The sequence below is a fragment of the Oenanthe melanoleuca genome, chromosome 4 (genome assembly GCF_029582105.1).
Source record: "Oenanthe melanoleuca isolate GR-GAL-2019-014 chromosome 4, OMel1.0, whole genome shotgun sequence".
Taxonomy (NCBI): Eukaryota; Metazoa; Chordata; class Aves; order Passeriformes; family Muscicapidae; genus Oenanthe; species Oenanthe melanoleuca.
In genome coordinates this window covers 53,042,941-53,103,888 of record NC_079337.1, presented here as the reverse complement: position 1 = coordinate 53,103,888, position 60,948 = coordinate 53,042,941, and the positions used below count along the sequence as shown (strand labels likewise).

General features: G+C 36.5%; 1 protein-coding gene across 1 annotated transcript; it reads right to left on the bottom strand.

Annotated features, from left to right (window-relative positions):
* Positions 1-765: 765 nt before the first annotated feature.
* Positions 766-50,981, bottom strand: ADGRA3 (adhesion G protein-coupled receptor A3). Its single transcript, XM_056490342.1, has 19 exons — positions 50,485-50,981; positions 36,639-36,710; positions 32,485-32,556; positions 31,115-31,186; positions 30,163-30,234; positions 28,462-28,622; positions 27,465-27,678; positions 26,395-26,559; positions 19,508-19,709; positions 16,270-16,419; positions 13,691-13,852; positions 13,213-13,416; positions 11,862-12,075; positions 11,521-11,729; positions 6,655-6,779; positions 5,994-6,117; positions 4,753-4,898; positions 2,533-2,628; positions 766-2,345 (listed from the first exon to the last, which is right to left on the bottom strand). Exons 1-19 carry the CDS (start codon positions 50,745-50,747, stop codon positions 1,103-1,105), a joined length of 3,966 nt encoding a protein of 1,321 aa, XP_056346317.1. The 5' UTR covers positions 50,748-50,981; the 3' UTR covers positions 766-1,102.
* Between the last annotated feature and the right edge of the window lie 9,967 nt (positions 50,982-60,948).

Genomic DNA, 60,948 nt, shown 5'->3' with positions numbered 1-60,948 from the left:
ATGGTAGCTGTAAGATTGGATAGAAGCTAAAAGCTACCTCTCCTGAAACCAGGAAAATAGAATAGCAATGAAAACTGAGTCATACACTTGTCAAAATGTTCCTGGAGAATTCTTAAATCATAACTACCCACAAGATGTAAAAATAGAGCCCAAACTCTAACAACACTGTCCTATTGCAGAGGTTTGTACAATGCATTCAAGATTAGTTCATGCTATCAAACAGACCATTAGAGGCTGCAGTAAATCTGGAAAGCAGTAGTTAAACATATTTGAACGAGTTTATAAATTATTTAACACAATATTTGAGTATGGACAATGTTAGATCTGTATTTTAACTCAGATACACTTAACTAAAACATCCAAAAGTGGCAAGTCTGAAGTGGGTAACCAACTAACCAAGCATACACAATCCAATTCCATTTGTTGATTGAAGGCTGAGTTGTGGTATCAGTACTAGATTACACAAAAGCTTTTTTGCTATTTATTACATATAGTTTTAGCAAAATGGGTGTAAGTGCTGGAAATGGGTACAACCTCAAGCACCACTCTGCCATTAAAACTTTAAATAGGTCACAGCAGCAGGATGATACAAAATATGATCTTGTTCACACCAAGGTGCCAACAATTTCAATGTAGAAAACTGTAACTTCAGTATTTTCTTTAGTAATGGAAGCTCATAAGTTTGAGATAATGAAACAGTAAAATCAAGATGACATTCAGTGCAGTAATATTTTAAAAACCCAATAAATAAGTGCAACTTTGGCCTGCTGGGGAAAATACTATTTATTATACATTTAAATACAAATTTGAAATGTGTTGTGGACACATCTGCAGGGTTACAGGTAAAAAAAAAATGTACAAAGTTGTGTTTTGCATCTCTCAAGACTGACACTTCAAAAAAATTTCACAAAATACCAAGCAAGAGTTCATCTTTGTAAGAACAGCAAAGGTTCATGCATAAAATTTTTTGCTTGGCATATTATCTTTGTTCCCTCCCTGCATAAAGTACCTACAGCTTGTAAACAGTCTTTAAAAGTGTTAATAGCTTTAAGGAATGTGTAATCACAGTTTATATGGATTCATCCCACAAGGAATTATAATGCTACACAGTAGTTTCGTGTTTCCATAACCCAGTTCTAATATTACCAGTACTGTCTGCAGTGAGCAAAGGTCCATCCTGTCCACTGCTTTTAAGTGGTCCATTCTGGATGGCTAAATTTAACCCATAAGATTTTTGCTGGTTTTCAAGTTCAGCTGCTACTGGTTTCCTTAGAATATCTTTTTTGTTGTTGGTAGCTATTGTTTTATCTGTATTCCTGCTAGTTTTTGGCAGTGTGCTGCAAGCATCACTGCTGTCTTGCTGGGACTGGTTATACTGACGTTCTCTGTATGCCAAGTAGGCTCTTCGGCTCCTGGAGTGCCCCTCGCTGCTGCCCTGGCGAGTTTTGGGGAAGCCATTCTGCACACTTCCTTCCACACTGGTGGGAACATCATAAGCATACTCCCTCAGCACTGCAAGCCTGCTGGCACGATGGCCCTTGCTCCTGTTCTTATGGTGCCGACTCGGGTGTCCGTTTGTCCGAAACTGTACCTCCAGTGGAGCTACGTGCATTTTGATATCATTGTCTACTGAATGTTCAGTCAGACTGTTATCAAGTTGAGGACCTGTGTTCAATGGCAGAGAAGTAGGGTGGCACTGAGCTGCTGCAGCTTGTAAGTTTGTTAGTTTACAACCTTGAGATGAATTTTTTAGGCTTGAGGCACTTTTATTTGTGCATGAGGATTCTGCGCTGCTGTTGGTGCATTTTGGGGCCTCTCCGTTGGTTCCACTGGAACTGGAGGGTGGCACGTTTACTTGCACTGAGTATGTACTCCTTCCTGGGCAGCAAGTTGTTATCCAAGCGTGCCTGACATCTTCCCTGTTAATGCAATGGTGCACCATAAGGAAGGCACTAAGGCTTAAACATGCTGCCCCAAAAAAACAGCTGAAGATCAGGTCCATAGGATAATACAGGGAGATGGACAGAGCTCCAAAGATCCACAGCGTAACATACAAGACCAAAGTAAGGCCCACTCCCAGAAGCTGTGCTGGAAAGCTGTGCTCATTCTCCAGAGCAGATGTAGACACCAGGGACACTGACAATGAATCCTGATGGGCCAGTTCCCCGTGTTCGTTGGTGGCCAGACGCTGCTGCTCCTCGACGGGTTCCTTCAGCTCGTATTTGCGTTCAGGGTGACGCTTTAGTTGTATGAATATGCTGAGAAAATACATGCAGTTTATAAAAATTATAAAACTAGCAGGTCCATAAAATGCTCCTAAACTAGGTTCCCAAGCCATCCAGCAACTGCAAAAGAAACAAAGCAAAGAATTAATTAACATCTCGCACAAGTCACTTATGCTTTTTCAGTTCATTGAAATGATCTTGTCTGTGCTACATTTTCTGCAAGAGCCAGAAATAATTGCAGCAAGTATTCACAGAAAAGCAAGCCCAAGAAATCTCATGACAGAGCTCTCACATATAGGGTACTTACTAAGGTGCATTAGGTCTGCTGCCATAATTTCGGATGTTTGCTGCAGCTGTTATTCCACAAACTATGATAGGGATCCCTCCGCCAATAAGATAGAACCTAAAAAGTAAAACTAATTAATCAGGAGCTGCTTAAGTGCATTTCTTTCAGTCATCATGAAGGAAATTAGAGCTTTCCAGGATTTGGGAAGCATATAAGTTCTTTATGAAACTAAATAAGGTGAATTAAGTTTGGGCTTCAGCAGTATCAATTGTTTTCTAAGTCCTCCTCACTACAGTTTTTCTCTTCCCACTGTAAGCTGCTTCTCTCTCAAAGTTTCTCATTCCCACCTCCCACTCGCAGACACTGAACAAAAGTATACAGTGTTAGAAGGAAGAAGCAAAAGCTCTCAGTCAGAATTTGTAAACTGCTGGAAAAGAATAAGGAATTTTCGAATGAAAATATTAAGTGGTAAGTCCCATGTTCCAGAAATCAACTTGCCTAATTATTATATACACTGTTATTTGAAATTTTTTTAGTTGCAGGGGGGGTTCAGCAGATGGCAGGTTTTGGTTTTTTTTTCCATTTTTAATGGATTCTGTAGTTTCATAGTATACAATTCCTGTTTCCCTGTGGTGGTATTAATGGAAACTGTACACTTTCAAGAAGAAAAAGGGCCTGTGTTGTTGGAGTATGTCACTTTTCATTCTGATTTCAATGAATTCACTTTGAATTCATTAGTTGCAGATCAATAATTACTGATAATCATTTGAATTAACACCACTCAATCCTGCAGCTTATACTAATCCAGTCCCAATTCAGATCAGAACACAAAAGTGAAAACGCTTACTGTGACATGCGGGTAAGCATTTGTTTTTATCAACAGGAGACACCTATTATGGTGGTCCTGGACTTTTTCCACTGCATTTCTGATAACTCACTAGAAATTACTCTTGTCTCACTTGAGACACAAAAAAACCAAACAGTCTAAAACAAATTATTACTTTCTTGGAAATCAAGATGCACTGAATTTACTACTTAGTTGCTGAATCCTACAAAGATCATATTCTGACGTTGGTTTATTCTGTATCTTGATGCAGCAATCAGGAGCTGGCCAGACAAAACCAATCTTTGTACAGGTACTACATTATGGGTAGTTTTATTTTGAACCTAAGTCTAAAAGACAGCTGAAGAAAAAAAATCCTGTGGCCTTTCCATACAAAACATCACATATCTATCTGAGTGATGAAATCCCCGATCCACAGGAATTTAGACACTGAGAAAGTCTAAAAAATATAAACCATGTTTGCTCCATTCTTGTCTTGGATACTTGTCTCCAGAGCTACTACCAGTCAGAGATGAGGAGTTCAGACCTGAAATGGTATGTTCATTGTCTGTAGCAGAGCTGAGCCTGTGAGGCTGGTAATTTTACTGCAATGTTTTTTGAAGCAGAAACTTCGTAATATATAATAAGGGATTAAAAAATGCTTCCATGTAGTACTGAAAATGTTACTTGAAGACAATCAGAAAAGCACTTTTGTTTTTCTGCAGTCTCTCTACTTTCAAAATTAAGCTCTTTAAATATTTGCCTGTAACTAATCAAAGTTAATCAACTTCTGCCACCTTGTGGAGAATTTCAGTGTAGCAGTTTTTAATTAATATCCAAAAGCTGAGGAGGCAACATTAACAAGGTACATCAGTATTTTCTAGTAAGAACATTTCACATATGTGAGTTTAACAGACAATTAGTTTGTTTCATTTCTGGGATTTCAGAAATGAAAATTCTAGGAGGAACACCTCACAAAGAACACTATTTTCGTTTGATAATGAGTGACACGCCTGTTTTTCAAATAATTTGTAAACAATCTTTGGAAAATATTTTTAACTTTTTTTTCCTTAAATTGCAATGTTTGTTAATTATTAACAGTTCTCCACATTTTCTTCTGACAATTTAATGGGTTGTGCTGCTATCTAAAGTTCTAATCAAACCTCCAGTGATGATGCTGAAACACTACCAATTTTTTAATTTACAAATCAGCAACGCAGCACTGCATCTGTACTATAATACAATAAAACCAACAGTCAAGCTCATCTTCCTTAACATAACACTGAGGAACAGCAAAATCTGGAAGGAACTTTACAGATTTGGAGAGAACACAAGGGGAGTGACTTGTTACATTTTCCAGTCAGAATATAAATGTAGCAAGTGGGAAATCAGGAACCACAGAAAATAAAACAACTCACCTCAGCATTGGCCTGGGTGGAGGAGGGGGCTCATCAGGATCTTGACACCTTTTTGCTTTTTTGGTTACCTGCTTGTAAATATTACGAGATGTCACTCCCAGCCACAGTACTGTTGCGAGAGTGGAATAATGGAGAATTATCCCAACCTTAAAACAAGAATAGAAAACAATAAAAGAATTAACCCCCAAATATTTCCTTATCCTGTACTGCCTCATTCACAAGCCAACACTGCCAAGGACAGCACATGCATGTAGAAGGGGCAACACTTTAGTTCCTATTAAGCTGACTACAAGTGGGTTTTTTGCCAGTTCAGTCACCAGTAAAAACCCACAATTTTCAAACAGCTTATCTGTATCACAAGGTTTCCTCTGGAGGATTTCTGTCTCCAGGAAGGTAAGAGAAGTGTGTGTATGTGTGCACACATGTAGGAGAAAAACCAGGGATGTATTTTATTGCAACAATTTGAACTGTCAGCCTAATAACTTCAGTAAATTCAAACAAAAAACATTATAGAATATTATGGTAAGGGACTTGACATTTTTAATCACTGGATTAAAAAAAAATTAAAATGTCACTGACATTTTTGAAAGCAGCAACTCTTGTTATACTGAAACACTGCAACTAAATTGAGATGGCCAAATCTTAGAAGGGCAAATTGTGAAAAAGGAGTCTCAATAAAGCATGGGGGCTTGAAACACTTTTCTCCTGTCTCCTTTGATTACACTAAGCAAATGTGAAAATCTGATTTCACAAGACCTGCAAAGGCCACATACAGGCCTATAAAATAATTTCATAATAAGTCAGTCTCAAAACCAGAAATAACCAATAAAATTTATTTTCTGTGATAGAAATTGGGAAAAAAACTGTTGCACATTTTACAAGGGCATGTAGTGATAGAAGTAATGAATTTAAAGTGAAAGACTGTTGATTCATTTTAGATGTAAGAAAGTTAGTTTTTTACAATGAGAGTGGCAAACCACAGGCATAGGTTGCCCAGAGAGGTATTAGATGCCCTATCTCTGGAAATATTGCAGGCCAGGTTGGATGGGGCTCTGGGCAATCTGATCTAGTTGAAGATGTCTGTCTTTATTGCAAGGATGTTGGACTAGATGATTTAAAAGCAAAACATTCATTTTTTGTCTAAAGTTTGTATTTGGATGAATGACTATACAGGATTACAGTTATGTAGAAGGCAAGAGGGGCATATTTATATACAGGACTACAAAAACAGCTTTACTTACTGCTTGGCAAATACTGGCATTCCTGGTCTGAGTTATGCCTCCAATAAACACCACACATGTCAGGAAAATATGGAAGCTCAAGTTAACCAACATATGCCAGCTTTTAACACTGATCCTGATCACACTGTTAAAAGAAACAAATTAGACAATATAAAACACAGCTACATTACTATTTTCAGAAACTAGCAAGATATTCTTGTGATAAATGACATATAATTCCTGTTAATGATTGTTTGACTACCACATACTTTGTAATCAAATATGATCTCTGGACTTTATCACAAGAAATTAAAACCCACCTATTACCAGCTTTATGCATCTATTTGGGGCCTGATTTAAAAATTTTAGGATTCAAGCTTTGACATCAACAGAAATGTAACAGGCTGAACAGTTTGTTAAATTCTACCATTATTCTTGAATGGCCTCTTCTTTCATAATGAAGCAAAATGAAGAATTAAAGGAGAGACATGGTTATGAGAGCTAAATTATCATACTAAAGAAAGATGAAATAGCTACTTGCTTAACTGTTAGTTTGCACCAACAAATTTTATAGGGAAAAAACACTGAAAGCATATTACTACAACATGCTCCAGTAAAATAGAAAAGGTAGTCCTAAGCATGACCAAATTTATTTTCTTAGTCTGGTAATTTTGATTCCTACCTGTGATGGTATATGTAACTGACCATGATCATCAGCAGGCACATCAGCAAAACCATGGCAGTGGCATAAATTACTGGATGCAGAAGATCAGCAGGCTGTGTATATAATTCAGCTCCAGTCAAGTCCTGAAAACAAAAACAAAACTCACATTAGTCCACCATATCTAATTTTTGAGGGTGAGGGAATGACAAAGGGAACACAAGAAGTAACAGATACCTTCTAGATGTAATGTCTTCCTTCCCACCTGTCCTGAAATAACTCTCCAATTATTTATTTGTTATTTCTGGGTTTCTCCTGCAATTATCTGCTATTATGGCTGACCTTTATAAATGGAGTCCCAGTTCTTATAAAACAGTTCAACTTCATATATTCTTGAAGATACAGAGAGGTTAGCAGCTTATAAAAACACCTATTTTCTTCATCTTAAAATATCTGTATGTACAGATGTGGAGTAACTGTGTGTTTCAGTTGTAATTATCTTCTTTAACAGCCCAAAGAACATCACAGGAAGTGCCCTCAGCAAGTCTGTAGATAATGTTATAGACTGGGGGGATCAATTAACAGATTGGAGGATAATCAGAGGGATGTTGGTGAGACAGAGAAATGGGTTGATAAAACATGAAACCTAGGAAAGGAAAATGTTAAAGGATCTCCATCTGGAATGGAATAACCCCATGCAATAAAAATAGAGGCTGAGCATTGCACTGGTTAGAAAACAACCTGAGTTAGTGGTAGACAAAAGCTGACCAGAAGTCACCAGTGTCACCTGTAGCCCAAGGACACGCTTTGCTGTGTGAGCACTGACACAGCAAACAGTGATCTGATCCTTCCCTTCTGCTCAGCACTGAGACCATCCTGCAGAACTCACAGTTTGAGGCTCCCCAGCACAAGAAAGACACTGACATCCTGGATGGAGCAAGGCTAACAGATCATCTGGGTAATTACCAGGCTGAAGTATACAGTCTATACAGTATAGAAGTCTGGGGCTTAAAAAAATGTCATTTATCTTTAAGAAAAAAAGGAAGAGAGGAGAAATCTCATTATTGCATTAGACTACCTACTGAGATGGTAATAAAGAAGACCAAGTCAAACTCTTTCAAACTCCTCTTGGAGTTGAACCACCCATTAATAAAAGGAAACTGACAGTATCAGCAACACAGAAAATCCTGATTAGACACAGGAGAAAAATTCTGAAGTGGTCACATACTGTCCAGAGAGACTGCGTCCCTGGAGATACTCAAAGCTTGACTGAATATGACCTGGAGCAGTAAGATTTGACTTTAAAAGCAGTCAAACTTTGAGCAGGTTAACTGGACCAAATGGCACCAGATGTTCCTACCAGACTGTTATTCTATGATTACTGTTTGACCAGAATAGATGGCTGATACCTCCAAGAGAATTCAACAGCTCTATAGCATCAATTAAATTTTCTGAATCCACCTCAGAATGACATTTTTGTTTACTGAAAAGAATAAATAATTCTGTTTGGAAGCAGTTACAATCTACTAGAGTTCCAGGAGTGGGGAGGAGACAGACAAGACATGGCAACTCAAAAGAAACTGTAGTCCCCAGCACAAAATACAGTAAATTTATTTAACTATGATTAGTGAAAAAAAAAAATAAGAAAAGTAATTTTTTTTTAATGGACAGGTTACAGACAAGTCTCTTTCCTATAATTCTGTGTGAGTCACTCAAACTTCTGGAGTTGGTAAAGTTCAAAAGTGTCCAGAGGAAAAGGAGAAAAAAATTTAGCATTAAGAAAGAACAGTAAAAGATTAGGAGGAAGTTTCAGTCTGTTTTGAGAAAAAGCAGTGATATTTTTAAGCTTAAGATAGGAAATCTGATTTCAAGGACAGGAAAAGGGTTTTTGAATTGAGGCTTACAATTAAATTGGAGTCAACAGTCTCTTCACCATACCTTCAATTGTTCTTTCATCAAAATATAAATTCGTTATTCCTAACTAACTCAACAACCTCATTTCAAACTAATTTAATCATGTTGTCAGTTTGATTCTTATCTATTTGGTTTTCTTTGGCACCTGGAAAAGGATCATAAGAATTTATGCCTCAGGCAGCCAGTGTCATCTGATTTCAACACTACCCATGCCTTGGTTGTTATGCAGCTGGGGATCCCTGGGAACTCACTGTTACAAGCATGAGCAATGTTCTGTCACACCTGGCCCATGAGAACCAGGCAATAGAAACTACAGGACAATTCTGGTTACTGCTCCCAGACTGGTGTCAGGTAACAGCATCTCATGTATGTATCAGTGTGAATTTCAGGAATGAGAGCTACAAAATCACAAGATTTACAACAACCTTCTGAGGCATCTGAGGAAACTCAGTATGTGTCTTGCCTAGATAGCTAAGGCCTTGACCCTACAACCAATGGAATTCTTTATCCATTGCACTGACATTTCTCATCAGACCAAGTAAAAAGAGAATCATGTTATTTCTGAGCTAAACTGATCCTAAATAATTATTAAGTAAAAAAGAATTACAGTACAATAACAGTAGAGATGGCACTAAGAATACCAGGGAATTTACAGTTAATTAGTAGAACTCTTGTTTCTTCTCAACCACTATTGCTGGGCTTTACTTCCTCTTTTTAGCCTGTAATAGCTTTCAGCTGAGCCTTCAGCTTATCTCTTCTATTATTAAACAGTGGTGAAGATAATTCCAAATAAATACAAAGTTTTACAACTGCATCTGCCTTAATCACCAGATCAGCAAACCAGGCACTTAGTGATGTGTTTCCTTATCAGGGGACTGTATGTTCTGAAATGTATGAAGAAGGTCAGTACACTACAAATTCCTTTCTTCTACACATATACATACAAAAGTAAAGTAGATTAAAATAGAGTGAAATAGCTCTGGTTAAGTCATTCACCATCCAGCCAGGATGATGAACCACCACGTTCAGGTCCCTCCTGCCACTGCTGTTTCATGTATTTGATGCTAATGACACCTGCTGGATTAAAGAGCAGACTTCTAAAACTGAATCCAAAAGAACTTCCTCTGAGCCCAAGACCAGAACCCAGACTTTCACAACATGATGGGAGTCTAGAAATGAAATAGGCTATTATGGCTTTTTTGGTCAATAGGATAGGCATCATGAAAACCATTTTTAGCAGCACTGAGACATCCAGAATCTCTCCAATGTATTATCTGTGTGCAAAGAACATCTGTCAGATGAGTGTTATTCTGTGCCCCTCCACTCACCTCCTCCTCTCCAGTCTCTACAGCCTAACATTTTGGAAAGTGGCTAAATATTTAAGGAATACTAGTTTTGAGTATACAACAAGAGCTACTGACAGAAAAAGAAGAAAACTGCCCCCTTCTCTAACTTGATTGCTGATTGTTAGCAGTTCCCTCAGTAATTCACAAGAGGATATCCATACAATCTTACCATGCATTGATTCAGAAATAGTCTTTATAGAAGCAGATTGAACGAGCTTTTCATTTTTCTTCCTCCAGGTGACAGAAATGTGACCAATTTAAAGTATAATCTCTCTTTACATGAATATTATACAAAGAAATGAAGTTTAATTCTTTTGAAAAAAATCACTACTAAATTTTAGGACAGGATTATGTATTTTAAAAATATCAAAGAAAGGAACACTACTTGTAAAAGTTTACTTGATTGTGAAAGTTGAAAGTAATTTAAAACAGCACCCTCAAAAGTAAAGTGAAAAGATGCTCTCTTTGAGCTCTTTTAAAAAGCTTGGCATGTAAATCAATTTTATGTAAGTTTAGCTTGGTAATTACCATTTAATTCCCTTCAGAGGAAGATTTTTGAAAATCTGAGTTGCTAAAGAAAAATATCAACTTCTAACCCACTAATCATCATAAAGGAGTCCTCTTTCTTCCATGTATATTACACAAAAATATATATTTAATTCCACACAGAACACAGTAACTGCCACAAAACCCATACCAAATTCATATTTAACAGTGTTTCCTAAACCTCGGAATACTTCTCATTACTACAGCTTACTACAAGTTCACCCTATTCATGTATCACATTTTATAATTTAGCATCTCTAGAGATTACTGCAGCAGGGTAGCAGTCACCATCTATAAAAAGGGACGCTTCCCAGGCCAGATACTGAAATTAAGAGTTCTGAGAACAGACAAAAAAGAAATTCAGTTTCACAACTGAGGAGCACTAAAAGAAAGTGTCTCCTCTATCACCATATTTCAGAACTGATTAACCATTTTATTGGTAGCAATATGCTTAGATTTTAGGCAGTATTTTTCAGCCATATTTCAAAAATATTTTTCATAGTTACTAAGTGTTTTGATCTTTTATTCATTTCCACAGATGTCTTCTGGTAACAGACCTAAATAATAGTGAATTAACAGCTATTTTGGAATTAAGTAGCTGTCTTTGGTTATGGATAACAGAAAAAAATATTTGGGAGAACACTCCTGGTCAAATGACAAAGCCAAAAAATCTAATCTAACACAGAGAAGATAGTTTAATATAACAAGCAGTAACAGTTGAAGATAACCTATCATTATTAGACTAAAGTTCATAAAAACTAATTTGATTAAGTAACTTATTAAAATGTCTTCCTGTAATATAGTACTTTGCATATGGAAATACTTTTTTCCTAGTATATCATTGTTCATTAATTATTTATTACCCAATTAATTATACTTTGATAGATTTCCACTAAAACCTCATCTTACCTCAACATTTACATCAACAAAAGCAAAAACTAAAGGTATATTTATTATGTTTAGTTTTACTTGAAATGGAGTGTGAGGATGCTTGTTTTCCCTAACACAAGAAAAAAAACCAAAAAGAACTGTATTTTGAAACATTTTTAAGCTCCAGAAAGAAACTGAATTTGTGTCATACCATTAAAACAGCATAGTTGCTGAGGGAGTAGCACTGAATGGTTGTAATATTTTCATCAGACAGAAGGATGCGACACCCATCAGATTTCCATCCCCCCTGTCCGTTCAGGAGATCGAAGTCCCACTGAGCTGCCACAGCATCTGCTCCGTGCGCAATCCGCCGCAGCGTCACGTTGACCGGCACGCGGTGACTGGCTACGCTTGATCCGTCTGTTGCAAAGGAAACGTGTGGGCACATCAATTTCTCATCAGCTAAAGCCTTCTACTGGATACACACTGATCAAAGCTAGGGAGTCAAAACTGTTTACTAAAGATCACAAAAAAGTAATAATAAAAACAAACCTATCTTGGTGAGAATAACTGGAGTTACAACGGTACGACGTTTCCCATCGTCAGCCAGATTTGTTGAATTTCCTGTTGCTGGGAAAAGCTTTCCATTGCGAAATGCAATAAGCTGAAGCTTGTAGACAGATTCATCTGCTGGTCTGATTTCTCTTTTGTGTTTTTGGGTGAAAAGGGAAGCTGGCAACTGGATAGAGGCCTCTACAATTGTGTTCTAGAAACAAACAGATTTTTAGAGTTCCAAAGAGAAAATTATGTTCTTTACAGAGATTAAATTAGCAAATCCTCTATATGTAGAGTCAGAGATTAATTAATTCAGCAGACTATATATCATGACCAACCTATTTGACAGTGCTTCCAAATAATAAAATAGCATAAACAGGTTATTAAAGTCTTAAAATATTTTTAAAAGAAAAAAAAGTTAAGATTCTTAACTTTTTTTAAATATTCTTAAGTAGTTATCTTACTTTTTACAGAGAGTAAAGTTGGTATCAGTAAAGTACTAAGAGAGTTTTCCCAGATTTGACTATTAGCAACTAGAAGCAGCAACCAACACAAGCAGAAAGGCTGCAATTGTCCACTAGTACCATTCAAAACAAAACGTTGTATACAAACAGAGTGTTTGTACCTGTATATAATATATATACATATATTATATGTATATATGCATATGTATGTATACAATATAATAATACTTAATGAGAAGCGTGCATATAATTTCATAGAATTACGTAAGTATAAATTGTAATATATGTCTTGCAATTAAGCAATTTAAGTGCTAAAAATAAACAGGTAATTGGGGAATATAACTGAAAAAACACTTTTATGGAAGTGTTTTCATTTTATACACACCCAGATATAGATGTAATATATACATGTGTGTGCATGTGAGTGTACATGCACACGCACACACAAAATTAACCTCTCGGGTCCATCTTCTATTTCATGCTTAATTACAGTGTTACTCTGAGCAGAATATTTCACATTTTTAAGGAGACTGCTAATGTCTGATTCAATATGTAATGAAGGTGAAAAATGCAGAAAAATAAAGATAGATTATTACAAACTAGGAAACATCTCGATTTCCATACTTATGAAAAAGTCTGAAAGGATCTTTCAACTTCCAAAGTTACAATGAAGAAAACCACATCTACTTATTAAAAGTTGTGTCCTTTAAAACAACTGTTTTATAATCAAGCTTTATTACCCTTTACCCCTTTAATTCTTCTTAGTCATTCTGGATTACACAAAAATGCTAATTTAACCGTAGAAATTAATAACAATAAACTTGCTTGCCAAATTACTCATATATACTATAACAAAGTCAGTAGGCAAACGAAGAGCAGCTCACCTTTAAAGCCAGGCTTGACAGTGTATTTGAAACATTGCACTTAAAGCTTAATTGTTTATCTAGATTTCCATCTGGGTCTCTTCTCCCATAATCACTGAGTCCTGTACGGTCTGATGTAGCCACTTTCTGAAATACTGTGCAAGTCATCCCAGTGAAACCAGCAGCCTTTATTACATAGGCCTCAAGAGCAATATTTGGAGAATACTGTGACAACAAAAATCAAACATGAAATGATTTTACACACCACAGACAGGATAATAAATAATCTTAAAGGGATTCTCTGCCTTCACAGAAAAACATCCAGAAAACCATCTCAGTTTATGTGGCAGGTATAAATCTTTTCAGAGTATTGCTCTACTCCCTTCAGAAATAGTAGGCATCTCAGATAATGCCAGCTTCTATTAAGAAAAATAAAAAGCTATTCAAATTCAAGGGCGAGCAAAACCTCTTCTAAATAAATAAACAAATTCATGCTTACAGTAGAATAAACTTGAGCTCCATTTGCAAGCCGATACATGGCAATTTTCTGTAGACACTGTACAATTCTGGTGCAAGCCTTGGCTTCCCTTTGTGCCATCCACAGAACACGTTCATCAGCCAACATAATATTACTTGCTATGTCCACCATGACGTCGCCAAGCTAACATGGAAGAGAAGTAAGACTCTTTTACAGGTATGAAAGAATTCAGCAGGAAGGGTCATTAGCAGAAAACACAAAGTGAGTTGCCAGCACAAAAAGCACAAGGAAAATGGTTGCTCCGATTTCAATCACCTCATCATGTTGAGATCCTGAAATACTTTGACTCGGACATTTATCCCCACTGAAGAAAAATGTCATGCCAACATGTTTATATTGTTTATACTGTACTTAGGAAAAAAACCCATGATAAATATTTTATTAAAAGGTAAGGGTGCAATACTTCACTTTCTACTGTACTAATTGCTTAAGAGGACTATTTAGAATTAACTTGGAAACTAAAACTATAAATCAACAATAATACAGTGTGCATGTATTACCGAAGATAATTGGAAAAGACTAAAACAGGCAAAAATTAGCATACAACCCTTCTGTTTTGCTGTCTTTTAGCAAGTCAAAGTTTTTTCTTGTTTGCCTTCAAATTTGCATGACTGTTTCAGGTCACAGGTTTATGTGAGAGACAGCAAATAATCATAGATACTAATGCTGCTTTCAAATCATAGATTACATTGTTTTACATTCACAATCCCCACCCTTCCTTCTGTATGAAAAACAAATACAAACTATAAAGGGGAATTATTTATTTAGGCCACTTTACCAAAAATAATGAACACCTACATTGACAACATTGACCTATACCAGATTTCCACAACATTTAAGGAGCAATGACAATACTCACCAAAAGCGAGTATAATTTTTAGTTGAATTGACTGAAATGCAATTCACAGTTCCTAAATTTAGGGACAGGAATTTTCTGCTTGAAGAGAGAAAGCTTCCTCACCCTACCTTATCTCCTTTACTATGCAGGCTTCCTAATTATTTTTTCAGAATATTACTAGTAAGGAGAGAACACAACAATTTGCTCTTCTTTTTTTGAATCTTTACATTTAAAGGCAAAAATTGGAATACAAAAGTATTTATTATTTTAAGAACTGGCTCTCTTAGGAACAGAGGTCACAGTCAGTAAAAACTCGTAACTAACACAGTCTTAAGCAGCATTTGCAGGCTGTAGTCCTTTCATTAAATCTTCAACAAAGTTAAATTAATTGAAAGTGCTTATCATGACATATTATTACTTGATAAATGGTACCAGGTTTCATACATCAACAGACAGTGATTTTAGAATAAACCAGCAGTCTTAACATCCTCAAGTTGCAGAATTCAAGATGATTCATGCTTATTTTAAAATACATTACACATTATTCTTTCTCCTACATATCGAAGTATGAACAAGCTTTTCCAGCTGTATTCCAAATTAAGACAGTCTGCTAAGAACTTTCTGAACATTTGTCTTGCTGCTTCTGATATGAAAGAGCTATTATATGAACCTGTTTATTATTTACCATACTAATCTTTCAGAATAGCCACTTTAGCACAAATTAGGAAACAAATAAGAAGATAGTGTAAGTGAATGAATATGAACAACAGCGTCAAGAACAAGTTTGTAGAGTAATAACCTGATAAGAAATCAAACCTCATTAATAGCTACTAAAATTTTTACATGGAAATGTACTCATGTTCCTTAAATATACCAGCAAATCACAGGCTGGATTCAAAACAAATTGATTGAGAAAAAGATCCATTGTCTAGGATGAAATCCTCTAAAGAATTCTGCAAAGGATATAGAACCAGCATCTATGGTTTGCTGGGGGTAGATGGGGAAAATTTGGCTTCTTTTCTTTTTTCTTTTTTTTTACGAATTTAACTTTAAGGCAATGTGCTCTCCAACTTCCCAACATGCACTGTACAGTGAGATCAATATAACCTCTGTTCAGCAGTGAAACAGAGAGTTTCTACCCACTGGGGGGACTATTCAACTACTTGCATTTTTCTCCCCAACAATGAGCATTCTCTAAGATTTTGTTTTAATGTCTTATGTTATATCCTGCAAGACAGAAGAGTACTGAAAACCTTAGAGATATGGCTCAATATTGAATAAAGACAGTCTATCATGGTGGAAGGGGAGAAGATAAGTCTTGTTTTATTCAATATTGAGAGGATCTCTGAGGCTTTCATTATTTGTGTTTTTAGGTAAGAACATACCAATGAAAACCTGTGTGACCCACTCCATATTAAATAAAAACAGACTTACTGTACCTATCTCCCTGCTCCAGTGCTGACCAGAGGTGTTACTCACATTACAGGTCCAGTGAATGCTGGATCATCTCAGCGCGAATGCAAAGTCTGTGACCATGGGTCAGCAACTTCAGGGACCTACTAAACAAACAAAAACATGGAATAGAATCTGGCAATCTACTAACTCAGTGCCTGCATCTAATGTTGGGAAGATTTCATTGCTCAGAATACTTAACGACAAACACTTTGATTATCTTTAAAGCGATGGCAAATTATCCAGTTACCTCTTTATATTTTTCAGCAAATCTTCCAAATTTCTCTATCATTTCAGCCACAAAAATGACATCCATTTTATCAGAAAAATTTGCTGCTTCAACTGTGTAAGCCAAGAGCTGTCTTGCTGTTGCCACTGCATTAGTGAGGTTGAGCGGCATCTACATAGAGAACAAACATGAGCATTTGAAAAAGGACAAGACAGAGACAACACTTCACCAATTAATAAACAAGCATTGATCCAAAGAGGAAAGCAATTCTCACAGGGATCACAGTGTTTTGAACAGCTAAGTACCACCACCTTATCTGTAAGCAAAAACATTTCCTACAAGCCAGAGAACCACTGCTCATACTGGCAGTCAGAAACTGTGTTTTGTGCTGTTGTCCTAGAAGGGAGAGAGGTATTACACTAAAAAAAAAAAAAAAAAAAAGAAAAAACCCCAAAACCAGTACTGTCAACTGCTTATTTTCATTTTTACCAAAGCCAAGGCATGAGAATACAAAGCTCTTTACAGCATTTTACAGCAAGAGAAGCCAAACCAATTCAAACACACCACTGCCACAGCATTCACTCTCAATTCTGTAATTATAGGAAGCACTTGGAATAGCATACACACACAAAAATCCCAGACAGATCTCACTATGACAAAGGTCATGACTTCACTCCTGAAACAAAAACCATGCTGGAAAATTCTTCACTAAATAATACACAACAACAACACGCCTGAGCCAGAAGGGATCAAAAATGGGAAATTTTACACAGTACAGTGGAAAGCTGTGCTAATGTTATCTGCTCATGTTCAGATGCTGTTTATCCATGATAATCCAAACTAGAGAGGTTCTCTCTCTGGTTTTTGGTGTGGAGATATCTAGTCTGCCCTACTGAATTTGAAAAATGCTACATAAGCACAACTATATATTTATCCTTGCCAGTCTTAGCACTCGTACATAAATTTCGTTGCGACTAACAGAATTTTTTGTCAATATGCTAAAAATCATGCATTTAAAGTGCAAATGAAGTTCAAAGTCCTAATACATATGGAACAAAGTCAACTTTCAAATTCAGACACTCTACATAATTTCTTTGAACTTTTTCTTTAATCAAGAATGTCTTTTCACCTAAAACTGTACCTGTTCAATACACAAACAGGGACACTGGAATATGAATGCTCTTGTAGAACGTTAAGAAGCTTTCATTTTATTTTACATGTGAATTTTACTTGATTTTAAATGTTTGGCAAAGTTCTGATGTTCAAAACAGCTCAACTACCTTTGTTCAAAGGCTATAAACATGCTTGTAATACGATTACATTTAACATTGGTCTCAGAGACAAGAAAGTTCTGTGCAGAATACTGCTAAAAATTCCAGACCTACTACACATAAAAAGAAGGCAACTTTCGTAAGTAAAAACAACTTCCAAACCCAAAACATTCCCCTTTTCCTTTAAAAAAATTTCAGCACAGAATACCTGTGTACACTTATTTTTGAGTAGATAAGAAGAAACTATATCTACTTCACACATGAAAATGATTCATTTTGCTTTTTTGAAGATACCAGTCTGATTCTTATATTTTAAACTTCCTAACACAAAGTTGGCAACATTCTTAACCTGAAAAACACTGGCTAACCAAAAGCAGTTATAACAAGCTTAAGTTATCGAGGCTCTGAGCAGCTGAGCTACAGTACATAAGCAGGAATGGCTTTGAGTTGTCACAGGTCTTGCAGAAAAATGTGACTTCCCAGGTGAGAAAAAAGCAAACCAGCAGCATCGAAGCTCTATTTAAGCTAACACTCAACCCTTCTGTGTCCCAGAAAAGGACATAGTGATCCCCAGCATCATCTCTCTCCTGTTAACCAGTCATTAAGAAAGAACACTCTTCATTTGAGCCCTCAAACCTGTTTCATGGGACCAAACCATGGCATGTACCTCTAGTGGTAGGAATATAAAGCAGTAAAGCAGAATAGTTATGTCAACCTCTAAGTTAACAGCCTTTCTTTCCTTTTCACTCTCACCCCTACCATCTTTGCTGGACAGCACTCAGAAGTCCTCAGGGAATCAGAGCTGGAGAACAAAAAGCTATGTCAGCATCAGGAAGTTCCTGAATGCAGAGGGAGCAAGTCAGCCCATCTTCCACAATAGTCAGTACAAATCTTTTGCCTCAAACTGGAGTTAGCCCAATCAACTGGACATCAAGACTTCACTGTGTGTATAAATCTAAGACATCCCAAGGGGAAAATACCAGTTTAGATCTGATTGGCCCAGCTAGGGGCTGACATGCTTCAGATCAGTAGTGTGAAATTTTCCCTAAAAGAATGTGAGATCAACTGGAACACTCCAAACCCACACAAGATGTAGAAATCCTGCCCTGGGAACAGACAAGCACCACAGCCCCATGTTAAACATAAGTGGTGCTATCAACATCATCAACTCCAGTGACCAAGCATTATTTATAAAAACCAAACAAAAAACCAACCACCAAACAAACTCCAAAACACCACACCAAAAAAATCCCGTATTTCCATGGTTTCACCTGTTTCATCCATACAAGTGGTCTGACTGCACGAGCTAGAAAAGAAGCTTAAACCAGAAGTTCAAAGCTTTATGAAGCAATTTTCAACACAGCATCTATACAGACAAGGCCGTGTACATCACTACAGAACAGCATTAGTGGAAGAGTGCATTAACTGCTTAAACCTCAAAAGGTACCTGGAGCTGAAAAATTTTGTTTCATAGCTACAATTTTCATTCTAGAATACTCTCTTGGATCCTGGTAAGTGCTACCAGACAAAGAAGCCCAGTGAATACTCACTACTTTCTCTAGTTAACTCATCATTCACACTGAATCTATCAAAAGTTTACAGCAATAAAGGCAGAGTAGTAAGTAGGTGACTATTCTTTACTACTGTAACAAAAAGAGCTGTTCTCCATTACAGATTAAGCCTGCCTTATTTCTTTATATGATTTGGGCAGAACAGGGCATCCAGTTGACAAAAATAATCATGACCATTGTCTTCTGCTTTAGATAAGTAAAAAGAATCAATTTTCAATCCAGAGGCACTCAAAAGAGATATTAAATCAAGCTTTTAACCTAAACCTACAAGTTCCAGTATTGTAGTCAGTGGCATGTGTCCATCATAATCTATCTAGACCACCAGTATTTCCACCTTAAAGAAGATAAAGGGTCTTCTGAGTTTTATTTTCATTAATCAGATTTCATAATTTGGTTTTAGAGAAATGCACTAATTACCTGGTTGAACATATAAAGAACTCGAGTCACATCATTTGCATACTGGCACCTGGAGTAGTCCTCGTCTGCCCAGTACCCGCCCCTGTCGCATCTGCGCCAGGCTCTTCTCTCATCTTGTGAGTTGCCAGGATATATCCCACTGCCAGCAGAATAACGTGTGCACAGCAGGTATGCTGTGATGCCTGCCAATGTTCTGGGCCACCTGGGGAGTCAAAAGGAAAAAAAAATCCCTCACATTTAGACAAATTTACATGACAAGTAAATAAAAGGATTAAGCACTACAACATGAAATAAAGAGACACTCAAAACTAAGCATCTCTAAACTATTTAGAGGCACACCTTGGCTCATCTTCAGTATTTTCAAGCTGTTCATATTTGTGTCTATTAACAAAATGAGTTCTAATGCCAGCATGCTTTTTTTGAATTCTTTCATGAGGTTTCAGGTGGAGAGAAGAAGGTGCTTATAAAACAACTAAAAATAGTTTACCATTTTTTGGTAAAAAACCTTGCCTACTTCATGAAAAATTCACTGATAACACTATAAAAACAAGTCATGCTTTCTACTTGTCCTCTACACAAGGATCAATCCAACTTCCAAACAACTGCATTCATATTTGTACCAAACTGCAGGTATGAACAGAAGACTGTATCTGCATTATTCAAAAAACAGTAGTAGGAGTAGTACAACCACTCTGACCAGTTTGGCAAACAAAATACCAAATCAAAATTAATGGGGAAAAAATTGTTCATAATGTCAAGAAAGGAGAAAAGAACTCCTTTCACTCAAGGTATATGAAACTATGCCCTTTTTAAGAAAACCCCTAAGGTGCTCTCCACTTTCTCCTCCAATTTTACTGCATATTTCATCTGTACAAACATAGCTAACAACAAAAAAAAAAAAAAAAATCCAGAAAATAAATGGCAATATATCTTTAATGCACTGATTATTCATTAGAGCAGAACTGATCCAAGAAAAAAATAAAACAGAAGAAAATCATTCCTGAATTCAAATGAAATACTGAGCAGAGAGAAGGGACAAGAAATAGCAGCCAGTCTGCCTGCCCCGGCTTCTGGCTCTCTACCCAGTTATATGCATAAGCTTGTATGCATAAGTGCTATTTTATCATTTAGAGCACTAATTCTTACATTTTAGAAGTAAAAAGCATACCTATCTAAATTGCAGAATATTCAGTATCTCAAATTTAACAATCCAACATATAAAGTTTAACTAAAACTGAGAGCAAGTGAGCTTCACTTGATCATCTCAGGCTTTCTATAGTCTCATTATGTCAAGCTCCTTTAAGAGTCTTAAGAGCTAACATAGTTTTTCTAAATTTTAGGTATTTCAAAGGGCCTTGTACAAAGCAGTTGAGTCCAAAAACTGTAATTGTCAAACAACAAATTTTGGCAGATTACACTGTGATTTAAAGTTTTCATTTATATCTGGAATGCATTTTAGTAAATGGTCGTTTATTCACCACTATCACTGAAATTAAGAAATGCTAAGAACATATCGATATTTGAAAAAAACAAAATTTCTCTGTTTGCAAGTGGATGAAGAAAACACCTTGAAGAATGCTCCATTTCCAGGAAATTAAAAATTTAAGTACTATCACCAACACAAAAATTGAAGTCAACACTATTTTCCCTCAGTTTAGTAACACCTCTTACTGAAGATGCTAGAAATTATCACAGCTCTTCCTAAGAAGAGAGAATTAACTTCAGGGATGGACTATAGCAAAAGGCTACATTTCTCAATTCTGAAAGAAGATACAAACTTTTCAGGGTATACTAGAAGTCTTCTCTACCTTAAACTCCCATTTATTCTTAATTAGTTCCAACAGAACTATTGTAACATGCTCAGTAATGGAAAAAAGACACTTAGTTCAGGCCATTTTACAATTACTGAAGTTTGGGCAAGAAGTAACAAAAATGTAGCTGCTGGTGGCATCCCAGTATTGCACAAGACATTGCAACAACCATAAAAGAATTCTAAGTTGGTGAGAGAACTAAGACTAGATGATAAGTACAACAAACTAAACTAGGAAACAAGGACTTGAATTTTACTACCTTTTGTAATAGCTTTTATGTTACAGATCAGGTCTCCATATTGTAGTGACATTATTTCATTAAGAAATGGAGACTTGTTATTATGACCATCACTAGAGTATTTGAATACTAGAAGAGACAGAAGATTATTTGGGTATCCAGCAGAGCTTCATCCAGCCCAGCAAATACTCATTCACATACACTCAAAACCTCAACAGCCACTTCAAGTAATTAAGAGAAGTGTCACCATCGACCAATACCAGAAAGAAAATCTTGTACCAGATTTGGTGACAATGGAGGTATTTAAAGAAGAAAGAAATTGTAAAATAATTAGCACTGACTTTGAATGCCTGTAACCACATCACGGTGTTTAAGAGAATGTAAATTAAGTAAAAGAATAGGTATAGATTCTGCAGTGATAACATAAGGATTTTAACATCTTTTTAACTGTAAAGAAGAAGGCAAAAGAAAGGACAAAAATCTTCTTCAGAAAAAAATTGCAACAGTATTGTTGTGAATTGCCACAATTTCAGTAGTAACCTTAGTGCAATGTTACATGCACCTCAGAAAGTTAACAAAACATCAGACTGGATCATGTCTGGCCAACTATGATAATGGAGAGAGCAAGTTATGCATCTGCTGGGAAGGGAGGGAAGGACAGCAGGATACAATACACGTACACATGCAAGTCTCTGAAATGTCAGTAGGGACAAATTGAAATAAACTCTAATTCAACACAGACTGGAAAAACAAGTAGAAAGATGAAATACTTCTGTGCTCCTATAATAAGGCTTCAGAGAACGAAGCCAAAAAGAAAACAGGCAGATGAGGACAACTAATAAATCAGCTGGCACAGCTGTTACAAGGCATGCAGGCCCACAAATACCTTGCATAATATACTCAAACCTCCACTTTTAGAATGCAGAGTCAAGTTTCCAGAAACACTGCCACTGGAGTATCAAAACATAATTTCCAAAACCATTTTTCAATGCTGAAATTTTTATATTAAGTTTCCACATCAAAGATGCCACTTTGAAAGGGGTATTTGTCTCTGTCTTTACAGTTTTCTAAAAGTTGTATTTTTCCAAAGCATTTACAGTAAAAGTGTGGTCAGCTCAGTTTTCACTGAATGTATCACCTTACAGACTGAGTGTCACATGGCCTTGGAATAATTTAAATTCTGTGGTTCTGACAGAGGTTTTATGACACAACCTCCAAGAAAAATATTTTTACTGAAATATGGCACATGCTGTTCCTTTTCTCACTGTTCACATCTAGTGCTAAAGAAGTAGAAAAAGAGAAAACAGTTTCTCTCTTGTTTCTCAGACTAGGACTCTAAAGTAAAGTTTTTTAGGAGATCTTTAATTACTATGCTTTAAAAAAAGTATTATTTCTAAGCTATATATATGTATATCTTCTAGAACTTCAGTGTCATCAAACAGAAAAAAAGTGAGAGTTGCAGTGTTTAACACTACTTCAAAGGTTATTAGATTAGCACAAGATTGTTTGCCTTTTCTCCCTCTTCTTATCACCACTTCCCTATTTTTATTACCTCTTTCTTTCATTATTGTCCTTTTACTCTCCCTAAGTTTACTTTGCATTTATCTCCCATTTTATCATCTTTTGCCATGATCTTCTCAAAAGAACACAAGCAATGCCAGGTAGTCGTATAGTCTATGCTACCTTTAGAACAAATACAGGTATGTAAAGAAACATTCTACTATAAAGACTAATGCATTATTTGTATAATGATTTAGAAAGCTTTCTACTAAACAAGACATAAAAGGTGGGCAATTTAAAACTCAGGAGCTTTGTGCTGTAATCTCACATCACAAAAACAATACAAATGCACAGTGAAGAGAAATGCTTCCAAGCAACAGCATCTATTATCCTCTTTCCTCTCCCATGCACAAAACCCCTTGTGTAGATACAAGCTTCTTTGCAGCCCAGTGAATGAGATAAGGGAACTGATTTTAGCCTTAACTACATTTCTCTTATTCCCTAGTTTTGCTAAATGAATGTTAAGCTGTACCATTCTCAGTCATTAACTATTTCCTCCCAATACCTGTAAGACATCAGCTAAAGAGGCATTCTCCAGTTTCCATGCTGCCAGAGAGGACATCCTTCCAGCAGAGCTCAAAAGGTGATTAATGGCATGGAATTCTTACATGCAAACAAAGGTCATGTAAGTTTGATTGTATTCTTAATTTCCTGGTAGTCTAAGCTTGAACATCTTTCACAGTTTACCCAACTGGTAGTAGAAGTGCAAATTTGGGCTGTATTAACACTCTTCTTTCATTACTCTGTATAATTAGGTGCTCAAAATTTATCACATATACATGAGTGTAGACAGCTTTGGGGGAAAAGATGGTTCATTTACGTTTAAGCACTTTAATTTCATTTCAGGGGAAAAGAAAAAGGCAGACCACGAGATTATAAAAGAATCCTTTCCTTCATACATATTAATTCTGTTTTGAAAGCACTCATTTTTTAAACAACAGTAACTTTCAGTTACAATGAGTTTTTATATCATAATTTCATTCATTTACAGATAGTCCAGTTTCTTTTTATTACATCTTAGTAGATCTCTAAATTCAGCATAATTACAGTTTTAAAATATATTACACCAAATGAGTAACACTTTTCAAAAAGATAATTCTTATATCTAAAAAATAATTCTATCAACTACCAGCATAAAATTAAACTAAAACTAAGCTAAACACATCAGTGAAATGATTTACTGAATGGAAGTATTTTAACATGCAAACTGTATTTTCAATTTAATCATTGATTGCAAAATACTCAGGGATATTATCTGAGTAAGATTTAGAATATTTAAATGAAAGAGAATAGATTCCATGAAGTTTTTGCCTAACCTTTACAAACTATGCTGAACTAATACTGAACCAAAGACACTGAAGACAAACACCCTCCTTCATTACGCTTTGCATTACTATCCTTCGTTACTCTTTGCCATCCCATCTCTGCAGGGATAAAAATCTAGATGCCAGTTTTGAAACACCATCCAAGCTAAAATGACTAATCAGTTCCAACTAAAAAAAACTATAAAATCAAATTCACCTAGGATCATTTACAGCCATCTGCTCAGAACCATTTTCTCACTAGTCAAAGCCCTATTTCCATATGCTCTCAAAGGTGAAAAATTACTCTTTATTATTACTCTACCCTAGCTACAAGTGGAAGTCTGCTATAGTAAACCCAGACACAGTGAACTTTTTGATAAGCTGAACATTTCCTGAAATCTTATTTCTTTCTACTGAATTCCAGAGGGGGTAAATCCTATTACACTGAACAGTCACTGAACAGCACAGGTTAATTTAATGGAAAACACTTTGAAATAAGCCTTTACCATCTGTTTTCACCTCTAATGGCAAATCAAAGAAGAACAATTCACACTTGTATCATAAAAAAATGCATAAGTGATTTAAATAGATGTGTTCTTTGATGAATACAACCTGCATCTGTTTGACTTTCTTCGGCTTTTATCTAAAGCAGGAAGTTCTCCTTTTCTAATGTAATGCTTATCCCTGCAGTTGAAACAACCATAGTGTAAAAAGAGAACATGCACAAAGTTACATATATAAATAAATCCTTACAATGCTGGAGTGAACTTCTTCAGTAATTCTAAATTGCCTCTGTGCAGCAAGTGATCTTAACACTAAATCCCTTCCTAACAGTTCCTCATATTCGCCCTTCTCAAATTGTCCAAGTGATGAACATAAAGGAGATCAGCCTGGAAATAATGCTCTCAGCCTGGACTTTAAGTGAGTTTTTGCTACAGCTGGAGGTCTTCTACAGTTGAAAGCTTTTTTTTCCCCTCCCCCCAAAAATTATGTCCCTGCAACGTGGTTGAACTTACTTTTCATTTCTTAATATAAAAGATACATGATCTTAGATTAGCTGTATACAAAGAACATGACTTAAACTCTAATGCACACAGGGAAAGGAAAGGTTTCTAACTGTAAACAAAAGACCAAGCAGAAGATCAACACAGCCAAGCAGCATAAGGAAAGTGAAATGAGTGGATAAAAGCAGTTTATACAACATTAGGAAATCCTATGCACCATAGTGAACACAATGCTATTGCAGACACTAATTCTCAGTAGGAACTACTGCAGGGAGGTAAAACACAGAGTAGTCATAAAGGGAATTACCTTACATACAGAGAATCTATACAGAAGCTATCTGTTACAGCTGGCACCTCCAGGAATGTGTTGTTAGAGTGACCAGCAGCAGAAAGATCAGAAAAGGGAAAACAGGTGAAGAGGTAAGAACAAAAGATAAAATACTCTGCAGTACTCAACACAATGGAATATCACAGCTACCAGTCCCAACACAGTAACAAAAACCATTAAAAGAAAGCAGCACCATCCTTATTGTTTAATACTCAAGGGGGGAAAAAGATCCAAACTATGTTTTATATTTCTTATATAGTGATTTTGTCATTTAGGAGCAGAAGGCATTTAAAATGAGAATGATAACCTGACAGAAATCCCCCTCTCAATATGTGGTCTAACTTTATCTTAAAGGTAATCTACTGAAGTTTAACTATTCCAATAATTTCATTTATATATTTCAAATATCATAAGTTAGTTTCAATATCTTTCAAGCATGTGTTACCAGGCTCAAAGCTTAACATCTCATATTATAATTTCATGCACTTCTGTCAATATATAGTAATTTAGAAGAGTTAAAAAAGTATTACACACCATTTATAAACAAACATCCACAAAGGCACTTTTAAAGCATAAGATCTTAGTTAGAAGTGAAATTAAATGGATTCTTCTTTACTCTGAAAAAACCCTGAGGTTACCAACCTGAAATCCCCTTTATTGTTCACAACCCTCTCTGGAGGACAGTACTGTGCAGAACTTTCTAACACCACAATGTCTACTGTCCTTGTGTTATTGCCACGTCTGGTTTGTACATGACAACCCCAGTTTCCTGTGGAGCCAGCCTGAATGTTTGAGATTGTCAGTGCACTGGAAAGACAAAATAAACAAATACAACCAAATGGTCTTGCAAAAACATTTATATAAACTATTACCAAAAGATGAATTAAGTACAGCAAGACAATGGAAGAAACATTAAATTACATACAGCCATGAGTGATCTTATAAAACCAGAGCTATTTACATCTCACTGTACTGTAATTAACAGTGAAGTATTTACTATTCTTTGGACTCTCAATTTTGCAAAGGCAGGAAACAAAAAATAAACAGCCATAGGAAGAAGTCCCTAGACTTCAGAAAGAAGAGGCAGTAAGTCCAGATGCCCCAAGTGTTATTGCTATTTGAGACAAAATTTTTAGTTGTTTAAAAAGGCCAAATTAAAATAAATTCCCAACTGCATTATTTGTTATAAACACTGAAGTTCTAATTTTCTAATACAATTACAGAATATATAACCACTCTGTAGATGCTGAATAAGTCAACAATCTGCTTCAGGCAGAATAAATTACACTTACAGATGTCTGCTGGAGAACAACTGGTGTGCTCAAAAAGAGTAGTAACGAATCCAATTCAGTTAAATGCCTTGTTTTCAAAATTTTCGTCATTTTAACATGACATGAAAATGAATATATCCTACCACAAACATATTTTAAAGGAATGCATTGGGTGAAATTTGCAGTAAATTAAAACCCAAGTGCAACTTCTAGCTAATCCTATTTTAAGCATGTAGGTGTCACCTACCAAATCTCTGGACTTCCTTTCTCCAACTTTATTGTTAATAGGAGATGTGTGAAGATTACTTCTCTACTAGGGATGTTTCTGTGTACATATTCATGCAGTGAGGATACAAGAAAGGTTTTCTTGGTTATGAAATAGTCACTAAATCAGAGCAGAAAGTAAGAAGCAGGAAAAACATTTTCTCACTATGGATTCACCTTGCAATCAGTGAGCAGTTATGAATCATGTTTTTTTCAACAAAAATACCCTGGGATTCATCAGTTTCCACTATCTTCCCATCCTGATACCACAAGACTTGCATGTCTTGATCAATATATGAAGCCATACACTGGAAGGGCAGACTGTCTCCTTCAAAGACAACCTGACGATGAGATGGAGTCATATAGAAGGATGGTAATTCAAGTGGTGGTTCTAGAATTTAAAACATAAAACCACAATTAATAGCAAGACTCTGTTACATACCTAATTTTCAAAAGAGGAGAAAAATTTAATGCATCAGATATTGAAAAATATGGCTTATCATTGTATTCTTTTTCAAAATGTGCATTCCTTTAATGCAACATATTTCAAGACTCTTTTGCTAGCCCACATCTAAGAGAGTGGGAAATACACATTTGAAGGAAAAATGTAATCATGCATTTTAGTTCCTTTCACTAGGACTCAAAATCACAGTAACATATGAGTTTTTATTTTTACAGTTGTAATAATTCCAATATTAAAAAAAAAGTTCAGCAAGTTGGTCATGGTTTTATCACAAAAAGAAGGCTAATCAAGAATAGAATTACTACACAGGAAAGTAACTCATATAATGAGGATCCTTTAGCTTCTGAAATTTGGGGTTAGAGTAAGTCACATATCGACCTAGGAAAGAAATTATCAGTTTCTGATTCCTCTTGTGATGTTTAGGTAAAGATCTCTGAAAAATACAGGTTAGCAGGGAAAAGGTGTTTATTAAGAGATTTACTCACCCTTTGTTTCTACAAACTAACAACCACCATCATCAATTTGTTTATTATTTAATTCCAAAAGCAAGCAATAATGAATCACAACTAATGATCAACCTTTGAAAAGGAGACACTATTACCACTGCCACCTAAGTGCTGAATTTTAGGGAAAAGAAATAAAGCAAAAAAGTCTGTTCACTAATATTAACAGAACATGGAATGCATTAGAAAACAAATCTGGAGTGCTTACCACAGGTGAGAAGCTCCTGTTTAACACCAGTCACTGTTTGTGACTGAAGTGACTTGGGATAGGCACATTTAGTCTCACGTACAGTTATATTTCTCTCCTTTAACCACTGATGCATCCACAGTATGTTGCAATCACAAAGAAGATAATCAGTCTGAAATTCTCTGCATCAAAACAAAGGCATTTACAGTGACAAACTGCAGAACTCCATAGTCTGAAAGCTTGACATCAACAGTTATGCAATGCTTCTCATTGCCACAGACACAAAGGCAACAAGCAAAGTCTAGACTACAGCAGAGTTGCCTACCTCTACCTACTGGAAGTTATTCTAATCCTCTGCAAGCTGTACTCTGAGGACAAAAGGACATACTCCCTGAAAAAAGGAATCCTCCCCTTAAATCTGAGAAGTATTTAATACCAGTACATGAAAAAAATTATAGTAATCTCTTTCATGGAGAATGTTCACACTACTTCAGGTGAACAATAAAGAATTGCTTGAATATGCACCATCATAGCCTAAGAAGACACTTCACTGCTTCGCCATGGTGATAAACAGAAATAAAAATAGCTCCTCAACTATTTCTCTTTTCAGAAGCACTATTCACACAATTTTATTCGGCTTTACATGAAAATCATAAGGCTTTTGACTCACAGTCTTCTCTATATAATTCTGTACTTTTTAGTAAAAAGGCATACCAAATCCCCATAGATATTTGCTAAAGTCAGCTAAATTAAGGGATTAATGAATTTTATCTTTTCAGAAAATATTATTTTATCTGTCTAGAAACAAAAAAAAAAGTACCAAAACATATGGCTATGTCTACACTGGTTTTTACCTCTACTGAAAACATTTTCTGTCTCTTTTTGTAGATGTCTATAGAATAACACATCATCACAGGCAGAACACTACAAACACTAAATCAACATTGCTATGAAAAACCCCATTTGGTGTTTTTTCACGTGAATTCCTCCAGACAACCATTATATCCAGGTTCCCTTGTCACATCTGTGGTGTTCTTGGACAGCAATCTTTATGCAGACAATTAAAATATTAGAAATAACAACTTATGAACAATTAAAGGGATGGAGAAGGGAAAGAAACATTCTCCTTTATAAACAAGAAATTAACTCAGTGTCAAATCCAGAAACCAAAGCTTTTGCTGAAGCCCAGGTACCAGTGAGCCGAAGCCCAGTGAGCCAACTACCATGACTATAAGGGAAAAGCATATGCTAATAATCAGCACTTTTTCTTAATTTACTTTCTTTCTTACACAAGAATACAACTCATGAAACCAAGAGACAGCAAAATAAGACAAGGCTGAGATTTATCCACTGTTATGGGTAACACAGCTATACCATTCACAAAGAACTAAGATCTTGGTTAAACCTTTGCTATAAAGGTGTAAAATGTTATTTATTTACCATAAATTAATAAATCATATATACAGAATAAAACTTTTGGAAACCCAGATGGGAAAATAGCTTTGTTTTTTCAGAAAAATATAATAAATAGTAAGCAACTTTTGAAGGGGGTTGTATAAACAGCCAAATACCCACACATACACTTGCCATGTGCTTATTCAGATAATATGTTATGAGGATTAAAATTAAAAATAAAGTAGTACAAGGAATTGTATATAAAATCGTTTTTGTTAAGAACTCAAATGATCATGCAAATCAAGACCAGGTGCAGCAAGTACTTACAGAGACTTTAGTGAACCAAGATGATCAAACGTTCCCTGTGTAAGTGTAGAAAACAGATTTCCAGAAAGATTCCTGAGAAATAAAAGTATCATGATTTGAACTCATCCTCAGACAAATGACATGTGATATTAAAAAAAACCCTCTCTTTAATATAATTCTATGTTTAAAAGTTACAAGGTACTATTATGACACTGTCATAGTTCACAGGACTGCAATAATAATAATTAGGTCTCAAACAGTCTAGTAAAAATCTCCAAATAAACTGTTCTCTAATACTCCTGGTTTAGGTGAAGAATTTTAAGATTGGATAAAAAAAGAATAAATGCAAGGACTTTACTTTTATTTAAAGGAACAACTGGCAGATGTTAAACATAGATTTCAAGAAGTGTAAAATTAATTTTGCTGTTCACAGTGAACTGATGCCTTCCCAGAAACATGCTCTAAGAAGCATATTCAATCTATCAGAATGATTTTTTAAATACCACTTCCTATATATCAGTGAAAGCACTGCATGTACAAAACTAACAACCAGGGAAATATTTCACAATTTTACATGTTATCCCCTTAAAGTAAATGAAGGAGTTAAAAACATGCGAGACAGCCAGTAAAACAGACTGACACCAATGCCAATGCAAGAGGCATGGATACTGAAAAAGTCTATAATGCTGAAATATTTTTTTTCAAGAAAATATTTTGTACAGTCTCCTAGTCTCAATCCCAGCTACACATTCTAAGACACAGGAAAACTGTGCAAGGCCAACAGATCGCTGAACAGCGTGGTTTGGGTTGGCCCCAACGCTTGTTTTTAAGCTTGCTACTGAGTAACAAACCACAACCATAGGCACTGTCTTCCAAGAGCACCCTAAAATAAACTACTCCCCTGGAAACAAAGAAGGTTAACTTACACAAGGCTGAAACTTAAGGGTATTTATATAGGACAAATTATACTTACAATCTAATAAGGTTTACAAGTCCTCTAAATATATCTGCATTCAGGCAGCCTATTCGGTTATTTGTTAAGTCTCTATAAATAGAAGAAAGGAAAAATTGGAATAAACTGGTTTGTTTCCAAATGACATACAGTCTGCTAACAGAAGCACTTGAATAAAAATTCGTGAGTAACAGACTACACATGTATATTTGGTCTTTTTCAGGCAAACCCACAGGGCACTGCTATATGGGTGTATACACATGCACAAAGACTCCTTAATCCATCTCTTAAGTAATTATAGTTTGTCCACATACAATTCATCAAGTCTAGACTTACCAATAAATTCCCTTAAATAGGCTTGGCTTGCATCCCTACCAAGTAAATTTTCATATTTGTGCAGTATTTACATATGTGTATAAATATATATATATACACAGAGTACACAACTTATTTAACATGTCAGAGACTTACACTAGTGCATTTATTGTACATAAATAAGACTTCTATAATTATACTTCAATAAATACTTAAAAGTTACATTTTTTTTAACTTTTTTTGAGTCAAATTGCCAAAAATTCTTAAAGCTTGCAAGTAATAATGATCCAGGATTGGTCCTTCAGTCTTATTTTAAAGGTTTTCAGAAGTGCCACACTTTCCTTTTGAGTGAGCCTTATTATCTGATCAGTTACAAATGAACACATATACTCTAAAAATTTAAGAAAGAAATAGGGTGAGGGGACATAGTAACAATACCACTAAGACTTAAAGGCTGTTACGATATTCCAAATATCTGAAGTATTCAAAAAAAAAAAAAAAAAAAAAAAAGGAAAAAGAAAAAGAAAAGAAAAGCAATAATGCTGAGTGCTTGTTTTTCAAATTTTATCTGATACACAGAACTTTTACAGCCAAAGCACAAATCCCCCAAAACTATGTTAATGGGAATGTTGGCAAAACCTTCAATAAAGCAGCGTTAACAGTGCTGTAACTTCAGTGTAGTATTAATAGCAAGGGACTCTATGTTTCACTGTGACCTTTGGAAAATAAAAATCATGAGTTTAACATTCAACAAAACAAGACTTGATGGAATCAAAGCTCTGAATAAACGTCTACCCAGCGATGTTTCCAGCCACTCAAAAAGAAAGGAATAATACAAGCAACTGTCAGAACAAGGGAGGCTGCCAAGCCTCAAGCAGCTGATGCTCTTCAGCCATAAGACTGAAAGCAGACTTTGTTTTATACATGCATGTGTGTATATATTTAGACAGCATACATATATTCAGCTTTTAATATATAATAACTTTGCTGTCCAAACTTCCAGAAGCTAAGACTTAGTCTCTTTGAGGAGTTTTTGGTTGTTTTGTTTAAATTGACTAGCTAGATATACTACTTACAGTCTTTTCAAAGATGAAAGCCCCAGGAAAGCTCCTGGATCGATGGTACTAATAAGATTGTTCTTAAGATCCCTGTGGAGAAAAATCAAGACCATAAATTACACTTTAAAGAGATATTCATAAAGATGCATGTAACTTGTCTCAATTTGCTTGAGAACCCCCCCAAAAAAAACCCCACCCAAACCCAATCCTCTCCCCAAAAACAACCCAAAGCCAACCAATCAACAAGCCCCCACAAAACACCCAGAACAAAATGCCAAACAAAAAAGTCAACAACATGTTTTTACTTTCTCTAAAATAGCATCATTCAAAATTGTAAAGATCTATATTTTAACTACAAGAAGGAACAGAAAAAGCACATGTATTCCATTAAACATTCTATCAGTTTGTATTACATGAAATGGTATAGAGTCAAAGATATCTTGCCACAGTGTGAACAAGTTACAGCTATGCAGTGAGACACTTGCTTATTACACAGTATGATAGAGTATAGCACATGTTGTCTTCTGTAGCCTATCCAATTTTCAATACTTCAGTAGTGCTCAACATCTACCAAAAAAAGCAAAACATGATCTTAAAAATACACCAAAGGTCCAACACTGAAAATTTCCACTTACATTGCTGGCAAAACAGCAAAGCCTTAGTTGAAAATCCCAAATACAGCCAGTGAAAAAATTTCAAAGCAAATTTCTAAATCTTAAGTTTCCAGAAACTGTATGGAGAGATGTAAACTAACCATTAAATTAAACTCCTTATTAATTGTACTAACTTTAGATATTCTGCAAATACAGCTTAATTTCAAAGGTCACAGAAAACAGCTGACAGCACCTATAGTTTTGAATCAACTTAATCACTGCAGAAAAGCTAAAATTACTTCTACCTCCCTAGTAGATTTTTACTTTACTACTACCTGAAACTTCACAGGTGTGTATTTTTATATGTAAAGTTTCTCATTCCTTGGTAATATCCAAACATTCTACATTTCAAAATAAAAATAGTACTTTCATTCAAAAGCAGTGTTCGGCTTTGAAGTTTTTGTCATTTTTAACACTATGCATACATTTATATAAACTATATTTTAGTTTTAGCAACAGGAAATTAATAATTTTGGATGTTGATTTTTCTTTGGCAAAGCTCAACCAACAAGATATATCTATAGATACTTATTTGTCCAAATGGAAGAATATCTCTGCAAAAGAACTGCAAAGAAGGATTTGAGTTAGGGTAATATCTTTTATAGTATAGTAACTTTTATCTTCCACCTATCAAGAATCCTTCTAAAAAACAAAACAAGGAAAATAAACAAAAAACCCCAAACAAAAAAAACACCTCTCCCCAAAAGAACTCAACCAACCAACCAATCAAAAAAAAACCATTATTTTTGGTACAGAATCCTTTGCACTTGATTTTGATGAATTTCAAATTAATATGAAAACCTAATGGAGATTAAAATACTTAGCATCTTTTTGTATAGACACTTTTATTACCACTGAAGACAGTTAAAATCTTTGACCTAATTACTCTTATTTGCATACTTTTTTTTCTGTATGATTATGCTATGTCTACATCTACTCTTTCTCAACTCCAATTAACATATATTTCACTTTCCAGTAAAATTAAATTTTATTTTGGTATATTTATCACCCTCTTTACAAAATAATGCATTAGCAAATTTACATTATCATAAGTTAACACATCTGTAAATATTATTACTTATTAAAACTGTGACTTATGGCTACCATCATTTTTAATGCACTTCCTCATTGTTTTATTTTTTGCTTGTATGCCCCAAAACTATATCCCTTTCAAAAGTAACAGGGAAGAATTATCACATGGGGATGAGGTCAAGTGATAACATGTTTGAATAAAACAATAACCTAAAGTGCAACAAGTTGCCAGCTGCAGATACCATGTCTCCAAATTTATCCAAAAAATTAATAAAATTACAAAAACCATTTAAAAATATCTACATTTTCATTAAAATTTTCAACTAAAAAGGAGAAAAAAGTTTAGTTTGATAACAGATTAATTATAAAATTGTCAGTATTGATTAAAATTCAATCAATTGTTATACAGATACATATTCCTGACACATTCCTCTGATTTATTAGCCTTTATAAAGGCTTTATTTAAATATATCAACACATGTACAATCTCGACCTGAAAACCACTAAATGGCAAATGTTTTTCCTATCACGTGTAACATCACAAGGAATGAACAAACAAGAATGAAATGCATTACTCTCCCCAGTAAGCAGTAAAGTGGTAATCATCTGAATTAACTATTTAAATACTGAGAATTTATTTCTGTTATCTCCATTTCATCTCTTAAATGAAATGTGGGGAAAGGAACTTATCTACAAAGCAAAAAACATGCATAAGAAAAACAAGGGAAAGTATGAGCAGTAAGACAAAATAAAAATAAGCAAAAAATGTCCAAAAATGCAATTTTCAAGACATGCAAGTCTTTCAAAATAATTTGAAACTACTTTATAAAATGTGAATGTTTAAAAGAGTTACTGTGAGTTTCAACTTGTTTTTCCTTTTACTATTGGTTATCTATTGATATCTGAAAAACTATTTTCATTATAACAGTAGTTTCTGTCCAAGGTCACAAAACATTTAAAGAGGAAAAACTTACTTTTACTACAGTTAAATATCTATGGCTTTTAAACAAGTCTTGCATGTACAAAAGGAAAAAATAAAAAAATATTATCATTAATCATTAGTGTAGCACACTAGATATCCCTCTATATAATGAAGACACCTGGCCATCATTAATCTTTTGTTGATGCATCCATCATCTCCTACAATAGTGCATAATAAAGTGTTTTCTCATTCTGATGAGACTACCATACCCTCTAAAACACTGCTATCCCAGCTCACTTTAAATCCTCAAAACATGCCAGCCTTGCTGCTTTCCTTAACATAAAAAGATATTAAAATAACCTAAAAACCACCTACAAAAGAGAGGAGTTAAATGGAAGAAAGCTGCATTCTTATGATTTTAAAGAAAATTAGAATTTGGATTCATGAAGAAAACTTAAATCATCATCTCAAACTAACTAGAGTTTCAAGTATTTCCTGCCTGAAAATTGTAATGAGTTTCAACAAATAACAACCATCAGCAGATGCCTTTATTACCTAAGCAAATGCCATCATTGCTGATAACCTTGCTTCTTTGGCACAGCAACTTACTTCTTCAATAAAGCTCATCTGCCAGTGAAAAGATGCTTTCTTCTGGTATGTGGGAGAGGGAATAGTAGAAGTGTCTGAATTTATTTATGTCAGGTGACTGGGATTGGAGCCTTCAAGTTTTAGAGGAAGAATCAAAATACTTTTAATCCCTTGAAGCCAAAAGTAGTTTGGAACTCTTCCTAGATGCTGTGAGATGATTATGAAACTGGCTACTTTCCCAGTCAAATGGCCTAGAAAAATCCTTATCTCTAAAGTTTATGCATGCTCCCAGGTAGATCAACCTGCCAATCCTGACCTTCAACCAGCTGGAAAAAAGCTGACTGAAGAGAAACTACAATGCTGCTTCTTATCTCATAGGCAATGTATTACCTGTAGGGAAAGTGAAAATGGGAAGGAAAAGATACCCAAGAAGTTACTCCCATCAGATTCGCTCCCACCCCCTGTACACTCAGCATATACCAAAGCTGTGAAGTAAACAGTAAAACTCTTAAAATAAATGTCAACAAGAAATCTTTAATAAATACATTCTGTCTTAGGGGCTGTAATATATCTGCTTCCCCTGCAAATATACTTAGCAAGTGTTCAACAAACAGTTTGACACTTGAGAAACTAAAGAAGTAATTTTCTTTACAACATAATGTTTGCATAATGAAACAACCAACAAAGCAAATCCAGCCCTCACAGCATTCTAGTAAACTTCCCACTGAAACTGCCCTCTCACCTGAAGGTGAGATTACCCTTTTTTGCTGTTACACGCCATTCATACTATTGAATAATTAATTAATTCATACTAAGAGAACACTTATCTATGATAACTCTTCAATAACAAAAAAATACATGAAAAGAAAGAACAACAGATCCCTTATTTAAGACATTCTGTTCTCAGAATTATTAATAAAACAAACAGTATATCACTTAATTTTTAAAGTGAAAATAGCTTTTCAAGAAGTACTTACAATCTTTCAAGAAGGTGTAATCCCAAGAAGGAACCATTCTTCAACTCTGTTATTTTATTGTTACTCAAGATCCTGTAAACAAAACCGATCAAGAACAATATATTATAAATTTGGTAACAAAATGTTTTGCTGCAGCTTACACTTCTTACCAAGCAGCATCTTCCTCTGCTCCCCTTTTCAGCCACACTCAAGCACATATACTTGTCCCAGACTGTACTACCTTTCCCAGCCATCCTTCACACATTCATTCTACTTCTCAAACCAATCTTTTTAAAACATCTGCAAATAAGCTCAGATAACTCATCTATCCTTTATTCTCTTAAAGGACAACATAACCATAAATTCCTTCTTCCATTGAAATAACTGGATCAGGCCTATCTTGCCAAGCACCCTGTCCTCCAGCTACAGCCATCTGCACAGATCACAGCAGATGCTAATGATCCTCAAGGTAGGAAATTCTTTGTATATCTGATATTTCCTTAGTTAGAAGGACTTACTTTCTATACAATCACATAGTTCTCTGTTGGATAAAACAGAAAAAAAAAAGAAAGCCTGTTTGCCTTTTGAATTATGTCAAATTTTGGCTCCTTATGAAAGGGTTTGCAGTACAACACTTCATTCCATAAAAAATGTTTCATTTCACTTGTTTTGAAAACACCTCCTGTCAGCTTTATTTAATGTTCCCCACTTCTAAACAGTGAAACACACAGAAATCAATCCACTTACCCTCTTTTTACCACCTGCAATTATGTACAAAACTAGTTGTCTCTTTCCATATGTAAAATTCATGTTCTACTGAATTATTCTTTACACAAAAGCCATTTGTGCCACCTTAATAATTTCTGAGTTCTTTCCAGCTTAATTATACTAAAAATTGTGAGGTAAGACTACTGGAACTGAAACAGTACTCAACACACAGACAAGCCACAAACTTATTGGAATAATGATGTTCTGTTTTCTACAATTTCCTTAGCAATTCCTAACATATAATCTGCTTTATCACTTGTGCTAAGAATGTAAGACTTCTGGTCAGTTTAATGCCCATCATCTTATATAAGACAGGAGTGGTTTTGTCCCCAATATATTTTTCACCTTTTTACAACATGCTGCTGCTGCCATTTTACTGCCCAATTACTTTTAGAAACTTCTTCCAAAATTTTGCACTTTATCTTCATCCTTATTACATCAATCAACTCACTCAACTAGGTACATCCCTTACACTGTTTTACAGATCATTAGGAAATAAGTTGTGCATTACAGGTCTCTATGACTCCACTCCACTGAAAAGGATTTACTTCCACACCCTCTTCTTATCCTTTAGCAAGTCAGCTGCTGATCTGATGATCCTTCATTTAAGACTGACGTACATTTTTCATTAAATGCCTTTGGCAAGGGACAGACACACCTTTTAGAAAAGCATGTTTCATTATAACAGCTAGATCAACTTTGTAAATATTTTGCTGATTCTGAAGAACTCCAAAGGACTGTGGGGAAGAGCTTCTCATTACAGATGTAAATTTTCCACAGTATCTTTATCTTTGTCCAAGTATCCAATATATTTACTATAAATTCTACTGATTTGTTCACCACAAACATCAGATTTGGAACCATGCAGATGATGATGCACTTATAAAAATGAGCATTTTCTATCCTCCAGTTCTCAGAAATCATGTTTTTTGAAAAATAATTCTATGCAAGACTTCAGAAATTTCATCCCTGCATTCTTCTAAAAGGTCTTCAGTCACACCATCTTGTCCTGGAAATTTATTCACTCTATCAGATTGTTCCACAACTTCTGCTACAGTCACTTCAATTTCAGACAGATCCTCTATGAAATGCATCCTTCCTATCCAACATGTCCCTGCACTTCTTCACTTACACCAATTACATCTTCAGGCTGGATAACTACTTCTGCACTTAAAGGTGCCACTATGACATTTCTTTCCAGTCCACTACATCTTTCAGATGTCCTTTACAAACAACAGCCATACACCAATCATACACACACACACCCCCACCCCTCTTTCCTCCAGTGCAGAAAATTTACTATATAATGACAAGGATTAACACTTCAAAACACACAATGAATACGAAAAAACAAGAATATGGATATAGCACTCTATGAAAACAGCACCATTTTGACACAACAGTGTATCATACTATGCAGTTTTTTCCTCCAGGTGTCTCAAAAATTACCTCAAGTCTCTGTAGTTTAGACAAACACAGAGCAGGGATTTTTTGTCTAAAAGTTCTGGCTCTGACTCAATCTCTCTCTCTCAGCTCACATACAAAGTCAAGACAGCTGAACAAACTGCTTGAAAATCCCTTCATTTCCAGCCTGATGGCAGGAAGGTTTGAAAATTCTTGAACTTAACTTAAATCATTCAACAAAGGTAACAAGTTCTGATGATAAAATGAGGAGATTCTGTTCCTTCTTCCTTCCTTCCAATCATACTATGTGTTTCTGCAGCTCATCTCAAGCCAGCTCTGGTGCCCACTGCTCAACAAGCTGCAAATGTTAAACTACACATTTATCCAGGACATCTCCCAGGAAATTTATTTATACACCAACTATTCAAGTGTGATCACCCTAGTATCCTACACAGTCAGATAATACCAGGTGAAGACTGATCACAGGAATGGTGGAAATGAAGAAGGGGAAAAAAGTACTTATAAGCATACTGAGAAATTGCTATTGTATTGCTATAATACCTGTAACATCTGCTAGAGTGTCAGCTAAGAGCATTTGCTCTTGTGAAGATACAGTTCTGTAGTCCAATACATTAAGCTACCTCAAGGGAAAAAATAAGGAAAATTTTCCCTTGGCTGCAGCTGTGATAACTTAGATGAACAAAACCGTGCTTGCTTTTAAAAACACATGTAGAAACCAAGGAAGTCCAGGTACTCTCAAAAAACCTGCAAGTATTTCAATGAATCTTTCCCTCAAGAATGGAACAACATTTAACACAGTATACACATTTGCAAGAGTGCAAGTTTGGTATATAATAATAATAATCATCTACAAACTGGAATGCCCACAAAACTAGTAAAATTTAACCTGAAGCATTAAAATTACACATCCTAAAGTCTTTGAAACTACATCCCCTTCTACTCCAGGAGAAAAAGGTTTCAACCTAAATAGTGAGTACTATTTTAAAAAATGGTAGCTACCGGATACATTCAGTAAACCAAATAAAATGCACCTTTACTTCAACATCCTTCCTGGTTTCAGAAATGTATGCATGAAGAAAAACAGTGGTAATATATAAAGAAGTAAATGAAGGAGCTTATAAAAAATCATTAATAGTTAATGCAAACTGAACATAAGGCATAGCAGCAGCAGCAAGAAAAAAAATTCATACCAATTCCAGATTTCTGGAGAAAATAAGGGAAAAAAACCCCATGATGTTCACAAGCAAACATTGATCTAAGTCAACACAAGCAAGCAAATTACAATGCTTAGTAACACAGAAATTAACTTTTATTTTAGTTACAATTTACTTCATCTTAATATTTATTGATATACCTGTATTTTTTCCAGAAAAAGAAGTTATGTAAAATGGAGTTGGAACCACTTCAAAAGTAGCTATAACTGACTGAACAAAATGTAAACTAAATAAAAATAACAGTTCTGTAAGGGGGAAAAAAAATAGTTTTCTGACATTGCCTATAAAATAACAGGCCTAACGTAGATGCCTTTGAATATCCGGGTACAAGGTAAATTTCTCTCCTGAGTGTGATTTACAAATTACAGTCAGACTGATTTAGTATTTTCTCTGCAGAGGCTGTTAGTTACTCAACCATAAAGGTTTAGTACAATAAATGATGGATTTTACAACACTCCATATAACCTAAAACACTTAATCACCCAAAAATGTTGCACAATCTTTAAAAAATGCAGTTTAAAACTTGCTATTAATATATAGTCTATACATTATTTGAAGTATTAAGAGATGTGGCACAAGAAGACAAAACATAATAAACCATTCACCTCGAAGATGTTTTATAGTCACTTTCACAGTTTTTGTGCATTAATGTACAATGAAATGATGGACTATTATGTACCACTTAGGCAGAGGATATTATTTGTGATCAATAATAATTCTAAGTTACTAGTTTAAGAACATTACTTTTCCAAAGAGGCAAGTAATTCTGAAAATATGCTAACTTTTTCATCATTAAAAAGACTAAAGAGAAAACAGTAGAGAGCCACCGTTGAGATGAGAGCTGCACTCATTCCCATCTTATTCAACTCTTTAACAAATGACTTTGAAACATAAATAATGTCACTGAAGATTTCATGAAGGGGTTTCCACAGCCCAATGTCACTGTTGCTCCACATTTCCTATGAGCTCCATGAGATTTTTACTGTCTTTATTTTTCAATAATCAACAATGCCCGATTGGAACAAATCTATTTTGCTTGTCCAACACTTAAATATCAGAAAATAAAATGTGGAACTAACACAGACAATGTTTTCCTGTATTAAAAAAACGTGGCCATGGGAATTAACACAAAAAGACTTGGAAGAACAAGCAGCTGAAAAATAGGTTCTAGAAAAAATTATGGATGTCTCAAGTCACCTTACAAGAAAACATTTCACTCCTCCTCTGAGCAGAAGAGCTGTAGAGAGACTATTTCACCTATTCCCAGAATTTAGCTGAAATATTTCTTTGTTGAACATATCTTGGACTAGAAAGCCCATTTTCCATTTTGCTCTATAAACTGGCAGACAAATTGGGCAAAACTGCAAAGAAATTCAACTATGACTCTTAACCTATTGGCAAGACCTTTAGCAGTAGATAACCAGCATGCAAAACAAAAGCAGCCAAACCCTAAGTCTATCCTTTGTACTATGAGGAATTTTGGCAATAGATACTAAAGATGATATACTAAATTTTCTCTTTCTCATAGAGAGGGGGAAAAGTCATGGCTGGATCTATTTTCACCATTAAAATGAGGTAATAAGCACTAAGTAGAAAAAGTTTTATTTAGTGAAACAATTTTGGCTTGTCAGCTATAAAACAACTATCACTAAGACAGCAGTCAACTAGGCAGTAATTTATAATGCAGCCCCTAACATCACAAATGAATCCTAATCCAGAGGATATTATTAAAACACACACACAGCCAATAACACTATTACCAAATAGTCAAAATGGCGAGCAAGAAGCCTGGGCAACAGTGTAACCATTAGCTGAATGCTAAAGTAGCTTCCAAAAGACATTTTAAAAGGAAATAGATAATAAATCAGATCAATTCACAGTGACTGCATACTCTTAAGAACTGGGAAAGTGGCCACCAGCAAAAGTCAGATTAAAATAACCATCTACAAACAACCAAGAAAAATGCTTTCTGCTGAAAGTTGTGAACATGGAAAAAGAAACACATTTCTCAAAGTTTATCCTGCAGAAAATGTGATTTAACAAGGATATAAACTCAGTACTTTTCAACAGTTAGTATTCTGCCTTCTAGAGAGCTACTGGTGTCAAAGGAAAAGAAACCTAGAAACCTAGACTGAACAGAACACAAACTGTACTTGCTTAAAAGTAACTCTGAAATGAAAGCACTACATAAGCTTTATATGGAGAAAGAACTATGAATCATTCCAAAATGCTAACAAAAGGAGACAGTATTTTCCAATTCAACAAAAACATTATAATTAAGGAAGTTTAGCAATGAAACATTTGCAAAATAGAAGTTGCAACAGATAAAAGATTTCCTGCAATATTTCATTATTATGCATATTAAACAATATTAAAATTGTAAACTAAACCTCTCAGAAGTAATGAAATTACAGAATTAAAACCGTGTCTATTTATACTGCTCCATTTTTAACTGGTAATGTGCTAAATTGCTAAATCTAATGAGGAATCTTTATTTTTCCTAGACAATCCCTGGATCATGCAAGCAGCAATGCTCACTACGCAGTCCCATTAAAGAATATCTTCTTGATATTCAGTATGCGGCTTTATTTATTGCTTTTCATTAAAAACAAACTGTGCATAAGGACAGAAATTATTGCTAGTGAAATACAGTGCCAATCACTGGAACAACACAGCAAGTTTTCTATGTAAAAGTACCAAATAAAAATCACTTTAGGAAAGGACAGAATTGAGGGGCAAAATAGAATGCAAGAATGAGTAGCAGTGTTGCTGAAAATCACACTAATTTCAAAATAAGTTCTTGTGAAATTACAAAATTACCAAACTTTTCTTTCTTTTATTTATCCCAAGGTTTAACAGCCTACCAAAGAGAAAATTCAGAGGACACAGCTACACCCAATTTCTTCCAATACTAACTCTGTTTTAGTTAAAGCAAATAAAAAGCACTGGAAGTGTAACCCAACCCTTGTGACCACTTCACCCTAGGAAGCTTCCTCCAAGTTCTCTCTTCCCTGGTTATATCTGTGGCACCTGTGTTATTTTAAGATATCATAATCAACTTTTTCTGTAATAACTGTCTTGTTTTACTACCTTCTGCTTCCTCCTGATTTTCCCACTTAGCCACCAGTTGTATACTTTTCAGGATTCCTACTGATCTGCAGTTCAATGCAAGTTTGCCTGACCCAAGAAAGCTCCATACATACATGCAAGAAAGCAACTTGCTTCATACAAAACACTGCACACAGAAGACTTGCCAGCCACTCCTAACTTTAGCAGCTATGGCCAATAAACTAATAAATTGCCCGTGTCATATACAGTAGTACTAATTAGAGCAGAGACTGTCACACCCAGTCTCACACATATTCACATTTTCTATCAGGTGTACCTGCTCTCTAGAAAGTGCTTTGTCTAGACAGGTTACCAAGCACTTCCTGTCAGCTGCTGGCACACGAAGATACATTTACAAAAATTTATATCCTAATCCTACAGAAGTAAACAGTTTTGAATAGCTTAGCTCCCTGAACCGACTAGGCACAGAGCCAGACAAATGCTAATACTGCAGCCAGGGAGGGGAGGGAAAACCCACAAACATTCACACAGCGACAGACTAGGAGGTGAAGGTATGAACATAACTCCAGTTTAGGCTGCAGTTTTACCAACAGATGGATGCTGACACAACATTCCCCTCTCAGAGGGTGAGATCTTCTCTACTCAGCCCCTGCATCTCATGATCCCTGTGTCAGAAGCAGGAAGAGAGGGCCGAAGGGGATCTCCAGCACACAGCTATAAGTCAGGTCACCGGAACCCACAGAAACATCAATGAGCCCATCAGCACACAGATTTGAGAATTGCTTTAAATTCCTGTTAATGTCAAGAGGCTGTTATCCTAAAACAACAGTTTGGGTATTGGAATAAGTTGTCCAGAATGTCTGACAGGACACTTTTAGAAACCTAACCATAACTTGCAAAGACTCTGCCTGATACTAAGTTTCAAGGTAAAACAAACTCTATAAAAACATGGGCAGTCTAATAGGGACTTCTTGTTCTGTTCCAACAGAAATAGTTCAGGTGAAAACAGCACATCATGTAGACAGGAACAGAAAAACTTTCCTGGACTGTGCAATAACACTACTATTCCTTATATGACACAACTTTTCTTACTGGCATAGAGATGTCAAACCTGTCTTTAGTGGGATTTGGGGGTTAGGAGTCTGAATTTCCAAGAGTCTTGCTGATCTCACATCAAGCCAGTTTACACTCATCCTTCAGCACCTTATTTGCTCCATTTCCTCTTAAACTTACTGGTTTCCCAGCTCCATAACTGAGATATCCACTCAAAGAAACCCACACTTCCATCCCAACTCCCAGCAACAGCTTCTGCCTCTTAATCCAGTCTTCCTGCGTTTATTCACTCTGTATCCATACTCTAACCTCCCTCCATCTACCTCGAAGCACTTTCTTTCTGAAATGACATAGCAGAGGGCACAGACTGTACTCTTATACAAAACACCTGAAGAGAGCACAGCCCTCAGTCACCTGGAGTCTACTCCACCTACTCCAGAAGTGACAACTCTGCAGCCCAGCCAAAACTGGCTGATCAGCCTGGATCCCACACACAACCTAGGTGGTCTGCTCTAGGGGACCTAAAAGCTCTGTGTGCAGTGCACTGGCATCTGACTCGCTCCAGGGCAGCTGGAGCTCTGTAGGACAGTGCTGAACTGCACCACTGGACGTGCCCTGCGGCAGGGCACAAGGAGAAGCCACAATACAGTGATCCACACAAACAGCAATTAACACAGGATATGATCTCTAGCACTCTAAAGCAACAAGACATTGCAGTTTTCACTCCTAAACAGCCAAACAGTGAATACAAGGTGAAAATAAAATTCTCAGCTATTTACTACATAAAGACTAGAGACATCTAATAGATTATATAATTAAAAAAAAAAAATCATTATTTATCTCACTACAGAAAGCAAAACTCACAAAACATACTTTATTTGACATTCTTAAATTATACAGTTTATTATCATTGATGGAAAGAAATGCTCAACTCCTTTTCATCTTCACGGATTAACTACTAGTACAAAAAAATGCATTTAAAGTGAATAGAGTCAAAAATTACAGATTGTTCACTGTAATGGTGAAGATAGACTATATAGAGCTGTAATGACAAATCCATGAACCTGCAACATATCTGGCCCATGCAAAGTACATATGGGAACCATTAAATTCTGAAAAATCTAAACTTGCAGTTCCATAGTTGTTTTAAATTACAAAAATAACCTCTGAAACATGAGCAAACTTCAAGCAATGAGACATAAGAAACTTCTCATTCTTCATCACTGCAGCACAAATTCTGGTTCAATTATTTTACTCTTGGCATTAAATAAAAATAAAAACTTTAGTATTTTACAGTTCTAAAGTAAACCCAGGAATACTACTGATCAACAAAAGGCAACAATAAAATAAAAACTATTAATTGTGAAGACTAAAATCTGTCTTCCTGAGGGTAGAAACAGCATAACACATTCAACATTTAACAGTCACTTTTGGGCTAACTAATGGGCTAATGAACACGTGAAGAGCATTGCCTATATGGGTATCTTCTCAGGAAATTCTAGTACAAAAACTTAGATTTGCTCTCCAGTATTTTGCAGCACTTAGCTCTGTCCTTCTCCCTTCTTTTCAACTCAGCAATAACCAACATATAGCTCTGATGCAAAACCTGAGCCCCAGGCTTGTAACAACTGCTGTAGCTGTATCTATGGTACAGAAGCCATATTTCTAATTATCTCAAGTATTTAATTGAAAGTACAATAATCTCATTGTGAAAGACACATAAAAGAATTTAAAAATGCATATACAGAAGAGTATTTTTTTTATTAAAAAGGAATATGAATCAATACAATAATTGAATACAAGATTGCATGAAGACTATTGCCAGTTACAAAACCACCATGTATGTTAAAGTCATTACTGCAGCACTTCATGAAATAGGAAAACACTATTCAATCTTGACAGTGTATCCCAGTGGACACATATAAACCATGTAACAATGTCTTCCAAAGCTGAATAATTTTTCAGATAGAACTTAATATTGCAACTTAGAAGAAAACACTGTTCCTATTGTGACACTGGAATTTTCTGACTCAAAATATATACAAAAGTGTATACAATAAAAGAACTTTGCATGTACTCAATACCTTATAACAAGCACAGAGCAATGAATCCTTGTTGGAAAAGTACATACAGAAAAGCACAAAATTGCTTATCTTCTCAACAAGGTAAAAGACACAAAACCTGAGAGAAGTATAGAATACAAGCCTATCAGTAAATTACACACTAATGATTTTTAGGAGTCAGATGTAACTGATAAAAAGGCATGTACCTGTCAATTACTACATTGTGGCTACAGTTCTCAAGTATTATCTCTGTACTTCCTTGGGTTCATAAGTAAGATGCATTTCGCATAGCCTGTGTATCCACTGGTCAAATAAAAATTTAAGTTTTAAAGGGGATTATTAGCACCTTGTATCTTCAAAAACGTTATCACTGCCCAAATCATTAGTACTGAGCTCTTTAACAGTCTAAAATTGACTATTCCAAAAAAACCCCTCCAAAACCCAAAAAAACCCGCAAAAAGCCACAACCCCCAAACCAACAGCTATCAAGAGCACCACCTAGTTAGTAAATAGAAAGGTACTTTAAAAGAGGCAAACTTCCACAGAGGACATTTACATTACATGACTCAGATACTTACAATGTAATCACACATTGCGATACAACTGGCTTCTTGGTTACATTTCGCTTTGAAACTTTTGAAATTTAAATTTGTGTCATAAATAGAAAAACTGCAAAGATATTTGGAAGTCTAGGTAAGTATGCGTATGAGCTTCTTAATGGATGTAGTTTGATGTGATTTAATTTAGGAACTGGATGAAAACTGCAACATTTTAGGATGCTTCCTAACAGCAAGTCAGTTAAATGTATCTTTTAAAAGCTCTGATCATTAACCCCGACAAATGTTCCGGCTTGTAAATCCTAACACTTTTTTAAGTGCAAACACTGATACTCCTTTGCTGCTATGAGGATATGTGCTCAGGCAAAGTTGTTTGCAGAGCAGTAAGCCTCCTGAATGCAATTCTTTATTGAGTACATAAGCTTTTCCTTTGCTTATTTAGATTCCTGTTCTAATAATATATGTAACAGGTAAATAATATTCTCAACAAATAATACGCTTCACGAGCTTGTCTTCAGTAGACTTACACACTCTCTTCCAAAAAATAAAGTAATGGCTAACAGCCAACAAGTCCAAACAAGTTTCCCTCATCATCATTTGAGTTTGCACCAAGAAACAACAGCAACAGATATTTTATCTCAGGCTTCTACTACAAGAGTACAATGCATTCGTTGCTTAAACGTGCAACATGGCAATGCCTTCAATATCTACTGAAATAAAGAGCATGGCAGACAAAGCACAGTTACATTCACCCTGTTGTGCTGCCTTCAAACGAAATGCATCTCACCTGTCTGCTTAACCTATAAAGGTCAAAGCCATCGATGGTGTTCATGTAGGTACACCCTTTATTTGCATCCAAATCAGTTGTCATTATATAATGTTAGGGAAAAAGTCCCTTTCTTAGCTACAAATGCACTTGAATTCACCTTGGAATTTGACCTAAGTGCCCCATAAAGCAACAGTTAGTTCTACCTGGATTGTGAAGGAAAACCAACTTACGGGACTGCCAGAAACCCTACACATTACTTACTCTCCCATAAATACATTTCCATACTTTAATACTCCTCTTCCCATGTCTGCTTTTTTTCCTGATTCATGAAACAGCCATGTCTGCTATTCTTCCTCAGCCATGAAACAAACTTACTTTATCTCTTATCAGTTAAAATCAAATTAGGATTTTTTTCTGAATTGTAACTGAAGATTCTCATCACACTGACCTAATTACTGGGGCAAGAACATATTTTGCGGCAAACACAGCACAAGGTATTTTGTAAGTGACTTTGCCCAACTTGTATCATCATTAACCACTAGCTACAATGCTGTGCAAGAATGAAGGAACCTGGCCAGCATCTTCAAATGCTATTTGCTTCCCCTATTTTTTTCACTATTTCTCTTATTTTCTCACTTTTTAGAGACTGTATTTCACAGGGAAAAAAGAAATGGTCAATGCTAAAGGCACAGTAGCTAATCTGCTGAAAATCTAAGAGCTCGATAATGAAGAAATTGATATTTCCAAAATGCATATAATCACTTCATTTGCATCATTCCTAACTCATTCAAAAAACAAGTAGTTATATAAAACTATATAGGTCATTGTATTTAAAACTGATTTGAGCACAATAGAGCCAACATAAAAGAAAATTAATTGAATTAAAATGTAGCTTATATATACAACAGTGATCTATTTTCAGCTACATATCTCTGTAGTGATCCAATAATCCAAAAAGATGTAATAGAAATAGTACTTAATAGATGAATCCCACAAGAATCAAGATAACTCAGGGCAGTTTGACTCTAATCAGACTATTCACCAAGTGCTGCAACTTAAAGTATCTGCTTGGGGGGAAAAAAATGTCATTTTTAGGCAAAAGATTAATCCAGGCACTACTAATCAACATGTTAGTGAAGTGGCATTTGGTGATAAACCCCACAGATCACCAATACTTTCTATCTAGGTTAACGTGGATTTGGCAATAAGAATTAAAAAAAAAAAAAACCATAATGAAACAAAACCTCTGAGAGAATGGAAAGCCGTGCCTCAAGAGCCAACAAACACCCATGATTCTGAACCTGAACACAACAGTTAGGGTCCACTCTCTTGGATAAAGGAGGTCATTGGCTTAATAATCCTTTCCTTATATTTAAGCAAAAATTTTGAAGTGTATGTTCATTACATTGTATCAACACAGTTATGATATTTCCTACAAATAACCATGAAACAGTGACATTGTTTCTTGTTGTGTCTACTAAAAAGTTCAAATCAGAAAAATAAATTTTCAGAAGTTGTTATGAACTTCAAAGGCTGGTTAATTGAAAGCTACTAATTAGTGTATGTAGATATGCGCTAGATATTGAAGGAGTATGAAAATCAAGATGAAAGATTGAACCATTCTTCCAAATTCTTCTGTCGCTGCAATAATGAACAAAGATCCACTCACAGCAAGGCTGCTGTGTTTGGTATCTGCTTGTCTTCTGCAGCAATCATAGCTGTGATTCAAGTTTTTTGAACCAAAGGAACCTCACAGTGAACTTCAGCAGATCTACCATGCTAACATCTACTTATATCAAGACTTTTATGGATAATACCATACTTATAACATTCAATCAGCTGAAAAGCATTTGAGGCTAACAAAGACTGAGAGATTTGTTGATCAAACTACTGTCACTTCTACTTTTTGCCTTCTTTTCTACTTCAGAAGCTTCACACAGGAACATCTATAATAATTTCTCACAGTAATTTAGAAATAATATGTGAACCCTTGCAGATTTCCAAGCAAGAACAATTACTTTAGCCTTATTTAGCTCTTCTCACGGGTCCAGGCCCATGCATCTGCTGGGCTTACAGCTCACTAGGACTTCTGGAAGAAAACTTTTCTTTGGTGTTTCAGTGATGTCAGCATTCACAAAAGCAGCATATTGTTGTTCTGACAACACATTCTGCACTATCTAAATGTTGGTAGAATGGTAGAGCTTTCAAACCTGTAATTTCCTGTTAAGCAGATAAATATCTTAATCAAGACCCCATATTTCAGTTCCTTTTCATTGACTTTCTTGCACACTACTTGGCTGCACTTGAGTCTTCCCATGGTAGCACGGGCACAATAAGCCTCTCTAAAGAAGGGGCAAGAGTTCCACTTTTGGGACCATCCACTGCTGAGATCCAGTGCTGAGCAATCTTGCCCATGCCAGAGGGATTGGACCAGCTGATCTTGAGATCTCCCTTCCAAGCCAAACCATTCTATGACCTTCTTTGCTAGAATGATCCGGTGATGTCTCAGGAAGGAAAATAATTCGCAAAGCCTCTCTTTACATGTGCACACTTATGTCTAAGTAAGTGGCACTTATTTTTCACTTTGGATTGGGTTGCATATCCTGTTTGAAACTTGTTATTCAAATGGGTAAGCAGGGATTGCCTCCGCACAAAAACAGCCCGCCTACTGAGGGATGAAGGAGGGAGAGTTGGGATGCTGTTCCACGGGACGGTGCCTCCCCACCGCTGAGTTACGGGACACTTCGGCTGCTTCCAGAATGACCATCCCGGGAAACTACCGGAAAACATGGAAAGCACATCCGCTCCCGGCGCTTTCTCCAGTAGCAGAGGCGAAATCACCGAGGCTCCCACTCCCCCACACCTCACCCCACCGTGCCTCCGGCTCCCGCTCCCCCTCCGCCCGTCCACGTCGCACAGGGGCCGCACCCCCCGCGGGACGGTACTCACAGGGCGACCGTCCGGTTGGGCAGCGCCTCGGGAGGCAGCACCTGAGCGAGCTCCAGGTTGCTGCAAACCACCTTCACCTCCGCCGGGCCGCCGGCCGCCGCTTTGCCGGCGCTCTTGGCGCGGCCGTCGTACTTACAGCCCGGCGGCAGCGCGGCACCGCCGCCGCCCAGCGCGGCCAGCAGCAGCAGCGCGGGCAGGAGCCGCGCCGGGCGGCGGCGGCGGCGCGGCGGGCGGCAGGGAGCGCGGCGGCGCGGGGGCAGCATGGCGGGGCCGCGCGGGACCCTGCTGCGCTCCTCCCGGCGACGGACGGGCCGGGCGGGAGAGGCCGGAGGGAGGGGAGGAAGGGGCTCCGGTCCGCCCCGGCCTAGCCCCGCGGGGGCGGTGCCGCCGCCATGCGGGGCCGCGGCCGCCTTTGTGTGGCGCGGGTCGGGCCGGGCCGAGCGCGGCGGCAGCAGCAGCAGCGCCGCCTCCCGCCGGGGCCGGACCCCGCGGCACCGAGCGCCCGCCGGCCGCGGCCGCACTGCGCAAGCGCCGCGGGGGGCGGCCGGGCCCTGCGCATGCGCGGTGCGGGCGGGGGCCGCGGCCGGGGCTGTGCTGCGAGCTCCCTCATGGGCTGAGCCTGTGGGTTCTTTAGTGCTGCAGAGCCGTGCGGCCCTGGGGCTCTCCGGGAGATCTGTCCTCCTCGACAAAGCGCTTTGGTTTCCCTCTCCTCTGCTTCCATGACTTGGCTTTTGCCCTCCTGCTCCAGTTCTTTAGTCTTCGAGGGGGACTGTTGCTGTTCTGCTTCACGGAGGAAAGATACTCCCCTGCCTAGGTGCTGAACAGCTTCAAAATTCATAACCCCAAGTAAATAGTACTTATAAAACATTTTTCCTGAGGTTGTCTCTGCAAAACGATGCAACCAGTTATTCCCACTTGATAACAAAAAGTTATTTGAATATCATTCATCTTAACTGTAAAAAAACCCACACAAACACAGAACCCCACCTACCTACAATGTGTGTTTTCATGGCACAGTTGAAACTGCTCTTCGGAGTGTAATTGGGTCATGTTCTCACATTTCTCTGCAGCCAGGCACGAACACTTGTGCCAATGACAGCTGAAATTCTCTATGTTCTTTGCCTCTGGTAGGTGTGAGGATTATAAAATAACTGTTACTGATCTCTCAATCAAATTACAAGAAGTGGCAGGACCTACTTAAAAAAACTTGACAACCCATTTTACCGAACCCAAAGGAAGTAACTGACCAAGACTCACAGTGTGCCATCCTTTGAGAAGAGGACTGGCAAATGGCATCCTGCAAACTACCTGCTATTACACAGAAATGCCATTTTAGATATTGGCAGAAACAGCTGCCAAAATGAGTCTTACAAAATCTCTAACCTAAGATGTCTTTGAATAATGCTGAACACTCAGACTGTGACTCAGTTTTAAATGTAACCTCACAAAAGATACTGGCAAACCATTGGAATTGTGGATTGGAGCAAATGGAACAAGATAACAGTAAAAACTTCACAATCACCCTTTACTCCTGGACTCTATGTCCTCTTACAAATGAAGATGAAACAAGTTCTAAGTGGTGAAATTGTTGACCAGAGTGCAAAGAAGACAGTGATCCCCGAATTTTATTATGATGTTTGTGTGCCACTGAGTCACTCAACAGGACCAACCTGATCTGGGTGAGATGCGAGGCCACTATTACACTTGAACTAAATTAGGTCAGACACACAAAGATGTCAGACATGCAAAGTTGTCAATCCCTTTTTGTGGAGGCTGATAAGCCTGCCATGGCTCTGGCAACAGACCTCCCCCAGCTGCCAACACCTTTTTGCTCTTATGCTTATGCTCTTATAAGAGAAGAGGGGTCTAATTAGCATAAAATTCACCAGTGTACAGGTAATTCTTCCATTCTGGGCTCTGTTTTAAACAAATTCAAACTGCACTGTTAATTTGTGTTGGACAAGTGCTTTGTATCATAGAAGCTTATCATTTTTGATCTGGCACCAGGAGATGTAAAGCTGGATTAACTATATAAAACCATGGCCCAAGATATGTTTTCCCTCAGTAGTGCTGAGTTTAACAGTTCTTCCCTTTTGCTGCTTTCTTCCCAGAGCCTTTACCTACATCAATAACATTGCCCAATTTTCTGCATAGCCACGTATAAAGTTTGTGCTGGGTGATGGGTCAGCATGGAGGTAGGGCATGAACTGCCTCTTCTGGCAGTGGGGGCAGTACATGCCAGTTTAGGCTATCAACCAGAATTTTGGTTTGGCATCACCACAGTTCCAGCAAAGCTAATCAAGATTGCACTTCAGTGCTACTGAAAGAAACATTCTCGTGTTTTTCTCAAGCTACTTGCTTCTCAACGTTGCCTTGTGTTTGTGGCAATGCATGTTTTGATCAGTTGTATCAGTGAGATGATCCAAAATCTGAAGATAATGATGATGGAAATGGTGAACTGTTTTGCTTCTGGTGTCTGTGATCACAGCCCATTGTAATTTTTCATTTTCCTAAAGTCCAGAAGAGACAAATTTCTTGTTACTGCTCGTGTCCAATTACTTACTTTCTAATGTACAGATTTGTGTGTTACTTGCCCTTGATGTTTCTGAACTATTTGCTCTGTTCTTTCATCTCTGCTTAAACCACTCCTACTTTTTGCAAAGATGGATGCCAGTTGCAAAACAACAATTTTAAATTATGCCTCTGTTTAAACTGCTACTTTGGAAACCTACAAGTCTTGCTCTCTGATGATTTTTCTCCTTAGTTTTACTGCTTCTGCAGTGAATCTAATTCCACTGTTCCTCACCTGTTTTCAAAAAGCTTGAAGGCCTCAAGCACAAGTCTCTTCTTGAAGGCTTATGCTTGTCCCTTCATCTTTTCTCTTTCATGCAAATTACTGCAACTTCCATTCTGTGCCAAATATTTGAAAATGTATTTTCTTACATTGACTCAGGAAAGCCCTTAATCCAAAACATATGTCCCACAGGAGTCACTTAACAAATTTCATGTGTGGGTTTGGGGTTTTTTTAAACTGCAGTATACCTAAGTCAAGTTTATTAGGTCACTACTTTTACTGTAGTTGTAGTGTATAAGGATATAAGAACAAAGCTGTATAGTATAGCTGCTTCAAAAACCAGAAAGTCCTGTTGCCCCTTTACCTTTAGGATATATGCCCTCACTCTTGCTCCACCTGCTGTAATTACCTGATTGTTCAACAAACCAATTTAATTCAACAACAAAGTTTTTTTGTGTTTAGTTTTCTGCCAAGTTATTGAGTCAAGGCAGGAAAGGGTTAAAAGAATGACAGAGCTGAAGAGACAGGAAGGGAAACTGAAGGGAAGAGAGTGAAACCTCCCACCTGGGCAGCAAAGTAAGCCATCCTATGTAACTTCAAGAAAGAAAGGTTTAATAATAACTGATATAGATACAAAGAAGAAAGCAAGTTGTTCCCAAAGCTTACTGGCTATAGCTGGGATAGTAGCTACTTTAAAATTTCATTTCTTTCTGCAATTCTTTCTTCTTTTTCTGCACTGAAAAATCTCCGAACTTTCTTTCCCTCAATCCCCTCATTCTCCACCAGTGATGGTGATGTTGATGCTGGTGATGCTTTCTTTGCAGTGAGCAATGTAACTTCAACTTTTTTGAATGTGCTTTGCTTCTGAATTGCCAACAGGCATATTTTGTTCGGTGTGTGGTTTCCCTTCCTTTCTTAAAATTCGCTGCTAGTGCATTCACTTTAAATTACTTTTCAAAATTGAATGTACTAATGGCAAATTTTATGAAGGGAAGGGAAACCACAGAAGTGGACAATTTTTCCTCTCTTCTTTCCAGTCTACTAATTAGTAACCTTCTATATCCAGTATATATAAAAAGGGTGTGGGAAAGAGGGCAAGGCAACTAAATTCTTGTCGGTGTTTATGTGTAAACAAAGGTAGCTTTGGCAGCATTTCAAGTTCTTCATTTGTCCTCAGGTCAGAGAGATAAATGGGAACTTTTCCATTTTGTCTGTCTTTCATTCTTATTCTTTTCTTTGCTTATTCCTGTTCTTTTTTTAAATCATCTGTTATTTTCCATCCCTTCACATTTTCTTGGGCTGTTATCACCTTTACTGAAATGGTTGCTGCCTAATTCTTCTCACAAGGGACTCCTAGGCTACCTCTACCTTCACCTCTTATGAGTTTTTTTTTTCTCACTGCCACAGCATTTTTTTACCAACCACATTTTGTGGATTGGAACATCATTAGTTACATTTTGTTTGCTACAGCAATTGTCAAGACAGAGGAAGCATTTGGTTTGCCCTCAGCTATGTCTGCAATACAGTGGTTATTTGATATTCCAAGTACAGGGAGGTGATGATAACTGCTGACACACGCTGGCTTGCTGTTGGTAATCACTAAATCTAAGCAGGCACAGAGTCACCTTTGTGCAGCTACTTCTTACACAGCTGCAGGTTGTAGTACTGCACCCCTGCCTGTCAGCCAGTTCACTGAGTTACCCCAAGCTCTGCTGTGTGAAATACACAGGTATTCCCAGATGCTTGGCTAATGTTTCATGCTGCACATTTTCCATTTGTTCTCAGACACATAGATATGCTCTTCAAGCCCCTCTGCCTGGTTTGAAGAAGGCAAGGGTCAGAGACCTTCAGCATTAGTAGTATAATAGGGAAAATGGAGTTTTTAGCCTCTGGTGGGAGTCTGAGGAGAAACATTATTTCCCTTTACCTGCTTGCTCTTTAAGCAGACATATTTCACAAGTACTTTGGCAGAATAACAAACATTCATTGACTTCGTTTGTATACTTCTTACGGAAAACTTTTTGGAAATGCTTAAAAGAAGAATGCTGTCCAAGCTGTTTATTTAAAGATCTCTGGGTATGGTTATCAATAAATCCCAAATTAAGCTAGAATTACACTGAATTACACTGAAATGTTGTGTATTAGAACTTGAAGTAGCACCAGATTCACTTCTGTGGAAAGGACAGTCAGTCCTTGAATATTTTCATGCTTGATTTTCATTTTCTTTGCCATGACTGAAGGAAAAAAAACATTCTGTGTGGATTCAGCAGACTCTTCTGCTGTTTTAGCCTATAATTGTATATTGTATAATTGAGCACTGACTTTGAAATACTGTTCTATCACTAAATTTTAGAAAGCAATGTGAACAGTTCAAAAATATGTAAAATATGTTGTACAAGATATGTTTTTAACAAATTCTATTACTGCTTTTTGTGTATTTATCCTTCAAATAATTGTTTCATATAATTTTGTAACGTTTTGACTTAACTCCATATCTTACATGATTTCTCACAAAAAATAAAGCTATAAAAGTATGTATTTCCATGGAAGAGGAAGAGATAAATATTGTTTTCATTAAGAATTAACTAGCATTTAACTAGCATTAAAATTTTTCTAAAATATGTAACTGTCATTCCTGCCCCTTTTGAAAATATCTTCATCTATTAGCCACATTACTCAGCATTAATGTACTTGCAGGTTTCGAGGCAATAATCTACTAATAAAAGTGGAAATAAAATAGTTTTCCTTCTACTCCATGTCATACTTTGCTCTATACTTCAATAGATGCTATAATGCAGGTAAGTTTCAAATACTGAGAATTGTGGGGAAAATTATAGTGGAAAACAAAACCTTCTTCATTACTAACATAGCAGTGCTTTTGGCTTAAAAGAAGGTGATGGTGTTCTGAGGTGGTGGTGGTGGTGGAGGTGAGGTCTAGGTAGATAAATGGGGATTTGTGCTGTTGTGTGAACAATGCATATGAAAGAAAAGCTTCCTTAAGAGGACTAGTTTGAAGCATTTCCTTCATTCCCAAATCTTTTCACCTTATATTTTACAGCACATTAACTCTAGAACAGTCCCAAATTTATTGGCTGTATAATGTTGCCTGAAGCAAGAGATTCTCTTTTTCTTCCCTGCACGGTATCTCGAACTCAGGCAGAAAATTTAGATGGAAAAACAGGAGGAAAAAGGCTAGTGTGATGACAAAAATAAGACTACACTGGCCTGAGGCAAGTGACAGCTGAGTCCCACTCTGATACAGGACTGTTGCTCAGACAATATCCTGCAGGACTGAGCCAGGCCTGGGCAATAGTCAGAAAAGCAGAAAGGGAGGATGATAACAAGCTCTCCTGGACTCCTAGGTGTGCCCACAGTGATGGAGGGCACACTGATGACAATAAGTAAAATGTTGCCTTTGAAACAGTGGTTGGGATTCTTGCTGTGCAGTACCCAAATGCACATACACTGTGCATGGCACACACACACCTGGCACCTTTTGCAGAGAAGCAAAAAAAGCAGTCAGTGGATGGGAGAAGCACTGTGCCTTACTGTGGCACTCCTTCAGAACTCAAACCCATACCTTTCAGCAGGTGGAGCCACAGCAGTAGGTTATAGCTGCCTGTCTGGTTGCAGAGCTGCATCATTAAAGAAGTGAGCTCTGTGGCACCCTCAGTTTCTAAATAAAACTACAGTCTAAACAGTCTGCAATGAGACTTGTACTGATCTTTTCTTCCAGTACATTTTATCCATAGGATTATTTGTAGTTCTGGTAAACAATCTCAAGGCATAAAAAGTGGAACAATAGGGAGCATTATAATAAATAGCAATTAATATATCATTAAAGTTTTTCTTCCAAAGACAGAGGGAAATGGAGAAAACATTGCATTTTGATGTCAACATCAGCAAAATTTCTGGATTTTGCTCGTGGAGTACTTAATCATCCTGACATCTAGGCACTTCCAAGGGATTTTTGGCAGTAAAACTATCCAGGGAAAACTTTTGTTCAAGCAGGCCCCTCAGACTGTTCACCTTCTTTTTTTTTTTTCAAAACAATGTGATTTTATCATGATAACACATCATGGTAAACATATTTCAAATTGTCTTTTGTACTTCCCAGGCAATTGAGATTCAAGTATTTAATTTAGACTTCATTAAACAGTTATTATATATTAAACAAATAGCAGCTACATACTAAAACATATTTGCAGATTATTATGGCTATGCGGTAGGTCCATATCAATTTCACTGTTATGAATCTATTGCATAACTTTTAATCCTTGGTGAGGGTTTAATAATCAGTATTCATATAACATACACTAACTGTCCTATTAAATTTAAATTAATTGTGGCTCAGGGAATATTAATTTAAAAGGTTGCGTATTTTCCCAGCAGATCTGATCTTTGTTTCATATTTTCCCATTAAAATTAGTGTTAAGGACTGAGTTTGTTTCATTTAGAATCTAGTTACTAGGTGCTCTGAATACCTGTGAATCACATTCTGCCAAGCTTCTCTGCTAACAGCAATAATAAAGATTCTCACCCATTATCTTTCAGTGTAATTATCATTATCTGTAGATAATAACGATAATAAAAATATCACATATTTGTGTAAGAAAAGCAATCCCTATTGGCTGAAGGAACTGACTTTCAGCAGTTCATTAAAACCAAAATAAAATCAAAATATATAAAAGTCATAATTTGTCAGTGGGATTTGTGCATTTCTAGTTTACAAAATTACCAACTCTCAGGAACAGATGTCTCACTGAAAAATTTGAAATACTTGTACTGTTTAAATGAATCATGATTTCCACAGTGGCGATCTAAAAGTGACTCTATCCCTTGTCATCCTCTGCAACAAATGTGAGAAGCTGCAGTATCACTGCCTGTAGACCTTGATGAGGACTGCATTGCTATGAGCAATGATTGGCATCAGAGTGTTTTGGTAAGAGAACTGAGATATTTCATTGGAGAAAGGGTCAAGAATCCTTGAAATTAATGTCAGAAGAAACTGTTCAGTCATATAGTCTAACATATAAGAAGCCATCAGAAGTCCATATTGAACTCAGTAGATTGTAACTGATTCAAGCTCTCTAGAAAGATATTTCTGAGAACATCCAGAGCTAAGGAATTAATTGCTTCTTTTAGTAACCTATTTCCAGTGACTGTTCATGTTTAGTTTTAAAAATTATTTATGCTTTTTTTAAAAACTAGTACAAAGGCAATATTCAGCACTCTTTGTCTAATGCACAGGAATTGTGTCAATACACTGAAATCATATCACCTAACTGTCTTTTTAAAGCCAAACCATCTCTGTCATACAAAGGTCTTCCCTTCTGTGGATCTCTTCTTTAGTCCCTCCAGTTTCTCAACACCCTCCCCCCCCAAAAAAAAAACCAGTTGCTAAAACTGTATAATACTAACCTCATCAAATGATGCCATATAACTTCTTGGTTCCTATTTACCATTATTTTCAATTACTGTGTATTTTTTTCTGCAATTGAACATTGATAATCAGGAGCCCACTGAACTGTCTGTTATTTTCTAGATCTACCTTCAGTTCTTTGTGCTGTCTAGATACCATGCCCAGATAAACCTGTATTAAAAACACAGGGATGTTTTAGCAGCTGCTGAGCTATCCTTACACAGCATCAAGGCCTTTTCTTCTCACTCCACCCCATTGTGAGGAGGCTGAGGGTGCACAAGGAATTGGCAGGGGTCATGGCCAGGACAGCTGACCCCAAGTGACCCAAGAGATATTCCATATCCTGTGGCATCATGCTCAGCACATATGGCTGGGGGGGAGAAGGAGGAAGTGGGACACATTTGGAGTGGTAGCTGGTGTTTGATGGTGCCCTGCTCTCCTGGAGATGTCTAAACACCTGCCTGCCAAGGGGAAGTGGTGAATTAATTCCTTGCTTTTTTTGGGTGGGCAGCTTTTCCATTAAACTGTCTTATCTCAACCCATGAGTTTTCTTTTTTACCTTTCCAGTTTTCTCTCCTATATTCCACCAGGGCAGTGTGCAAGCAGGTGTGTGGGCCTTAGCTGGTGAGCAGGGTTAAACTGTGCCACTCACATAAAACCACAGATTACATTACTTTTGGCTCTTGCCATCTATTTCTTGCTATACAGCCTTAGCACTGCTGTTGTAGTCCTAGCTCTAGTTTGGCTGAAGCAGTGAATTTTAATCTCAGCTGATTCATATTTCAAAATGCTAAACTAACAACTGACAACATTTTACTTCACTGTCTGTCACACCCTGAAGAAATAAACACTCACAGAAAACAAGAAGTACAGGAATTAAAAGAGGATATGGTCTTGTGAGTTGAGTAGTCCTGTTTAAGCAGAACTTTCTCCTTTGTCCATTAAGTCATTGGTTAATTGAGCTAGATTTTATTTGTTATGCTATTGCATACTGCTCAGTTTACTATCCATCTATGTTTCTTTGCCTCTGGAAACCAATAGGAGGCTGAAATTATATTATAATTTAAAAGGAGAGAATAGCTGAGAGTTGAAAAAAATGAAGAAGAATTATAGGCCACTAAATTTAACTTCAATATCTGACAAATAACTAGAAGAATTAGTAAAGCAAGAGCAATCACTATGTAAACAGGTTGAAGAAAATGCAGTGATAAATCAGTAACACATTTGTAAAATGCATAAATCAAGTGAAACCAAACTAATTGGTTTCTTCAATGAGGTAATGAATGCACAAAGCAAAAGTGGTAGACAGAATTTCTTGACATTAGTAAAACACTGATCCTGGTTGCACATGCATTCTCAAAAGGAAGTTTATTTGGATTAAATAGGACCAGCACAAAATGAACACACAGGTAAATAAATCAAACACTGAAAAACTTTTCCAGTTGAGCAGATAGCTGGGAGTAGATCAAAAACAATTTGCACGATCAAACATCTTACACAGCTCAATTTAGACATGAAGGGAATTTTTTCTTTAAGTCAAACCCCCTTCCCCCCCATAAAACAGCATCTCATGTAAGAAAAACCTAAATAAAGAAACTGAGCAGACCAGCAAAAATGACAGCCATTCTGGTTCTATGCCAGCACCAGAATAGCTTACATCAGCATCAGTTTTCTGCTACACAGCTGAGTTGCTTTATTTAGATACATTAAATATTCCAAAGCATATCTAAATAGAGCTTTGGTTGCTGCAGGATTATCTCAAATTTATTTATTGACGTTACTTCTGTTGACTGGTATTTCTGTCCATTCATCTAAAATCGCAGGATTCATGAAATGTTTATGCCTTTTTGTTTTGACTGAGTGAAAAAATATGTCTACTGGCACAACATGTCTTTGAGATCTTTTGCTCTGTTTTCTTTATAAAAGCTAATAAAGATTCATATGATTATTTATTTGTTTTTACCACAGCAATTAGTCATGCTGTTGGCAGCTATGGCCATGTGCTGGTTTGGCAATAATTGATTTTTGGTGAAGAGGGAAAAAGTCACCTCTAATTTTAGGTGACTGTATTACTTAAAGACAGCAAATGTTGCAGGAACATCAGCTCTGTCATCATTATCAAGACTTTTCATTGCAGTTAGAGGAAAGGAACATTTTTAGAAGTTTTAAAGGATGATTATCGAGTTAGTTTTGCAGATTCTTATGAGATAACCTTTCCAAGTTAAGAAGGGTAGCACACACCTGAACA

Bases quoted from the DNA above. Each gene is read 5' to 3' on its own strand.
- ADGRA3 (XM_056490342.1), bottom strand. From the start codon at position 50,747: ATGCTGCCCCCGCGCCGCCGCGCTCCCTGCCGCCCGCCGCGCCGCCGC. The intron at 19,710-26,394 runs GTTGGTAACCTC...TTGACTCCCCAG, and splicing joins AACAATAAAGGGGATTTCAG to GTGGCCCAGAACATTGGCAG. The intron at 4,899-5,993 runs GTAAGTAAAGCT...TCTTGTTTTAAG, and splicing joins ATGCCAGTATTTGCCAAGCA to GTTGGGATAATTCTCCATTA.